The 72,089-nt window shown below is 33.2% G+C and overlaps 5 protein-coding genes, 1 long non-coding RNA gene and 1 pseudogene across 15 annotated transcripts in view; 6 read left to right on the top strand and 1 right to left on the bottom strand.

The window, feature by feature from the left end:
- Nucleotides 1–14,579: 14,579 nt before the first annotated feature.
- Nucleotides 14,580–15,287, top strand: LOC131624614 (pathogenesis-related protein 1A-like). The gene has a single exon (XM_058895557.1). The coding sequence runs from the start codon at nucleotides 14,607–14,609 to the stop codon at nucleotides 15,090–15,092; it is 486 nt and encodes a 161-aa protein (XP_058751540.1). The 5' UTR covers nucleotides 14,580–14,606; the 3' UTR covers nucleotides 15,093–15,287.
- A 4,310-nt stretch (nucleotides 15,288–19,597) lies between these two features.
- Nucleotides 19,598–25,045, top strand: LOC131645033 (uncharacterized). Of its 10 annotated transcripts, XR_009296854.1 has the most exons (8): nucleotides 19,598–19,827; nucleotides 20,025–20,127; nucleotides 20,716–20,823; nucleotides 22,373–22,462; nucleotides 22,581–23,583; nucleotides 23,884–23,950; nucleotides 24,447–24,548; nucleotides 24,638–25,029. It is a non-coding gene; the product is annotated as an uncharacterized LOC131645033 (long non-coding RNA). The 10 variants fall into 10 exon arrangements; XR_009296856.1 differs by having other exon boundaries at nucleotides 22,581–22,928; nucleotides 23,410–24,548; nucleotides 24,638–25,045; XR_009296851.1 differs by having other exon boundaries at nucleotides 22,581–22,928; nucleotides 23,100–24,548; nucleotides 24,638–25,045.
- Nucleotides 25,046–42,542: 17,497 nt separating this feature from the next.
- Nucleotides 42,543–43,225, top strand: LOC131624605 (pathogenesis-related protein 1-like). Its single transcript, XM_058895545.1, has one exon. The coding sequence runs from the start codon at nucleotides 42,543–42,545 to the stop codon at nucleotides 43,023–43,025; it is 483 nt and encodes a 160-aa protein (XP_058751528.1). The 3' UTR covers nucleotides 43,026–43,225.
- Nucleotides 43,226–45,223: 1,998 nt separating this feature from the next.
- Nucleotides 45,224–45,643, bottom strand: LOC131597702 (uncharacterized). The gene has a single exon (XM_058870382.1). The coding sequence runs from the start codon at nucleotides 45,641–45,643 to the stop codon at nucleotides 45,224–45,226; it is 420 nt and encodes a 139-aa protein (XP_058726365.1).
- Nucleotides 45,644–52,589: 6,946 nt separating this feature from the next.
- LOC131624598 (nuclear transcription factor Y subunit B-10-like) lies at nucleotides 52,590–56,235 on the top strand (annotated as a pseudogene).
- Nucleotides 56,236–70,177: 13,942 nt separating this feature from the next.
- On the top strand, nucleotides 70,178–71,020 carry LOC131597686 (uncharacterized). Its single transcript, XM_058870365.1, has 2 exons — nucleotides 70,178–70,436; nucleotides 70,530–71,020. The coding sequence occupies exons 1-2, from the start codon at nucleotides 70,178–70,180 to the stop codon at nucleotides 71,018–71,020; spliced, it is 750 nt and encodes a 249-aa protein (XP_058726348.1).
- A 678-nt stretch (nucleotides 71,021–71,698) lies between these two features.
- The window catches only part of LOC131597679 (uncharacterized), a 504-nt gene continuing 113 nt past the window's right edge, over nucleotides 71,699–72,089 (top strand). Inside the window, exon 1 of the mRNA XM_058870360.1 lies at nucleotides 71,699–72,089. This exon is cut by the window's right edge and continues 113 nt beyond it. Coding sequence (XP_058726343.1) covers nucleotides 71,699–72,089 — 391 coding nt within the window.

The raw sequence follows: 72,089 nt of genomic DNA, 5'->3' as shown, positions 1-72,089 counted from the left end.
CATTTGTACAATTTTCATACTATTCATTCTTTTTGCATAACTTGCTCATGGCTTGAATCACAATTAGTTTCCCCTTTTTACCATAAATGTGAGGTGGCTTTCCATTGTGTATATATGTGAGTGACCGACATTTCTTGTTTTAACTGGATATTATTATGTTTAATCTTTCGTCTGTATCGATTTTGTGAATGCACGAAAGTGATCAAGGCACTTGTTTGATTTTGAGCACAACTACCATAAGCCAAATGTCATTTTACCTTGTGAGTGTGTGACCATTCGTACCCCCTTTGAGCCTTTTTGTCATTGTCCATTTTGTTTTTGAACTTGAGACATAGTTCACCCTTTTTGATGGATTTTGATTATCTTTGTTTTCTTGACCTTAACTATGATGTTTAGTTGGATTTTTACCTTGCCTTAGAAAGTAGGGAGTATTCACTTTATGTTATGGTTGAATTCAAGTTGGGGAGAAGGTGTTTGCCTCTTTATGTTGTGATTGATGTGAGGTTAAGAAAAGAAAAAGAAAAAGAAAAAAAAAGTGAGAAAGAAAGAAAAGAAAAAGAAAGAAAAAAAAGAGAAAAGCTTGAAAAAGAAAAGAACAAAAAGAGTTTTGAATAAGAGTGTGCTAATAAGTTTTGTGTTTGGTGTGAAATTTGTGATGAAGAGAAAAGTTGGATTGAAATTGTATTGTTTGAAACTTTGTGGAAGTAATTACTCCCTTAGGTTTAGGCAAGTTTTTGTTTCGATTAGCTTTAGGACTTATCACTTGTTTGTTAACCGAGCCACATTACAACCTTAAAAGCCCTTGTGATTCGTGCCGTTGCATTTTCGATGCTATTTTTGGATGAACGCATAATTTTGTCTATTGTTTGCAAGATTGTTGGATGAGTGTTCAAAGTCCTCACCTTTCGGTGTTTTTCATCTACCGATGAGTTTTTGCTAGGCGTGATTCATTATTGAGTTTGTTTTGTTTTAGGATGTTTTGTATGAATTTTTGTACTTAGGATTCGTTTCGTTTTCATGTTGTCGTTGTAGGATAGTGGTAAGTATTTACTTTGTTTGTGCGTTTTTGTTTGAACCGTAATATTGTTTTGTTTTTCCAAATCTTGTCGATTCTTGATTCTTTGGATTTTTACTTTTGCGATTTGAGTGTTTGGCCCTGTTTGAGGACAAACAGATTCTAGTTGGGGAGAGTTGTTAAGTGCCAAATTGTAGTTATTTTGTGTATGTAAATAGTGGCACTTATCAATGCTTTTTGTTAATACCGTTTGAATAATTCCCCGTTTTTGTGTAATTACGTTTACTTTACGAATACTTGTATTTTCATATACTTTTATACCGTTTGATAGTTTTGTTGTATTTTTGTAGGTATTCTTGCGTTTTCGGAGCCTTGAGGAATAAAGTGTCGAAGACACGGCTGCGAGAGCAAAGAGAAAATAATTCTGCTGTTCTGGTGCAGGGCGCTTCGCGCGCTGTAGGGCGCGTCGCGCCCTCTTTGAGTTTGAAGAACATAGTCTGGCAGAAGATTGGGCGCGTCGCGCCGGATTTGGGCGCGTCGCGCTCTAGGGCGGTTTGGTACATAAGTGAGATGGCGCGTCGCGCGCTGCATCCGGCGCGTCGCGCGCTGTGCGTATTTCAGTTTTGTATAAATAGCTTAGAACAGATTTTTCTAGGTTTTTTATCACCTCTTCTTGACAAGTTGAGCTCTGATCCTTTTTTGGTAGTTTAGAGGCTTAGGAAACACCATTGGGTGCGACGTCATGTGGATTGATCATGGATCTGACTCGATTTCATTGTACCGGTGAGATCTTTCCGGTTCATCTTCTCTCTTTCCTTTGTTTCATTCCAATGGTGGGTGTTGTATGTATGTTTCTACTCTTATTGTATGTATATTTGTGGATCTTGGGATCGTTTATATATTCGCTTTACAAATCATCATTGTTGTTGTTCTTGATCTTTTTGCTTAAATGCTCTGGATTTGTGTTGTTGCAGACATGGACACCATAGATCTTGATTAGGAATGATAACTGTTAGTTTCTGGGTTGCAGACATGGATTCAGGACTAACAATCGTAGTGGGTATCGAGTCTAATGCCTCCGTGTTGTTTGATTAGTGGAGAAATCGCTGATGTGAATGGTACGGTTGAGCTTTCGTCGGTGTTGCAGACATGGGCACCGATGTGGCATCTCGAATGATGTCCGGTGATGTTGATGCGTATTGTGAGTGTCGAGCGATAGATCTTCAGATTTAAGTATTAGACGGGTAGAACGAAATACAATTCCATAACTATTTCTCTTAGACTATTGAGATTGTTTATCTGCTTTTATTTACTTTTCCCGCATTTACCTTTCCGCACCCAAATCATGAAACTTAGAACGCGAGATAGTCGAACGGCAGTTCTTCTCACCAATCTCTGTGGACACGATAATTCCCGGATGAATATTTCCAAATCTTTTGTTGCTTGCCGCTTTACCGCCACAACAGCCATCATCATACTGCAGAAGGAATCCTGAAGGACCAGGAGCAGCAGCTAAGCACTCTTTCTAAAGATCCAGAAAGTCAGCTTGAACTTCCCTTCTAAAAGCTCTCCAAAGCTTCCTAGTATCTACATGATCCATCTTGGAGTCATGAGCAACCTTCAGAGCATCTAACCCTGTTCGTACCTTATATACTTTAGTAATTCAAAACACATATCAACAGAGGGTTCAGAAGGATTGCTTCTGAAATGGATGATAGGGGAGACTGGGTTAAGAACAAAATAGGGTTCAGGTTCTCTAGAGAACAAAACAGAGGTGGTAGAAGAGAATAGAGAAGATGATGAATCTGCTGTGGAGGTGGTTGAAGGGTCAATTAATGGTGAGATTGCAGAAGAAATGGAGGTGGGTGAGAAGATATTTTCAGATGGAATTTTTGGAAAGACAACATTTAGAGGATGGGGGTCAAGAGTTGGTTCAGAATGAATTGGACGGCTTCTTTTTGTGGTGGTGGAAGAGGATGGAAGATCAGAAGGAGGTGGTCTTTTCTGAGGAGGAAGGCCAGAGGAAGAATGTAAACTGGAGTTGTCTACATTGTCTATATCTTCTATGAGCTTCTGAAGCTGTTCAGAAGTTCTAGGAACTTTGAGGGAATCTGTTGATACGTGTTCAGATCTATTAACAGGTATAGAGTCAGAGATAACAATACCTGAAGGTTTCTTCTGCTTCTTGGCTTTCTTTGCATCAGGACCTTCTTCTGTGACCTTTCTCTTCAGCTTCTTCTCTTTCTTCTTCTTATCCTTTTTCCTTAACTCATCCAAAGAGGGAAGAGTTCTTCCATGAATCCAAGCAGGATCAACAGTAGATTGTGCTCTAACACGGGATTTCAGATAGCGTTTTACTGATTTTGATAATTCTTCCTTGTACAATTGATAGAAACCAGCAACAGGGGTTCTTCTGGTCAGAATATTTGGAAACACCTTTGGAGGGGTGGTCACCTTCTCAATCAACTACATTCTTCTCAAAGACTGAGCAGTCAGAATACTCCCACGAATAGCAGTCGGATATTGAGAAGAGCCAACTACTCTTAGAGTATCTATCAGACCACTCTCAGTCAGAATATCTGATATCATTCTTCCAAAGGGAATAGTATTCTTCTTAAGCTTAGGATACTTCATACGTTCTTCTTCCCTTGATTCTTCAACGTTAGTCTTCAGATGTTGAAACAGAGTATGAGGAAGGTTGACTCTCATACCTTTTCCAATGCAGAACAAAGTGAATTTCTGATCTTGACTGATGTAGGTTGTAGAGTTTATTGATTTTATGTGATATAAAGATCCCAGAATGATCTTTGCCCAAACTCTATAGGATGGTTTCAAATCTGTGGTGTGAGGAGAGCTTTTTCCAGAAGTAAACAACTCTGGGTCAACTTTATCCCAACCAGTTCTACCAGGGGAGCACCAGTGATTCCACCCATACCTTCAAGGCTGTAAAGTTTCCTTAACTATTTCTCAGAGATAACCACTTCATGACCTAGCACGAAGGAGATGATAGCAGTTGGAGTAACAGTGGCATGAGTCCAGAATTCCTTAACCAAGATAGGGTAAACTGGTCCAATTAAATGTTCAAAGAAGTTTGCCCATCCTTGTACCAACATTCTAGTTTTGATTTTGAAATTATGGGCTAGAAGATTTTCAAAATCCACCATAGTTTCACAGAGAACTTCCAGTTCATCGTAAGGAATCAAAGATGTCTTCAATGGAGTATTTACAGATTTCTTTTGTTGTTCTTGTTTTGTAGACGAAACCTTGCGTTGAACATTTGATGAAGAAGCCATTGATTCACAACTGAGATTACTGGGTTACGTAACTAGGGTTTATGAAAAGAGAGGAAACGAGGCAAAAAAATGCAAACACAATGAACAATGAAGATGAATGGAAAGAGATGAAATGATAGTGAGATGTTTTTATATAGGCACGGATTTGAAATGATATGCAATAAGATTTTGAATGAGAAAGATTACAGACAATGAATCAATTTGCATTTAATGTTGAGTGACGTTAGGAGAAAACGTGAGATTTGAAATGATTTGCACATTTACCTAGGGCAGCGTCTCATCAACTGCACACATGTTTGTCCCTTCAGAATGAACACGTGTTCATCATCTGGAATAGCAAGTGACAGCTGTTTTGCTTTAATAGAGATTCTGAATCAACTTAGACATATGAAAAGTTAGCAGTAACAAAATCAGAATATCTAAATGATAAACATGTCCAGAATATCTGATAAGAAAATAAATAAGCATTTCAAATCTAATCCATATATCAAATCTTCTCATTCTTTCATTCTGGGCATAAATCCATACTGATATTCTTCAGAATAAACTTAAACCTATCTTCAGCAAGGGGTTTTATGAAGATATCAGCCCACTGATGTTCTGTATCCACAAAGTTTAAAGAGAGAACACCCTTCTGAACATAGTCCCTAATGAAGTGATGTTTAATCTCAATATGTTTAGCTTTGTAATGTAAGATAGGATTTTTAGATAAACAAATAGCAGAAGTATTATCACAGAATATAGGAATGTTAATCTCATATATCTAATAATCTTCTAGCTAACTTTTCATCCAGAGCATCTGTGTACTACATCCAGCACCAGCAACATATTCTGCTTCTGTTGTAGAGAGGGCAATTGTGGCTTGTTTCTTGCTGTACCAAAAGATCAGATGACTTCCAAGAAACTGACAGCTTCCAGAAGTACTTTTCCTTTCAACTCTATCTCCAGTGTAATCATCATCACAATATCCTACTAAGTTGTATTCTTCAGATCTTCTGTAGACTAAACCAACATTAGTAGTACCTTTCATATACCTCAGAATTCTCTTAACAGCTGTTAAGTGAGATTCTCTAGGATCTGATTGGAATCTAGCACACAGGCATACACTGAATAAAATATCAGGTCTAGAAGCAGTAAGATATAGAAAAGATCCAATCATACCTCTATAGAGCTTCTGATCTACCTTCTTACTTACCTCATCCTTTCCTAGTACACACGTTTGATACATAGGAGTCTTTGCTTCTTTGCTTTCTGAAAGATTAAACTTCTTCAGGAGTTCTTTCAGATACTTGGTTTGATGAACATAAGTTCCTTCAGAAGTTTGATTGATCTGGATCCCAAGGAAATACTTGAGTTCTCCCATCATGCTCATTTCAAACTCAGCCTGTATAGACTTAGCAAACTCCATTCCAAGTGTAGCATTAGATGTTCCAAATATAATATCATCAACATATATTTGACAAATTAAAATATCCTTTTTAAAGGTTTTACATAAGAGAGTTGTATCCACTTGTCCTCTAGTGAAACCATTATCCAGAAGGAAAGAACTTAATCTTTCATACCAAGCTCTGGGATCTTGCTTCAGGCCATATAATGATTTCTTTAATTTGAAAACATGTTTTGGAGACTTAGAGTCTTCAAAACCAGGAGGTCGGTGGACATATACTTCTTCATCTATATAACCATTTAAGAAGGCACTCTTAACATCCATCTGATACAGAGTGATGTTATGCTGAGTGGCAAATGAAATTAATAAGTGAATAGATTCTAACCTAGCCACTGGTGCAAAGGTTTCTGTATAGTCAACACCTTCTTGCTGACTATAGCCCTGAGCAACCAGTCTGGCTTTGTTTCTTACAACTTCTCCTTTTTCACTTAGCTTGTTTCTGAAGACCCACTTTGTTCCAATGATGTTAAATCCTTTTGGTCTTGGAACCAGATCCCAGACATCATTCCTTGTAAACTGATTAAGCTCTTCTTGCATGGCAATTATCCAGTTAGCATCTTCCAGAGCTTAATCAACAGAAATTGGTTCAATCAAAGATACTAGACAAAATTGACATTCTGCATTGTTCTTAAGGAATGCTCTTGTTCTGATAGGATCATTTTTCTTTCCAATGATAACATCTTCTAGATGATCAGAATTGAGTCTAGAAGATCTTCTAGGTGTTGGCTCTTCAGATATTCTGAGATTCTCTAAAGAGGCAACAACTTGATCTTCTGAAACTTTGTTTCTGGGTTCTTCTTGATCTGAGTTAGAGATTTCAATATCTGCAAAATTCTCAAACTGCTTTGGCTTTTCAAGACCAAGCTTATCATCAAATCTGATACTGATTGATTCTTCAACTACAAGAGTTTTAGTATTGTATACTCTGTAGCCTTTTGAGAGTTCAGAATATCCAAGTAGAAAACACTTCTGAGCTTTAGAATCAACCTTATGCAGATGATCTTTAGTATTCAGAATATAGCATACACATCCAAATGGATGGAAATAAGAAATGTTGGGCTTTCTGTTCTTCCACAATTCATAAGGAGTCTTATTTAGAATAGGTCTTATGGAGATTCTATTCTGAATATAACATGCAGTATTAATTGCTTCTGCCTAGAAATGCTTAGCCATATTGGTTTCATTGATCATGGTTCTGGCCATTTATTGTAGAGTCTTATTATTTCGTTCTACAAATCCATTTTCCTGTGGAGTTCTAGGACAAGAGAAATCATGGGAAATACTATTTTCTTTGAAATAAATTTCAAAGAATCTATTCTCAAATTCTCCACCATGATCACTTCTGACCTTTATGATTTTGCATTCCTTCTCAGATTGAATCTGAGTGCAGAAGTCAAAGAACACGGTATGAGACTCATCCTTGTGTTTCAAGAACTTTACCCATGTCCATCTGCTATGGTCGTCTACGATGACTAATCCATATTTCTTCCCTCTGATTGATGTTGTTTTGACTAGGCCAAAAAGATCAATGTGCAGAAGTTCTAGTGGCCTAGAGGAAGAGACAACATTTTTAGACTTGAATGTAGGTTTTGAAAACTTCTCTTTCTGACATGCTTCGCAAAGAGCATCTGATTTATATTTCATATTAGGGAGTCCTCTAACCAAATTAAGTTTGTTAATCAGAGAAATTTTTCTCAAACTAGCATGACCTAATCTTCTGTGCCAGACCCACTGCTCTTCACTAACAGACATAAGGCAAGTAACCTTTTGATTCTTAAGATCCAGAAGATCAATCTTGTAAATATTGTTCTTTCTCTTGCATGTAAATAGGATAGAGTCATCCTTCTGACTAATAGCTTTGCAAGACTTTTGATTGAAGATAATGTCATAACCATTGTCACTTAATTGACTTATGGACAATAAGTTATGAGCTAATCCATCTACTAAAAGTACATTAGTTATAGAGGGAGAGTTACCAATGCATATGGTTCCAGAACCAATGATCTTGCCTTTTTGGTTCCCTCCAAACTTGACTTCTCCAGCAGATTTAAGCTCCAGGTCTTGGAACATAGACCTTTCTCCTGTCATGTGTTGCGAGCACCCAGAGTCTAGGTACCATGACATGTTTGCCTTTGTCTTTTGAGCCTTGAAGGAAATTTGCATCAGGGATAATCTTTTCCTTAGGTACCCACATTCTCTTGGGTCATTTTGGGTTAGTTCTCCTCAAGTTCTAATTGAACTGAGGTTTAACAAAAGATTTATCATAAGATTTTCTGGTGTGTGCAACATATTTCTTGGTGTGTGTTATATGGAAACTCTTAGAGTTATATGTGTGCTTTAAATCATGAGAATGGCCAAACTTGAACTGATCATACAAAGGTTTGTATGTAATAACCATCTCATCAACAGGTTCAAGTTTATGGGGGGTTTCACCCTCATAGCCTATGCCCATTCTCTTGTTTCCACTTACACCATATATCATAGAGGCTAGTTGACTTCTGCCAATACCTCTAGATAGAAACTTCCTGAAACTCAAGTCATATTCCTTAAGAATATTGTTCACACTTGGAATAGACTTTTCTGAACTTGAAGATGATTCAGCATCTTTAGATAGTTTTAAAACTTTTTCTTTAAGTTCAGCATTTTCTATTTCAAGCTTCTTAGTTTCAGACGCAAAGAGCTTTCTCAGCTTTTTGTATTTGATACTAAGTTTAGCCTTGATTTCTAGAAGTTCAGTTAAGCTGGAAACTAGCTCATCTCTAGAAAGTTCAGAAAATACCTCTTTAGAGTCTGAGTCTGATGTAGATTCTGATTCTTCATCAACAGTGGCCATCAGTGCTATGTTTTGCCTGCTCATCTTCAGAGTCTGATTCTTGATCAGAAGAATCTGAGTCATCCCAAGTAGCTATTAAGCCTTTCTTCTTTTCAAATCTTTTCTTGGGCTTTTCCCTCTAAAGCTTTGGGCATACACTTTTGTAGTGTCCAGGTTCCTTGCATTCATAGCACGTCACCTTCTTCTTGTCAGATCTTCTGTGTCCAGAATATTCTCCCTTCTCAGGTCTTTTGAAGTTCTTGAAGTTCTTGAACTTTCTCTGCTTGCTTTTCCAGAGTTGATTTACTCTTCTGGATATCAGAGATAATTCATCTTCTTCTTCTTCTGATTCTGACTCTTCAGAGTTTTCTTATTCAACATGAAAAGCGTTAGTGCATTTTTTATTATTAGATTTTAATGCAATGGACTTACCTTTCTTCTAAGGTTCATTTGCATCCAGCTCTATTTCATGACTCCTCAGGGCAGTGATCAGCTCTTCAAGAGAAACTTCATTCAGATTCTTGGCAATCTTGAATGCAGTCACCATGGGTCCCCATCTTCTGGGTAAGCTTCTGATGATCTTCTTTACATGATCAGCTTTGGTGTAGCCTTTATCAAGCACTCTCAATCCAGCAGTCAGAGTCTGGAACCTTGAAAACATTGCATCAATGTTCTCATCTTCCTCCATCTTGAATGCTTCATATTTCTGGATTAGAGCTAAGGCCTTGGTCTCCTTAACTTGAGCATTACCCTCATGAGTCATCTTTAGAGATTCAAAGATGTCATGAGTTGTTTCTCTGTTTGTTATCTTCTCATACTCATCATGAGAGATAACATTTAGCAATATGGTCCTTGACTTGTGATGATTCTTAAAGTCTTTCTTTTGAGCATCACTCATGGCTTGTCTAGAAATCTTGACACCTTGAGCATTTACAGGATGTGTGTAACCATCCAGCACTAGATCCCATAAGTCACCATCTTGACAAAGAAAGTAACTTTCGAGTCTATCTTTCCAATACTCAAAGTTTTCACCATCAAAAACTGGTGGTCTATTATAGCCATTGAAATTGTTGCTTCCATTTCCATTGTTGCTTTGTTCAGGAGTAGGAGTAGATGAACTTGTTTCAACCATTTTGACTTTGTGTTTTTCTCCCTAAATCTTTTTTCTAACACGGTTAAGTGCTTGCACTAGAACCGACGCTCTGATGCCAATTGAAGGATAGAAAAACACTTAGAAAGGGGGGATTGAATAAGTGTATCTCAAAAACTTAGAAGATAAAAACAATCAACACAATGATTTTTATTCTGGTTTGTTGTTAACCAAACTACTCCAGTCCACCCCCTTAGAGTGATTTGCCTCAATTGAGGATTTAATCCACTAATCCAACTGATTACAATGGTTATCCACTTAGAAACACTCTAAGTCTTCTAGAGTATCCTGATCACAACTTGATCACTCTAGGAATCCTTTTACAATCAATGTAAAATAAAGTTTACAAGAGTTTAAATGCTTCTAATAAACTGTAATCACAACTGTGATATTTCTCTTAAGTTCTATGCTTAACACTCACTAAATATTACAAGAGTTTGTGAGGTTGAAGATGAAGTTCGTAAGCTTTTGAATTTGACAGTGTTTCAGTATATTTGCGCAAGTGTTGTATTCAGCTTCTAATGAGAACTTCTATTTATAGGCGCTGAGAGGAAATGACCGTTGGGAGCATTTAATGCTTTGCGTGAATAGTACAACGCTGCATTTAATGTTTCACACTTTTGTCAACTACCTCGAGCCTTGCTTTTACTGCTTTTACTGACTTTGCCTTTTGTAGCTTCTAACGTTTCTTTTGTCAGTTAGAGATTAGACGTTTCAGCCTTTCATCTTGTACTTTCTTCTGGACTCAGATTTTGTAGATAACAACATTTGAATATTAGAGTCATCAGCTTTGGTGCAGAGCATCTTCTGTCTTCGTACTTTGAAGAGCTTGAGCGTGATACCATCAGATTTTCAGAGCTTGTTCTTCTGACTTTCATTCTTCTGATGCTTTCCAGTTCATGTTTTGATTCTGCATGACCATCTTCTGATGTCTTGCCAGAGCATGTTCTGATGAAGCCATCCAGAACTTTCTGAGTTAGTTGCTTCTGAGTGCTGATTTATGCATACTCGATATATATTTCCTGAAATGGAAAATGCAAAGGATTAGAGTACCACATTGTCTTATACAAAATTCATACATAATGTTATCATCAAAACACAGAATATTAATCAGAACATTTCTTGTTCTAACATAGAGGATGCTTCTCAGAACTGCATTACACGACGCATTAATGTTGAGAAAGACATAGTCCTTACCCTTCCAGCAACCGTTAACACCTACGTACCCTGGCCCTGAGAAACTGTAATACATTGAAATAAGATTGCGTTTCCACAAGATTGCCATACCACCTGAAGCTCCTGTTGAGTTTGTGACTGTCCATTCTACCTCATCATTCCCCCAAAAAGAACGAGCAGTAACGTCATCGAAACTAGATAGTTTAGTTTCTTGAATAAAGCAAAGATCGACATTACCCGAATTGATTAGATAGCTGATCCTTTTCCTCTTGATGCCTGATCCACCCCCTCTAATGTTATAACATAGAATATTCATTGTAACATTTTGCTTTTAGACACCCTCTTCCCTTTAGCAATTTCTCTATCTCTAATCTCCAGCTTCTCCACCATAGTTATGTTTGCTGCTCTGTCTTGATTGCTCACCACTCCTAATTTGGTTATGGAGTCCCAAACCCTCAAGCCCACTTCCGAAGATCCATCCTTCATAATTCTTCTATTGCAGCAAGCTACCTCTGAATCGGTTATAGAAGTCCTCATCTTGATTGATCCACTTAATATGCTATCCTCCCGAGAACTGTGTTGTGTTTTTATCATTCTCTCATCTTCTGTCAAAACTGTTTGGTTTTTTGGGAAAGAGGCAGTCTAGTATGAGGGTTTCACTTCAACCACTTTCCCCAGATTGTCCATCGTCCTCACTTTCCTTCGTTTGGGCCTATCTTTTACCACCATTTTACAAGCCTCATCAAAAGACAAAGGCCCACTCTTTGAATTTTCAACATAAGGCCCACTAGTGGAATTGTCACTAGTAGTGATTCCTAAGGTCCCAACATTTAATGCTTCTCCCCCTTTACACGTTTCCACCTGTGGGGCCACTTCTGGATTGTTTGCATGTTCAGAGGAAACAACATCGCCCTTTTTATGATTTGACCCTAGAATATCATGAGAACATGCAAATTTCTTGGGTTCCTTCATAGTGTCTGCGACCGCCGACTGATACTCATAAAAGTTTTCACCTAACACTTCCTCGGATATTCTCCTTTCCTTTTCACTGCCTCCCTTTTCAGAATAACATGCTCCGTCGTTTGATACCTCCTCTCTGTCTGACATGTCGTTCGAAGAACTGAAGTCCTCCAAATTCATGTTTGCTACGCCGGAGGCTCTGCCCGAGTTATGTTCCTCATACATGTCTTCCACTAACGTGATTCTGAAAGTAACACCATTGATCAGGACTTGAATAGATTCGTTGATAAAAGCTGCATGAGTTGTTCTTATCCTAAACCTCGCAGAATCCATGGTTATCCTTGCCCTTGTTTTCTCGTCACTATGCACAAAGGATCCTAGTGTGGCTGAAACAAGTGCAAAAAAACAATCATTCCACGCATGGCAAGGGATCCCCGAGCATTTTACCCATGCCAACCTTTCATGGTCTATGTTCTCCGGCAACCATCCTCTAATCTCCTTGAACCAAGCTCCCTTCCACACTTTCCTCTCCTCAAGGAATGACTCTATCTCCCATTCAATGAGATCTTCCAGCAAGCAGGTGTTCGCACCCAAGGCAATAACTCTAATGGTAAAAATTCCTTCATCATGAAAGACCTTCTTCATCGCGTATGCTGAGCCTTCTTCTCCGAATTTTCCCACAAAAGCCTTTTCAAGCCTGCATAAATCTTCAGTTCCCGCTCTGTAAGATAAGGATGTTATTGCCTTCTTGAAACGGGTCATCACCAAGTTTGCCTTAGACTTATTTCTCGTAACCTCAGCGAAGGTTCTACTGTCATTCTCTACCGGATCCCTGCTAATGATCCTGCTTGATAGCTTTTCATCATTGTTCTTTCTTCCCCATCTTCTTGGCTTCAGAGTCACTACCCTTTCCTTTATCTCATTTCTCTGGAAACGTGGAGTGTTTGCGTGAAGCTTCCTTCCTCCTAAAAACAAATTGTCCAGCTTTGTCGCCAGAAGCCTCTCATCTTCTACCTCGAGGAAACGTACAAACCCATACCTTCTTCCCTTCTTGTCCTTCTTTGGTGGTATAACCACCTCATCAATGAAACCCAAATCCTTAAACTCCATGAATAAGTCTCTAGCACCCCACTTGTCATCGAACTCAATTATGAAGAAAGTGGTTGAGTCTCCCCTGTGGAGGTTGCGGTCTATGCCACTGTTACCTTCACTGTCCCATTGAGCATTGCTCCTGCCTTTCTTGTGTTCAACCTTCGTCCATCTACCGTCTGAAACCATCACCGCTGGCTTAAGCGTCCTTAGCCCTAAGCGAAGCGAAAAAGGTAGTTAGAGAGAAGGCTAACTCTCTCTCTAAATTTTTTATCATTAGATTTGAATAGTCCATATTAAACAAGAAGATTAATAGCAATTTATGAATTAGCCATCACTAAGTTACCTTGATGATAATTAAATTACAATATGTGGAAATTAGGAGCCTTGTTTGTCTGGTCATGGAAGCAATTTCATTTTATGCCACTTATTTTTCTAACCGAATAATAACTTTATTTTTCTATAGATGAATAACCTTCCCACTTGTCCCTACATATTTTATGTATAAAGTTGCTATCTAAAGACACACCTGGAATAGAATGTAATGGTAAATCTGCCGTCTATCTATTAAAAGTCAATTGCATGAACTATTTAAATTATTTTTTTATTAATAAAAAAGTATTTAAGTAATTAAGTAATTTTTTTTTATTCACATCTTTTATTAGTGTATGACATGTGTCATTTATTTTTAAATTTCACCAATTAAATCACAAATAAATACTACACATTCATTCTCTTCTTTCATTAAAATTTCAAAGTTTCCTACACTTATTTTACTTTCATTTTAAATTTTTTCATCATTTATTTATTATCACTAAAAATACTAATAATCTATGTTTTAATTTTAATAAAATTAAAAAAAAATTATTTCATGAGAAACTATCAACACAATATCTATTTTATTTTAATCAATTATTGTCTTAATTTGAGTGACAAATTCTTTTTTTTAAATATTAATTTTTTCTTTCTTCATCTCACGGCTCCTTTTTTTTCTTTTATTCTTTTTATGTGATTATTTAATACAACTAATTTTATTTAATTATTTTTTATTTTATAGTTAAGTAAATCATTTCAAATTTTAAATTTGTATCTAAATACATTTTATATCGCATCAAATAATTTTTTTATCTCACGGATGATTATTAGCACAATATAATATGTTTTTTATTTTAATCAACAATTATTTTTATTTGAAAGACAATATTTATTTTCAAATGTTTAATTTTTATTTTTTTTCTCCATCTGACGAGTCTTTTTTTATATAATTATTTAATACAATTGAATTTATATATTTATTATTCATTTGCAATTAAGTCACGCATTTCAAATTTATATGTGTCTGAATTTTTATAATATCAAATAAATTTAGTCGTAAGTAGTTATTTATTGATATGGATAATCATGTCCATCTTCTCATCATTTAATTAGTTAATCACAATTGATGGAAATTAGCAGCCTACTTTTTCTAGTCATGGACGCAATTTCATATTTGAAAATTCTATTACATGTGTAACATGTTTCTTACGGAATAACAACAAGAAGAATAATCTTCTCAATTATTACAAATTTTTCATGTAAATTGTTCCTATAAATAACATCACTAGAGCCCCATCATTTTTCATCAAACACCATTTAGCATTTCAAAATTAATTGTAATAGCTAAAATGAGTTCATTTTCAGTAGTGTGTGTCTTAGGGTTAATATTTCTTGTGGGGAGTCAAGTTGCATATGCACAAGACTCGTCAACGGACTACGTGAACGCCCACAACGCAGCAAGATCCCAGGTTGGTGTTTCAGATATTGCATGGGACGATACTGTCGCTGCTTTTGCGCAAAACTATGCTAATCAACGTAAGGATTGTCAACTGATCCACTCCGGTGGTGGTGGCCGTTACGGAGAGAATATCGCGGTGAGCTCGGGTGGCATGAGCGGCACAGATGCAGTGAAGTTGTGGGTTGATGAGAAATCCGACTATGATTATGATAGTAATACATGTGCTGCTGGTAAAGTGTGTGGCCATTATACTCAAGTTGTTTGGAGAAACTCAGTTCGTCTTGGATGTGCGAAAGTGAGTTGTGACAATGGAGGAACTTTCATTACTTGCAACTATGATCCACCTGGTAACTATAATGGCGAGAAACCATACTAAGTGCATGAAGAAATATCATCATAAATAATACCAAAACATATGTAAGTGATGAGTTTCTGACTCATTATTTTACATATGATAATAGTTCTCAAATGTTTATGTGAGTTAATCGTATGTATAACTTTCAAGTTAATTATTACCATCAGTCAAAAAGAAATTGTCGTATTTTATATATTAAATCTCTCTTGTATGAAATCTCACACTTCCTCTTTCTTCATTAAGAGATCATGGAATAATGAATTTAATATTTTATATACTTTCTATATCACTATTTTATTTTTTTAAATAGTAATACTTAAAAAACATCACTTAGAGACGTTTGAGAGTTGCTTTATGGAGAATTTTGGGAAAAGATTTTGGAGGGGTGCGTCATGGTTTTAAATTGCAGTTGTAGTTGTGCATGCGGTTACGATTGCGGATGTTTTGATTGTGGTCATTGCGCTTGTTGCGATGCACATTGCGGCCGTTGCGGTGTGAATTTTTAAAAGAAAATATTTTTTTGTGTGTGCAAGATTTAATATAAGGGAGAACTAAAGATTCTCCAACCTGATTACATGAGAAGACGCGAAGACTCCACAATGTGTTTGAAATATTATATTAAAAAACACCTAATCTAATATTTTTTTCTTTGCATAAAAAAGAAGTAAATCGAGTTATACAATTTTAATATATATAGATTTTTGATGAAAATACTTGAAAAAATATGATTAAAATTATTTAATGTACTTCCTAATATGGCTAGAGGAGAGATTTTTAAATCACACTACAATTGCAGTCTAATGCGGATGTGGACGCAGCCGTATCCGCAATATAGCGGATGTAATTGCGGACCGCGATTTAAAACTATATACTACTTTAGCATATATAGTAATATTTTTAAAAGGCGGTAGCGGACCGGAATTTTAAAATAATATTTTAAATATTTTAAAAAATATATATAAAATATATAATCATATTGTTTTTAAAATTTTTTAAAATATAAAACACATTTTAAAATATAGACGCAACTCTTCAAACTTTTCCCCTTTAAAGTCTTTCAAAAATCAACTTCCCAAAACAACCCCTTCAAGTTTTTTTTTATATATATATATATATATATATATATATATATATATATATATATATATATATATATATATATATATATATAAAAGCCTAGTCACACTACAAGATAAAATGTTTTGTGAATCTCTATTTTTGCATGTTACCGCTGTTTTAACCGTCAGAGGTGTTGGATTACTGACACTTTGTCAGTTATTGCAAAACTAAGGTTTTGTTTGTGAGTTTGGAGGAGAGGAGAAGAGAAGGCTTCCGAAAACGAAAGTTAAAAAAAAATATAGGAATATATTTGACATTTTAAAAAAATGATTTTATTTAGAATGATAAAATAGCTATTATGATTACAATATTTTTAATATTCAGAATACTATAACCTAAAAGATATTTGAAAATTTTATGTAAGTCCTCCAAAACCCTCCTTCAATATAATTTTTGAGTTCCCCATATTAGGGGGTTTTTGGTTTTAAAAATAAAATGAAATCCTCCAAAACCCTCATACCCAAAATATTTCTATTCTTTTCACTCAATCCTTCATATTTTTCCAAGTCCTCCCCTCTCTTTCCCCCAAACTCGCAAACAAAGCCTTAGGCTATGTTTGAGAGTTTGGAGGGGAAGGGAGGGGAGGGCTTTAGGCTATGTTTGGGAGTTTGGAGGGGAGGGGAGGGGAAGGCTTCCAAAAATGAAATTTTAAAAAAATATAGGAAAATATTTGACATTTTTTGAAAAAATGATTTTGTTTAAAATGATAAAAGAGTCATTATCATTAGTAAATTTTTAATTTTCAGAATACTATAACAACCCAAAAGATATTTGGAATATTTATGTAAGCCCTTCAAAACCCTTCAAAACTCTCCTTCAATTCAATTTTTGAGTTCCCCCATTTTATGGGGTTTTTGGTGTTATGAATAAACTCAAACCCTCCAAAACCCTCCTACCCAAAATCTTTTTATCCTTTTCATCAACTTCTTCCTATTTTCCAAAGCCCTCCCCTCCGTTCCCCTCCAAACTCCCAAACATAGCCTTAGAAAATAGGAAGAATTGGGTGAAAAGGTTAAAAGGATTTTGGGTTGGAGGGTTTTGGAGGGTTTGAGTTTATTAATAACACCAAAAACCCTATAAAATGGGGGAACTCAAAAATTGTATTGAAGGAGGGTTTTGAAGGGTTTTGAAGGGTTTAAATAAATTTTCCAAATATCTTTTAGGTTGTTATAGTATTGTGAAAATTAAAAATTTAGTAATGATAATGACTCTTTTATCATTCTAAACAAAATCATTTTTTCAAAAAATGTCAAATATTTCCTATATTTTTTTAAAATTTTATTTTTGGAAGCCTTCCCCTCCCCTCCACTCTAAACTCTCAAACATAGCCTTAGTGTCTCGATTCTCTTTGCGACAGTTAACATATTGCAACGGTTCTAATATTGTCCCAAATAGTTGCAATAATTAGACTCCCTCCATTTCAAAATGATTGTTGTTTTAGTAAATAAATTTTAATAAATAAAATTTATTTAAAAATAATGTCATTCTCATTTTTAAATATATTAGTGATATGTATCTTTTTATTATTTTACATATAGTTCTCAAATATTTATGTGAGTTAATCATATGTGCAACTTACAAGTTAATTATTACCATCCATCTAAAAGAAATTGTCTTATTTTATATATGAAATCTCTCTTGTATTCTCTCACACTTCCTCTTTTTAGGTAAAGAGATCATGGAATAATAAATTTAATAATTTATATACTTTCTATACCACAGTTTAAAAAATTACTGTTATTTTAACAAATAAATTTTATTTTAAAATGATTGGCATTCATTTTTTCAATGTAACAATGAATTCTATTTTTTCAATTGTGTCTCTTAATTATTAGTATATATTAGTTCTAATACATTAATAAAATTATTTTAGTAAAAATATATTAATAATTTATAACAACATTATTGCATTCTTTAATCTACGTTCCTATTTAACACAAACCACACATCTAACTAGATAATTTTATCCTACATTTTATTTAGTTACATGTATTTATCAATTTGTATTATATATAATTATTCTATTAAATATTAAATATGATTTAAATAATATGACATTTATTTTAAATATAAATATGTATGTTTTTTTTGTGTAAGAAAGATATATTAATAGGGAAAACTAAGGATTCTCCAACCCGATTACATGAAAAGGCGGTAGAACCAACCAAAAAAGAAAAAATTCAAACCAAATACATTTACGAGAGGAAACGAAAGAGATCCTTAACAAACTTGTAAAAATAAATAAAAGATATATTAATATGTATATGTATGTAATATATGATTAAAAATAAATTAATTTTGATGTCATGTCAACACCACAGCTATATAAAATAAACAGCCAAGTAGGGAAAATATAATTGTGGAAAAGAAAAACCTATGCGCTTTCATTGAACATTAAGGTGCATTTTTGCCATAGTATAAGTTAGAGGTTTGATATGTGTGCTCTTTGGTTTTTTTCTAATTAAAGTCATCGTGAACCCTATGACACGCCTTGATTGAAGCCTGGCAGCCTTAGTCGAGAAGATTATTGAGACATTTTATTTTGTTTTTTGTATTTTGTGTTCCACATGTTGCATTCATGTGAAATTATCATGTTATGTGAAAACTTTCATAAGATAGAAAACAGCTCTGATTTATCCCTTTTAAGTCGTCAACCTTAATTATTGAGACTCGTAGCAACAATAAGGTTATGTTTGGAAGTTTGGAGGGGAAGAGAGGGGAGAACTTTGAAAAATAGGAAGAACTGAGTGAAAAGAATAAAAAGATTTTGGGTAAGAGGGTCTTGGAGGGTTTGATTTTCTTCATAACACTAAAAGTTTCATAAAAGGGGGAACTCAAAAATTGTATTAAAGGAGGGTTTTGGAGGGCTTACATAAATTTTCCAAATATCTTTTAGGTTGTTATACTATTTTGAAGATTAAAATTTTTGTAATGATAATGACTCTTTTATCATTCTAAACAAAATCATTTTTTCAAAAAATGTCAAATATTTTTCTATGTTTTTTTAAAATTCGTTTTCGGAAGCCTTCCCCTTCCCTCCCCTCCAAACTCCTAAACATAGGCTAAGGCTATGTTTGAGAGTTTGGAGGGGAAGGGAGGGGAGGACTTTGAAAAATAAGAAGAGTCGGGTGAAAAGGATAAAAAGATTTTGGGTAGGAGCAGGGGCGGATTCAGAGAATACATATTGATGTGGCTAAAAATATAAAAAAAATTATAACTTAAATACTTAAAAAAAATATATTGTTTGAATTAATACATTTATAATAAAAATTCACTACAAGAAAATATAAGATTTGCTACCATAATTTTACTACGGAATAAAATGGTAGTTAATCTCAAACTAATAAGTTGTTATATGACTTCATTTAATATTTTATTAGTTTAGTTTTAGTTATTATATCAAAATTTTAATTTTATTTGGAAAGAAAAAAAGTCACAGATCAAAGTTTGCGTTCAGCTTCTCCCAAAAATAAAACACACTGCGTTTTCTACCGATCTCTCTCTCGATTCTAGGTTTTGCTCTCTCTCGATCTCTCTCCCGATCTCGTTTCCCTCTCAATTTGGATCTCGCTTCCGATCTCGATTTCTCTCTCTCTTTGGATCTCGTTCTCACTCTCGATAACACGTTCTCGTCGAGGTATGCATCCATTGTCTCTCGCTTCGATTTCCACGTTTCTGATTTCCACGTTCTCGTCGAGGTGTTTTTCTTTGCAAATTCATGAATCTCTTATTTTACCCTCTTCTATCTATTATCAGGTTTCCTGATTATTTGTTTTTTAATTGTATTGAAATGCTAGTTATACTTTTAATCTGTTTCATGATTATTTGTTTTAGGTTTTCTAACTTGATTTTGACAGTATTGATTTTGACAATACTTGATTTTGAAAGTTATCTAACTTGATTAAAGAAACTTTGGGGCAAAATCTCTTCATTTTGGGTAAGCAACTTTGTTTTTTCTCTTTGTTCTTGTTGTTATTGTTGGTGTTGATTGTTTACCAAAAAATGCAAATACTGTATTTACACCACAAAGTAGAGAAGAAATTGAGCCACCTGTTTAATTGATTCATGAAATTCCTATACAAAGCGAGCCATCTAAAACTGATGCATAAACTACTCAGTTTCTGGATAATAGTTGTTCCTGTCATGATTTACAATACCTTAGTTTTATATCATATTGTATAAACTACATCCATGTGCACATGTTTATGCTGTTCGATAAATGTTGCCTTTTAATACCTTAGAATACCTTAGTTTTAAAAAATTTAGAGGCTCTTGAGGAATTTACTCCTAATAAATCATATTATATTTAGCTAAACCTTTAACCCAAAGAAATGGATTTAAATGGTCTGTCATTAAACATGACTTATAATAATAGGATATCATTATGGTGTTTGATCAATGTAGTCAAGTCTATGAAATGGGCCAAGGTTTTGGTGGATGGTGTTTGCGTCGTTAAATTTGGTTCGATATTTTATCAACAAGGTATTATTGGAAAATTATGGTCTAATCAAATATTATCATGCAGGTACCTTGGACACAAGTGAGCAAGTCAAGGCCATTGTTGTTAATCGCTGACTTTGTCGACAGAAACCGTAAGCTTTTCTCAGGGATCAGTGCATTTTTCCTTAGCCTGGTAAGACCGATCCCATTGCATGGTTTCCTTATTTCTTTATTTTAATTTCTTTAATTTGTACAGAATTCGTATTCGCATCATGACAATTCGGATTTGGGTGTTTCTGCTTTTACTCACTATACTTTTGCTTTCTTTGACTGGATTAGTTTATATCATAAATTGGATGCTTCTACTATTTATAAATCTATACACCATATAACATTAACATTGTTTTTGCGCATAAAGTCACAAAACCAAACCCACTGTGATTGTTAAAAAAAGTGGTTAATAATATTACCGTTTTTTTTTCAAGCTAGGTGAATTTAATTTCGGAGACATTAAGTGTGAAAGCTAGTGAAACTACTTACTTGATTTTTGTTGGCTTTATTGAAATTTATACTTGTTTAGTAATTTTACCAAACAATATATAGAAAATAAAGTACTAGAGGTGTTTCAAAGTCTAAAACTACACCAAAGCATCCAAATGAAACTATTCAGAAGAAAATGACACTTCTTTCTTGTACACTATTCTTCAAAGTAATCATTATACTTTGATGCTGTCCTTTTCTTTACCAAAAAAGGTAAATAATTCACATGTTTTTGTGAAGAGTACAACAAGACTAACAATTTCAATATACAAAGTGAAAAGTAAAACTTGCATAGATGGAAAAGTATCAAAACTATTATAGAAGTGAATATATTATACTCTACTGCCTAGAAAATGATTGACAAAGTTTTAGTGTCATTTTCATATATTTGCATGAAAGTTAGAGACAAGATAAAATCATATACCACAAAGTAGAGAAGAAAGGGATAACTGCTATTTGTTTCATTAGTTTTCAATTTACTAATCAAAAGTTAAAAATATCCTCTTTGTAAAATGAGTTTAGAAAATAGTTTAAATGTTTGTACTTAGATGCTTATATTCGTGTATATTTATCTATTTACTTTAGGATTTAATCCTCTTAGTAAACATTTGATGGGAAAATGATACGAAATGCAAAAGATTTTTCCTTATTTGATACCAATTCCCCAATGGAAGAAGTGGACATAAATGATATATATATGTCAACAAAAGTTCCATTTACTAATCAATTCATAAATGAGAATGATTCTAGTGAAAATGAAGAATTCTTAGATGAAGATGAAGAATCATATGATTTAGATTCAAATAGTAGCTTGTAACTTTTTTCTTTTTCAAATAAGAGGGTTAATTGTTATTGTTTATTGCTATTATACATATACAGCTCCTTATTGTTTGCTCTTTTTCAAATAATAGGGTTAATTGCATGGTGAAAATGAACAGAGAAGTTCTGAGAGTAATCTATGGCTGTTGCCTAATACTAAGATGTTTGATGCTAACAAATCTTTAGTTCTGAGAATAATCTATTTTGCTAATTAAATTTTGTGTGGAGTTTTGAAATTTGTATTGGCATTTACTTATTGATTGCTATGATGTGAATATATGAAGGAATATTTTAACCATTGTGATGTTTTGAATACTGTAGTAAGTTTCAACTGTGGGTGACTGAGTTTTTGAAAATATGCATTGATATTACTGCTATTATAGATATCTTAGTATGACAATCCGAGGTAGAGGAGGTACGTAGACGGAGTCAAGAGAGTGGTCGCAATCAACTTCACTCTTCACCTTTGCGAGGTATATTAATGGGACGAAATCCGGTTCTTTAATACAATTCTAATTTTAGTGTAAGATTACTATATTAATGGGATCAGATTTATTGCATTATATTTTTAATACAACTCTATGCATATAGGTGTGCATATTGACCGGAACAAAAGGCAAAGGTTAGGGATGGTTGATGCATTAAAGCATAAGCATAAATTCACTTATGATTTTGAAGATCTCTATGATGATATTGAAGATGAAGAGACGCAATTAATCAAGAAGAGAAATTATCAACGACAATTACTCAAGCGCCAAAAAATTGATGCATATAATGTAAAAGAAGGTAAAGGAGTGAGTTTTGAAATTTCCAACAATATGGGACAATCTAGTAGAAGAATTATATACAATCAAGGGAGAGAGCGTAATGACCGACCAGAACCTTCTCAGTCTTGCACTAGTCCAGCACCACCACCTCCACGTGCACAATTCTGCAGAGGTATTTCTCTACTGCGACTTGTTTATCATTAATGTCATAAAGTTGCACCATGACAATACATTCATCATGTATACTTTTTCGGTGTAGACTAAATATTATTTGTTTAGTGCTAAAGTTGTTTCCAGTAGCACTATCTAATTTAATATATCTACATTGCTGGACCTGTCTTAGGTATCTCTTCCACAAAACTTGAACCACATTGGTCAAGTCACTAAGATGTGTCTTTAAAGGGAAAAAGAATCTTGAAATTCTATAAACAGTTCTCTTCTGTTTAATTTCCAACAGTATATAATAGCCAGAGCTTGATAGAGAATTTGAGAGCATATTTAACTGAGTTTTCATCAAATTTAACAGAGGTTATCCCTCAAGTTTCTTGCCTTTTCTTCAGCAGAAAATTGTTATATACTTGAACTTTGTCATGTTAGAAACTATATTTCATTCAAAGATGTGTTTGTGTCTGATGTTTGTGGTCGACACTAAGGGTCATGGTCCCAAAGGAATGAAGGCAGAGGTATGGGACGGTTTGGTTGACATTTGATTGAAACCAGAGTGGAAGAAGAAATCCGATGCAAATCGTTGTAACAGGGCTGCCTTACCTGATGCAGTGTTGCACACATGAGGTTCTATTAACTTAGGTGAACATAAGAAAAGGATGGTAAGTTCTGATGAGATTTTATGTGTTTATAGTTGTCCTGTTTATCATCTTAAAATGTTTCGAAGCAATATCTATTTCAATTCTTTAAACGCATATTTGCCATGAGCTGCCAATTTAGAATATTTTGGATGTCTTTAAGTTTTCGGAGTCCTTGAAAATTATTTGGAACTCTTCTGATTGTAATCAGCATTCAGTCTTATGAAGCATTGGTGTATTATGATATGATTTTCATTAGTGGTTCTCTGGATCTCTGATCTGCTACTAAATTTAGTTTATTTGTCATGCTGACTGAGGGAGAAGGAACTGAAGTTATTCAAAGTTGATGACTTGTTATTGTATTCAAGTGTTTCCTTGATCTCAGTATTAGGTTAGTTAATGGTATTTCCACTTATGATCAATAGTACTTCATACAGCTCGTTAAGTAGATAAACTACTGTCCCTATGTCAAATAAGCTTGCCTTCAAGCTGAGTTATATACGTGAGAATGGTAGGGTTAAAACTATTAGTTGCTTCTCATACTGTAATTAGCATTCAATCTTCATATTTTGATATGTTCTCACTATTAAGTGACCTTAATTTGGCAATACTGACTAGTTAGGCAGAACCCATAATATAATGTTCTTCTTTTGTGTTACTTTTTTGTTTGCTAAATCTTAAATAAATTAATATGTTGGATTTAGGTTTGAATGGAAATAAATGTGTAAGCACTTTTTGATACTTGATATATTCCTTTGTTTATGTTTAGGCTGTGGACTCTATAATGTAAATTGTGGTTTATGAATACTGTAAGCAGTATTGTTTGTTTTAGAGAGATATTGTCTAAATATAACACATGATTGGATCTTTTTAAATGTGAATTGCAGGAGGAGGAGTTGAAACATACAGTTTCGTTTAGAGACGTGTATGCTCGAGTTCATAAGAAAAAAGATGGAGAATATGTCTTTCAACGGTCGAAGTTATTTGTTGTAAGTTATTAAAATTTAAAAATTAAATGTGTAATGTTTAACATGAATGTAGGTTACATAATTAATATATTCTTCGTATGCGTTTTTAGGAGTCATATGACACGGCTATAGTGGAAAAGTATGGAGAAAACACATTTGGCGCCGATGTTGGAGCCAATCCTTTCATTGATTCAATCCATGCCAAAAGCACCCATGCAAAGTGAAGTACCTAAAAAAACTCATGCAGATACAAGGTGAAAGAATGTTTTCCAATCTATTTCGAAAACCGGAGTTAATATGGAACCTGAGTTGTGATTTCTGAATTGGAAATAAAATAGAATATTATTGTAATGTATAATGTTTTAGTGTTGTTAAATATATTAAAAACTTGATTTTTGAATATTATTGTGATGTATATTGTTTAAGTGTTGTTAAATATATTAAAAAAATTAATTTTTTGGGTTATTTAATTATTAGTGTATTTTTTGAATATTATTGTGATGTATATTGTTTAAGTGTTGTTAAATATATAAAAAAAATTAATTTTTTGGGTTATTTAATTATTATTGTATTTTCATTTTAGTAATAAAGTAAAAATTATATTATATTTAAAAATTAAATTAATTAATTTAAATAAATATCAATAATTTTAATACTTTTAAAAATTAATTTTTACAAATAGTATAATTAGTTTTTATTTAAATAATTATAAAAAGTATCAATTAGTCTAATTAAGATTTACTTAAAAAAGAAAATAAAAAAAGTTGTAAAATTGTTTTAAATATTTAGCTTGAGATTTGTTATGATATTTTCGTAGTCATATTGTAGCTGTTTAGTTGGGAAGTATAAATTCAACTTCGAAATTTTGCTACTGCTTTGTTGTGGTTTAGCTAGGAATAATTTAATATCAGCTTGAATTTTGCTAGAATTTTTTTGCCAAGATAATTAGCCACTCAATCCATGCTAGGGCATATATTGTAGTTAATCCCCAACAAATCTCCAACTATTTTTGTTTGATAGAGATTAGCTACGAATTAGCTAGTGTATTTGCCCTAGCTAATTTAAGATTTTCTTGTTGTGATTATCCATCAAATATAAGAGATTAACAAATATAAAAGTGAGAGAGAAGTTTGAGAGGAGATTATAGTATTTCAAAAATTGAACAATATCGACGAGTTAAATCAAGAATTGGAAAGAATCATTGGTCTGATTTTATTGTTGGATTAGATAAGCTATTAAACTAATAAGAACCGGCCAGAACCGACCAAAATTAACAAAAACCAACGAACCGACGATTTTAGAAAATCAACGTATAACCTATAAAATTAAAATATAAGTAAAGTTTGTTCATAACTTATTTGGAACAACTTTTCCTCCTTGAAGTTAAATTTATTAGACATTGCACTGATTTTGTTATTTAGTTTATGTTCCAATTAAACTTTGTTCAAAATTATTTTGATTTGTATTTTGTATTATTTTGTTATGTCTAATGATTATGTTTAGAATTTAAATGTAAAGAATGAATTTATAAAATTATGATATTTTTAAATTTTAAAATTTGTTAAGTGTCGTGATTTTTTTAGATATTGGGTTTGCTAGTTTGATCGGTTTATTAACTATATAGTTTTCCTATACAGACTAGTTTATTCGACTGAATCATTTAATTTTATTCAATTGAATTATTCGATTTAATAGAGTTTAATCATGAGGATCAATTATTAATCTAATAATTCGATCAATAAATTAGTGACTCGTCTTCATCAATTTAGTGATCGGTCTAATTTTTAAAACATTATATATATATATATATATATATATATATATATATATATATATATATATATATATATATATATATATATATATATATATATTGAGATCGAATAAACCATTGATTAAAACTTTATTGTATCACTTGCATCTCACAAAATATTTCATCAAGTATTGTGAAACAAGCAAGTTCTGCCTGACACGAAGTCTTTTTGACCATGAAACAAGCAACTTCACAAGAATAATGTCTCTCAACAAAAACCTACAAATTATGACAAAGTATCCATTTTCTCAAGCTTTAACACAGTAAAAAAATATTATTTTTTTTGGTGTGGCTATAGCCACAGTGTGCCTTCATGTAGGTCCGCCCATGGGTAGGAGGATTTTGGAGGGTTTGAGTTTATTAATAACACCAAAAACCCCATAAAATGGAGGAACTCAAAAATTGTATTGAAAGAGAGTTTTGGAGGATTTTGAAGGACTTACATAAATTTTCCAAATATCTTTTAAGTTGTTATAGTATTCTGAAAATTAAAAATTTAGTAATGATAATGACTCTTTTATCATTCTAAACAAAATTATTTTTTCAAAAAATATCAAATATTTTCCTATATTTTTTTAAAATTTCTTTTTTGGAAGCCTTCCCTTCCCCTCCCCTCCAAACTTCCAAACATAGTCTAATTATATTAAAGATCTTTTCAGTTGTCAACTTAATTATTGAGACCGGTTGCAACTCTAAGTATAGTAAAGACGTGGGATGAAAATCACAAGTGTTTTTACTTTTTTTATTTAGTACTATTTTCATGTTTTTTTATGTTTTTATATGTATTTTATTGTAAACATAAAAAGTAATGCGTTGATTGTAAAAACTATCTATCTAATTCGTTTCTCATTACGTTTAAGTTGTCAAACACTTAAAATCTTTCGATTTCATAACATAAAAATTAACTTCTACACAATTTTACACAAACTCATTAAAGTTTATAAAAAAAACTTACAATTAGTGTCTTGAAGTTGTTTGTTGTTCCCCAATATTGTTAGATGTCGGATGTTGCTTGAATGTGTTATGAGTGAGTTTGAGATAATAGGGGTCGGGAGTGTTTGAAAAAAAGGGTTTTGAAAAAGTATGGGTAAGTGAGGAAGGGGAAGGGGCTATGGTGTGTATTCGAACAAAGGGCGTCTAGAGATGCATTTCCATAAGTGTTACAGAGATGTAACCCCGATAAGTGCTTATGGTCCCCAAACTTAAAAAAGCTAATTATTAGGTCCCCCAATATTAAATAACGTGAATTTTTTATGGTCTCTAGTCATTTATACGAATTTTTAATGACATGGCACCTCAAAATTTATCCAGTCACTTATCATGTCATTTAAAACCAATTTATTATACATTTTTAATTTAAAATTTAAAATTTAAAACCAACAGTTTCTCTGCATCGCTTACCAACCTCTCGAACATTTTGGGACAATCCTCAAGATCTTCTTCAAGCGCTTCTGCAATCTCTTCGACTCGATCATAATCGTATGTGTCTATGCAATCGTCTTTTGAAGCATACGTCGTATTATACCTCGATTCAACATTCCCGTTACTTTTCTCACCATGCAAATTCCAACATGTATAACTTCTATCAATTCCAAACCGTAGTAAATGCGATGCCAACTGATCCGCGTCAACCTGGCCCCCATAACAGCAACCCAAGCAAGGACACGTCATTCGACTCGAGTCTTCGTCGTGCGCAACCGCAAACTTAACGAATTCCAATACCCCTTTCTCGTACTCTTTCGACAATCGATTTGAATGCATCCATGTCTTAATTAAGCTAAACAAAAACAACTAATTAAGGCACAAAACAGTATAATGTATTTCTGTCAAAACGCAAAGTATACCAGTAATTTGAGAAAGAAATTTACCTCGGATTTTACCGAACTCAAGAAAACGCAGAGAATGAGCGCTGTACGTCGAAATAGGCCGGGAAACGCTGCTAATTCAAAGGAAAGAAAACTTCTATTATAAAAAATTTCATACAACAAAAACCGACTCAAGCACTAATTACAGATCATTCATAAGTAGAGAAGTAAGCAACTAATTAAAGTGGAAACGATCCATCATAGCAGTTCATTCAAAGCACAACTAATTACTTTGACGAGAGATTAACATCACATATAATACTATAGTACTAGTTATGAAAGATTAACATCACATATAATACTATAGTACTAGTTATGAAAGATTAACATATTAGTGTAGGTTCAATATCCTGACAAAAACATCAAGGGCACTTAATCACTCTATAATGACATGGATTATAACTGTTAGTATAATGCTTTCCTCTGTCACACACACATTTCAATCTAAGAGGTGTTTTTCATTCCTAATCATAAAGTAATTATGCTTGCTTATTAAAAAGAAGAAGAATACCTGATGCTGAAGTTGAGGACGAGAGGCAATATCAGCGAGCGTTGCGAACCGAAGCTGAAATAACAAATAAAAATATTATTAACATCAAATTCACAGCAATCAACCAATACTAACATCAAATTCACATCAAGCAACCAATGTAGGAACAAGCAAGAATCAAAGGGAGCAAATAAAATTCAAAAATTGAAACAACTAAAGTTTCAGAATGAGCGCTACAGAAGGAAAGGGGGTTTTACCTGATAGAAAATAGACTGTGTTCATGTCCTACATTAACTCATATAGTTGAAAACCATAATACATTAAATTTTAAAATACAAAATGATGGTATGAACAAAAGGTACAGGAAGTACATCATCCTTGAAAGTTGAAACAATAATATAATTTAAAAACAATAAGCCAGCCTGTTATAATGCATTGATATATTTAGAAATCTTATAATCTACGCTTGGGCAAACATTATATAAGGAGTTCTAATACAATTTTTTCATTGATATGTCCTTGCAAACTTAGTGAAGTTGTGGGTTGATGAGAAATCCGACTATGATTATGATAGTAATACATGTGCTGCTGGTAAAGTGTGTGGCCATTATACTCAAGTTGTTTGGAGAAACTCAGTTCGTCTTGGATGTGCGAAAGTGAGTTGTGACAATGGAGGAACTTTCATTACATGCAACTATGATCCACCTGGTAACTATAATGGCGAGAAGCCATACTAAGTGCATGAAGAAATATCATCATAAGTTTTCAATTCAGTTATAGAATAAATAAATAATACTACCAAAAAATATGTATGTAATGAGTTTCTGACTCATTATATTAAATATGATGATAGTTCTCAAATAATAAAATAATATTTAGGGGAGTTAATTCTATGTATAAGTGTCATGTTAATTAATATCACTGGTCTAAGAAATTGTGGTATTTTATATGTGAAATCTCTCTTTCATTCTCTTACACTTCCTCTTTCTTCGTTTTCTTTTTGGTAAACAATACATATTGATTGGAGTACAAAGGTACTCAATCTCATTACAAAAAATCGAGAGAAGCTTCAAGAACAAAGATATTATAGACTAATTGAAACTTAAGATAAATAAAACAAAAGATTTTCGCTAAACTTGTATAAATTGCATTTGGGATGAGTAATATCTCCGATGAAAGACCACCTCAAAACCAAAAGTTTTACATTCCAAACAATGTCTATAACGTTCCCACCATCATTCCTAAATATGATGACATTCCTTAATATCCACAAATTCTAGCAAACTGTCATCCAAATGTAACCTTCTTTACTGGATTTCACTTTCTTAGACTTACAAAAATAAAACCAATTCAAAAAATCGCCCTTAAAGCTATCTCCCCTACTATCCAAAAAACTAATCCAATCCGCCACCTCTTTCCAACAAGTTTAGAAACGCAACAACCACTACTACAAAAAGCACATCTAACGTCGGACGTGAAATTCGTTTTACCTCGGTTATTAATGTGTCGAGGGGTAAAGTTAGCTGCACGTGGGTTCCAGCATCCGCATTTTTATTAATTTTTGAACTGGATGGCACGCCCAATATTAACACTCGATGTTTTGAAGAACCGAGATAATAAACCAATATTCTTAACAAAAAGAGAATAACAACTGCAATGGAGAACAACAACAACAACAAGAATAACATTAATGACACGGTTCCATTAGGAACAAAACAACCTACAATGTACACATCATTACATCAAATTATGCATAGGAAGGAGTGGAAGGAATATCAAAGAAGGGAAAAAGAAATTTGAAAAGACAAAGAGATGTCATCATTGAACAACTCGAGGTAGCTAGTCAACCACAAGATCTTTCTAACTTCCAAGATAAAAAAACATGGAGAATTAAAGAAGTAATAATTAGAAGGAAACATGACATGCATAAAATCCTTTGGCTTTTAGACTTTCAAAGATCAGAGAAGAGGGAGAATTAGAAGAATCAATATATAAGTGAAAAAACTTCATCCAGAGAAATCAGAGAAGGGGAAGAATTAAAATGAGTATTTATGCTGAAACTTCATCCAAAGAAATTAAAAAAGAGGAAGAAGCAAAACACAAAATGAGTACTTCTTCCAATGTCGATAGATCATAAGTTGTAGTGGTTGTAGAGGTCCAATTCGTTGAAAGAGACCCTGCTGCTAAATCTTTGAGACCCAAGAGAGATCTCAGGAAGAGGAGATCAAGAAGAAGAAATGTGAAAATGTCAATCATCATTCATCGATTATGATGATGATGATGATGAAGCGGATTATACTTGGTCAAACTTTCTCTCAGCCAGAGGATTTAGATATGATTAATAAAAAAATGACCTTTATTATAAGATTTTTTATCTGTCAGCTTAAGGTTACAACTAATTTAGGGCTTTCATTATATGGTTTTAAGGAATTCAAGAACTTTTTCTCATACACACTCTAATCTATCAACTTTTATCCCATGGTTATATGCTACTAAATCAGAATAAAACTAAAATACAGTTGCAGCAAAACAAAAATAAAGGAAATGTGAATGACACACTAATGCTTCATACACAAAATATAATACATAAAATTATAACTTACATTAAATTATCTTGTTGTCTTTCCCATATTTATTTTTGTTGTCTCTCCCAGATTCTTGATGCATAGTCCTCAAGGCAGTTTGTACGTTAACCAATATTTCTTCTCATAAAAATACGTGTTTGCATAACCATCCTAAACACCAAAAACAAAATCTAAAACAACCCAAATTTATTGTCACAAAATTTGAATAAGAAATGAACATAGCGAATATGCCTAACTACGATCCATAAAATAATGTTTCTCAACAATAACAAGAACAACAGTAATGGAGAACAACAAGAACAACAACAATGGAAAATAACAACAACAACATCAAGAAAAACAGTAATAGAGAACAAGAACAACAGTAATGGAGAACAACAACAAGAACAACAGTAGTTAAGAACAACAACAATAACAACAACAACAATAATGGAGAACGACAACAAAAACTACAAGAACAATAATAACATACCGCATAGAAAAGTTTTACATTCCAAACAACTTCTAAAGCGTTCCAACCATCATTCCTAAATATCATGTCATTCTTTAATATCCACAAATTCCAGCAAACCGCCATCCAAATACAACCTTCTTTACCGAGCTTCACTTTCTTAGACTTACATAAAGAAAACTAATAAAGAAGGTTGCATTTGAATGACATGATATTAAAGAATGACATGATAAAGAACAAAAGACACAAGCAAGATCGCTAGAGGAAGAGATAATACCTCTTAATCTTAAATGATCTCTCGTCAGTAATCTGTTCAGAAAGCTTTGTCGTCGCGATATATTAACAGTGCCAAAGGGATATGAAAACTTCTTGACAAATTGTAAAAAGAACTCCCCAAAGGTATCCCACGTCGCTTTTGATAACCCATTCTATCTGGTCCTTCCTATCTGTCACCGAAAAAATCGGCTTCGTTAAGAGTTCATGGAATAAATGAAATTTAATATTTTATATACTTTCTATACCACTATTTTATTTTTGAAAATAGAACAATTTAAATAATATATATATTTTGAATAATTTAATTAAAAAAATTCACTTAGAATTATATATTTAAATGTATAATATAGTAAATTCACAAGCCTAGTCACACTTGAAGAAAACAAAGGTTTTTTTAATTTTGCGTGTTGCCGCGGTTTTAACTGTCAATTTTAACTCTCGCTAATAATTTATAGGACGGTTTGCCAACTGTAAAACTAGATGGTTTTAACTCTCGCTAATAATTTATAGGACGGTTTGCCAACTGTAAAACTAGATGTCACAATTCTATTTTGCGACAGTTAACATATTGCAACGGTTCGAAAACTGTCTCCAAAATATAATTGCAATGTTTGTAATCGTCATTAGTTATATTTGACATTTTGTCTGTGAAGATGTTTTGCGACAATTGTTAACCATCTCAAATGTGAAAGTGTGACAGTTTATACAACCGCTACATTTTTTTATAAACCACTTTTATATTTATTTCGTAACGGTATAACATAATGCTAAAATTTAATTTTAATATTTTTCATAACTGTTTAACTGTAAATAAAAAATGGTATTTCTTTCATATTATATTTTTTATAAAGATAAATATTCGTAAATCAAGCTTAAATGAAATTATTAATACATACTTGAAATGAAAAAATAAATATGTCAGTTGTAGAAGTCATTTTATCTATTGGTTATAGATGTTGAATTTGACGGTGTATCTGCTGTCTCTCTGATAAATTTGGGGTCGTTCCACAAGACATTAGAAAAGCTCATTCGACAATTCTGCCTAAACCATGTTGTGTTTTATATTTAATTTTGTTGGAGGATAAAAAAATGTTAAATTGTTGAGAATTGATAAGTGCATATTTTACTTAAGTATCAATGTTGATTCTTAGTATTAATACACTTACTTGACCATGAAATAATGAGAAAAACCATAAATTTGTGCACATGATTAGAATTTTTCTAAATAGTTGAATCGATCCTTACTTACCAATATTTGTATGATAAATTAAAAGAAATCTCAAAGGATCATTGAGACAAGCATTGGAAGCAAGGGAATCCAAGATTTTGGTCTCAATTTATGCAGTTTAATAATCTCAACATCTTCTCATCACTATATATCTCATATTTTCCCGCTCTCAATATATAATTCAAGTAGTTATCTCAAAACCAATATAAAAAATACTTACATTTGATATTTCATCAAGAACCACTCGCTCACCCAAACTTACCATATGTAAGTGCATAAAGAGATGAGTTTCATTAAGGATTCTCAAATAGGCACAAAGAGGGGGTTGACTCCAACCAGTGACCAAGATACTTAAAAAGAGAGCACGTCCTACATGCTGAATGAATATTCTTCTATAAATTCCATAAACCTAGGAGCCACATTAACTAAACCCCCTCCCACTCGACAAGGAGAGTCTTAAAAATAAATTCACCAAAAGTCTTGACACAACTTTAAAATTATGGTTTTAAATTATGGTTGCGGCTATTGTGATTGTCGCGATGTGGATTACATCATTGCGGCATAAATTTTTATTTATGAACATAAAATATTTTATTTTATTATTTATCTTAGATTTCACATGTCTTCTAACCACCAAAAAGAAAAAAAAAAAGGAGAAAGGGATATTTTTCTTAGCCATCTCTTAATATTTTAAGACTTGATTATATTTTTAGTCATTAAATTTATTTATTAATTTTATTTTTTTCCTTTTATTAGTTTTTTTGTGTTACTTTTTTTTTCCTATTTTTAGCTCTTTCATTATTTTATATTTTTATAAAATATCATATTGTTAAGTGTAATAAATTTTTAAAGGTGTTGAAACACTGCTTCTGACATGCCTAAAATCAAAGGGTGTTGGGTTACTACCTTTAGCATATATTTCAAACCAAATTTAGGGATTTAATTTCTGAGATTTGTGAAGATGATGATGAATATGTAGAAGAAGATAAGGAAAGAAAAAGATGATGATTATGTGGAAGAAAATGAAGGAAGAAAAAACAATGTAAAGAAAATTAAATATTTTGTATTATATATAATTATTGTATTAAGTATTGTATATAAATTTAAATAATATGACTTTTTATTTTTATATCTATATGTAATATATGATTAAAATAAATTAATTTTGATGTCATGTGAGGACCACCGCTATATAGAATAGTAAACAGCCAAGTAAGGCAAATATAATTGTGGAAAAAAAAAAAACATTTATATTCTCTTTCATTGAAAATTAGGTGCATTTTGCCATAGTATGAGTTAGAGTGATATGTGCTCTTTGGTTTTTTCTACTTAAAGTCATCGTGAACCATATGACACGCCTTGATTGAAGCCTGGCAGCCTTAGTCGCAGAAGACTATTGAGACATTTTATTTTGTTTTTTGTTTTCCACATGTTGCATTCATGTGAACTTATCATGTTATGTGGAAACTTGCATAAGATAGAAAATAGCTCTGATTTATCCCTTTTCAATAGTTGATCTTAATTATTGAGACCGGTTCAATACAATTCAAGTTCAAGTTTAAATTAGTTACTCGACTTGAAAATTAGTTATTTATAAATGTATGCATTTGTAATACAGTTCTATATGTATAATAATAGAAACTATATTTTCATTCTTTATTTTTCATTCTCTCTTTTTCTTTTTTCACAAAAAATGTCTCACACACTAAGAGATTGGTATCTAGAGTTTCTGTTAGATTCTTGATCGGGTTTTCAAGAATCACACGTCAGTGATCAAAACATGTCCCACGAGTCAGTCTTAAAGATTAAAAATCCACGAGTCGGTAACACTAAAAGGCATTCAAATTCAAGTTCAAATTAGTTACTCAACTTGAAAATTAGTAACTTGTGTATGTATACATTTGTAATATAGTTTTATATGTACAATAATATAAACCATATTTTCATTCTTTATTCTTCATTCTCTTTTTCTCTTCTCACAAAAGGTGTCTCACACACTAATAAATTGATATTTAGAGCTTCGGTTAAATTCTTGATCGTGTTTTCAAGAATCACACGTCGGTGATCAAAACATGTCCCAGGAGTCAGTCTTAAAAATTAAAATTCCACGAGCCGGTAACGCTAAAAGGCATTCAAATTCAAGTTCAAATTAGTTACTCAACTTGGAAATTAGTAACTTGTGTATGTATACATTTGTAATATAGTTTTATATGTACAATAATATAAACCATATTTTCATTCTTTATTCTTCATTCTCTCTTTCTCTTCTCACAAAAGGTGTCTCACACACTAATAAATTGATATCTAGAGCTTCGGTTAAATTCTTGATTGGGTTTTCAAGAATCACACGCCAGTGATCAAAACATGTCCCACGAGTCAGTCTTAAAAATTAAAAATCCACGAGCCGGTAACGCTAAAAGGCATTCATTCATATAAGTTCTGATCAAGATTCTGATAAAGGAAAACTCAGAACTTGTGAACTCAAGACTATGTAGTCTCACTCTAACCAGGCTCTGAAGACATACTTTAACTTCTGATCAAGCTTTAACTAATTATGTAAGAAGCCTCTGATTCAGAAAGTTAAGTATAAAAGATAACAATGACTCTACTCAAGCTTCAACAAACGTCTACAAGAAGTCTCCAGTGGGATGTCATATTTAGAAGATCTTGTGACAACGTACAAGTACTTTATGTCTACTTAAGAAAGTAACGTTGTCAGGGTCTCATCTCTTTAGTTGTTCTGTTAACTCTACTCTGCTCTTCTCAGCGTCTTTATGTTAGTTGTGCTTAGACTTCACTTTATGTGGTCTAGCTAAAGACTTCCAACTGCTACTTGTAGTATGACAATATCAACGTTCAACGGCTACTTACGTTATGAGTAGTTTCAACCTTCAATGTTTACTTGTACTGTAAGTGGTTTCAATCTTCAACGGATCTATTTTTTATTCTATAAATGAAGAAGAAAGTTGAAGAAGAAGTAGTGTGAGTAAGACTGTGCACACAAGAATGTAATACCAGAACACGCCATGGGAGTTGAGAGACATATTGTGTCAGACAGAGAACTCAATTTAGAGTAACACACAAAAGAAGTAGAAATCAACCTAGAAGAGTTATTATGTGTTAAGACACCAAAGCGAGACATATTCATATCTGACTAGGAGAGTAAAAAAAAAGAAAATGTGAATATGATAAGAAGATCAACAGAATAGCAAGACATAACCGATGAAGATCATATGAGCAAAAGAAGAAGAGAAAAAGAATGATGAATTCATGCTTATACACCTGGGAACTACTCAACTTATATCATGCTCCAAGTGTAAAACCTTTGTGAATTTGCTTAACAAGGAAGCACACAATAAAACACAAATATTAACAACAGATTCTCTTGATAAGGGAATTTGGAGCCTCTAGCATTCATGCTAGAGCATAAGTATCTTTCATTTTGATTGAGCAAGAAGTTCTGAACAGAGGTTTAGGCAAGGAAGTCTCTTGTTTGAGGACTTGAGTAGAAGTCATAAACAACTGGTTAAGACAAGGAAGTCTCGATCAGGATGAATGAGCAGAAGTTTAAAACAGGTAATTTGGGAAAGGAAGTCTCGATCAGGTTAATTAAGCAGAAGTCCTGAATAGTTTATTTGGGCAAGGAAGTCTCGATCAGGTTAATTGAGTAGAAGCCCCTTACAGTGTGTTTGATTAGGAAGTCTCAATCTGTAGGATTGAGCCGGAATTCTCTTGCTTGAGGGCTTGAGCAAAAAGTCCTGAACTGTAGGTTTAGGCAAAGAAGTCTCTTGTCTGCGTGCTTAAGCAATGAAGTCTCTTTCTAGTTTGATTGAGAAAATTGTAATCTCAATGATTATAGTGAAAATCTCTTGTGTTGCAAAAGGGATGGACTACTCTAAGTTTTGGAGGAACCAAGATATGTTGTGTGTCTCTTTATTTACTTTGCATTTAATTATTCTATTGTGCACTTAACTATGAAGTCAGACTCTGGTCTTATCTAAGTTCTTCTTGATATAGAATCTGATCCTACCAACTCAGGTCGGAGTCAAGATTCGAAAAGAAGTAATCTTTTGTATACACAATTCAACCCCCCTTCTTGTGTATATTTTTCTCACCTTTAAAACCATCCATGGAATCGGTTAACCAAGAGAAAATCTCTTCAAGAATCATGCTAGGGAAAAAAATTTAAGCGTGCAATAAGGCAGTCATTTCAAGAATCAGTCAATTTGGGACAGTCTACTTCAAGAAATCCCCAAGTATAGCTCATCGGTCCTTCCCAAAGGGATCATCAGCTTAATACAATTGACAAGTATGACAAAAGTGTGTTCAAAAAATCCCCAAGTATAGCTCATCGGTCCTTACCCCATTTTTTCACCTTGCCTATTTCATACATTCAACAGATGCATGGTTTTATTTTTGAAAATTCGAAGTAAAAGTCAATTTTGTCATTTTAGTCTTCATCATTTTTAAAAGCAATTTTTATTTATCATGCATCATTAGATTTCATCCAATTTCTTTTAAAAAAATTCAAATTCAAAAGGTAAAGTCAAAGTCAACCATATGTTTGGTCAATTTGGTTATTTTCATTTGTAATTTAAAGTCATTGGTCAAATCATTTTAATTTGCTAAAGTGTATTTTTGTGAAGTATCAATATTCAAATCCAACTTTTAAGCTTTTAAACCATATTTTCAAAATCATATTCAAGTCTATTTCAAGCCATGTTTAAAGCCACATTTCAAACCATTCTCCAGTTAATTTGTTGAAGCCATTTGCAAGAGCCGAATTGAAAATTTCATTAGCTTTGAGCCACTTTCAAGTCATGTTCTCAAGACAACTTTCAAGCCATTCTTGAGCCACTTTCTAAGCCAAATGGCAAGCCGTGAAGCCAATTCCACATCGGACCACAATTACACTATTTCATGTTTTTTTCATCTCAGTATAGCAACCAAAATTCACTTCAAATTGCATCCAACTTCACATAATAGGAAACATTCCAAATTGAATTCAAATTCACAATTAACATTGCATTTTAAATACATTTCAATTTCATCACATCTCAAATTGCATTACAAACAAACACAAATTTAACATACATTTCACTTGAATTTCGTTTGCAAACATTAATCAAGTGCCACAATTGCATTCTCACTCGGATCACCAAAGTGTCACACAATTGCATTCCCTCCTTATTTTCATTTTAATCTCACCACTTTACACCTATAAAAAGACCCTTATATAGCTACTAAATGGGCAGAAAAACGTATAGTAACTCTACAAAATTATCCAGAAAATTCTCCCTAAAATACTTCACTACATAGCTCCCTCCAATGGCCATTAGAGCTTGAAATTGAAGCTCTAATTGGTTCTGAGTTTCAAACAACCCCAACCTGCAAAATGAAGGAAATCGGATCAGCCAGAGTCCAGCAGAAGAAGAAGGTGTGGAACCTTATTTTATAGGTAATTTACCTTTAATAAAGAACAACATCTGAAGTTTTGATGACGACAACCCATGAAAATCTATATTTGCTTACAGAAGAGGACTCAAGATAAAAGTGCCTATACAATCAGATATTGGCAAGAAGTCTTGACGCCTCTTTGAAGAAAGATGTGAAAGTTCTCCAGGTCTTGTCTATCGGTTTGTCTGAGTGAACTGAATACTATAAAAATAAAGTAGTAGCTTAAGAGTACTAAGGAAACTTTGTCCGTCTAAAATTCTTTTTTTCGGATGGATAATTGTTCTCAATAGAATTGCTACTAAGGATCAACTTTTTAAGAAGGGTTTAGCGACGATTTTAAATGATTTATCTTGTGTGTTTTGTGCGGAGGAGGAGGAAACTCTAAGCCATATCCTTAGAAGTTGCAGGGTTTTGTCGGAGATTTGGAGGAAAGTTTATGGGTGGATGGGAACCTTAGAGGAGATCACTTTGGTGGAGTTTCAGGAGTATTTTGAGCATTGTGAGAAGGTGAAGAGATTATCTCGTAGGCACATAGTTGCTGTCATATGGCTTGCTACGGTTTGGACTATATGGATTAAGCGCAATGGCATAATCTTCAAAGGAGAGACATTTAATTTTACCGAATGTATGACAGAGATTATTTCTATCTCTTGGAGGTGGATCGCTCTTTTTATAAGCTTGTCGAAAACTGTGACTTTTATATGTGGAATATTCTTCCTCTCAAGTGTTTTGAGTAGTTGGAGTTTTTCGTTTGTATTTGGGTGGAGTTTCCCTTTTTGCTCCCTTTTATAGTATCATTGACTATTAAAAAAAAAATTCAAAAATGCCTTGGAGTTGTACAAGGTGATTTAGGAGCTGTGGAAATAGCATGATGGAAAAATTTGGCTTATTTAATCGATTAAGACTTTGGTTTAATCGATTAATTCAGTCAAAATTTACGCCCCAAGACATTCGATCACGGCCTTAATGATGTGCAACACCTCCATATGAATGATTCTATTCGTTTGAAATGGTTCCATGAAGCTTGCAATGATTTACATACATTGTGACTTATTAAAAATTGCACTAGATCAGGTGGTGTATTCAAATACCTCATTCTGATAGCCGAATACCACTTTGCAACATTCCATTTTTTTCAAAAAATCACACTGGTATTTTAATACCCTATTCTGGTAGGTGAATACCACTTTACTTTCAGCACTAAATTTTTTTGAAAATTTCTTCACCCACCTCCTAACCTTCTTGCCCACCCCGGGTGAATTTACCACAATACCCCTTGTTTCGGAAGTTCATTTCCGAAACTGTACTTTTTTTCTTAAAAAAGGTGTTTTCGGAAATGTATCTCCGAAAACGTGTTTTTTTTAATATAAAATATTGATTTCGGAGATGCATCTCCGAAATAAAGTTACTTTTCAGAAAATGTGGTGTTTCGGAAGTTCATTTCCGAACGCACCCCCCTTGGAGAATTCGGAAATGAACCTCCGAAAATATGTCTGGACAGAATAAAATGAAAAACAACAACAATTCGCTTTATTTAATCGGGTGAAGATTACAACGATAATATTACATAAAATTAAAGTTACATATTGTTGAACACGGGTAGGTGGGGATGAGAGAGTGGTGGGGAGAAAAAAAGGCTTCCAAATTTCAAAAGGTTTTTTTATTCTTTTAATAAAAATACGTACTGCTGTAAGTAACAAATGACGAAGGAGGTGTAACCGGGGCCGGAACATATGACGGAGGAGGTGGATGTCCGGAGGAAGAAGAACCGGAGGTACGTCCACCGCGAGACAAAGGAGCCAATCAATGTAAGTTATAGTTTATCATTATCATCAGGGGACGTCATTACAAAAAATTGGAAAAAAAATCTTATTATTTTTAATCTTGATTTTTTAGAAATGACGTCCCCAGATGATAATGATAAACTATAGCTTACATTGATTGGCTCCTTTGTCTCGCGGTGGACGTACCTCCGGTTCTTCTTCCTCCGAACATCCACCTCCTCCGTCATATGTTCCGACCCCGGTTACCACTTCCAAAAACTAACATGATAAATCCAATACAAAAACACTGTGCGATACAATCCGAAATCAGAACAAAACAAAACAAAACACGTCAAACAAAACAAAAACATGTTATTCTGCCCGACGAGCGTTACAAAATACACATCAAACAAAATAAAAACACGTTATTCTTCCCGACGAGCGAACTCCTCCGAATGAAGATAATTATACCAATCCTCATCCCACTCAGTATCAGAACCATCAGCGTTGATCACGCCTGAAGGCTGAGCCTGCACGTCCGAGCCATGGACCCCTAGGGGACGAGAAGCAGAACCAGTCAAAAGCTTCTTCTTCTCCTTCACCTCCTTCACCTCCTTCACCTCCTTCACCTCTTTCACCTCCTTCTTTGAAGAACCCTTTCTTCCCTTAGCGCCCTCTTTAGAAGACGCAGTCCTGCGTGCTGGTTGGTTGCCTGACATGTTCCTGTAAACAATTGAAAACGATTAATATGCATAGACAAAATAAAAAACAAAAAAATTTGAACTTCTGATACATTTCGGAAGTTCATTTCCGAAAACTAGGATGGAGGTGTTTTCGGAAATGAACTTCCGAAACACCCCTGCGATGGAGTTTTCTGCAACTTCCATGACAGGCCCCTAAACCAAACTTCAAACCAAATCAAAATGCTTCTAAACAACCTAAATACTACTAACAACCTAACCATATATCATTTATGCAATTAAAACCCTAAATAACATGCATTTCAATAATAGATCTAAAAATTTCAAAACTTACAAAGTGTTAGGATTGAGGGCTTTTGAATGTTGTTTAGCAGTGTGATTGGAGCCTTGATGCAGCTTTGGAATTCTGTTTGCACAAATTTTCGCCTTTGCCACTTTTTGTTTTGATTTAGGGTAAATGATTGGGGGAGGGGGAGTGTTTTGATAAATCTGCAGAAATCGCAGTATTTCGGAAGTGAACTTCCGAAATAATGTTTTCGGAAATGAACTTCCGAAATAAGTCAATTTTTTCAAAAAAAGACGCTTTCGGAAATGAACTTCCGAAGCAGGGGTATTTTGGAATTTTCGCTGGGGGTGACCCCCATAGGGAGGTGGCTAAAGAAATTTTCATTTTTTTAATTCATATATTCAAAAAAAATTATGTGATGACTTGAAAATATTTTCGATTAACTTTGAATGATATTTTCAAAGATTTTAAGTGATTTATATATGATGAATGATGATATATCAAAGATAAAGAAAATCTTAAATTTGATCAATATTTTTTATCTTTCCCACTTTATCGTAATAGATTGTTGTCTTTATCTTTATCATCGATTCACTTTATTTTTTCCTCTATGTTGATCATTGCTGACTTTATCTATTTGTTTTTTTTTATGCACTTGTTTATCAAAATCTCAGCCAACGTCAAGGAGACTAGAGGCTCTTCATCACAGTTATATATATAAACTAATTAAGACACATTTAATTTTTTTTAAGAAACATTTTCTTTTTGTTCTTTTATGATACATTTCCTTTTGTTGAGAAGTCAATTTTAAACAAGAAAAATAATAGCAATTTTTAATCAGCCAAAACAAAGGTTAACGTCTCTATTTGGTGCCCTAAAAGATATTCCATCTTAATGAGAATTAAATTACAATTTTGTGGAAAAATGGAACCTAGTTTTTCTGGTCATGAACGCAAATTCTTTTTGGAAAGTACCAATTACACATGCCACTTGTTTTTCTTACAAGAAGAATCGTCTTCTCAATTACTACCAATTTCTTATGTAAATGTTCTTATAAATACATCACTAGAGCCCCATAATTTTTCATCAAACACATTAAAATGGGTTCAGTTATTTCTCTATTGTGTGTCTTGGGATTAATATTCACTATGGGAAATTACGTTGCACATGCACAGGACTCATCAACCGACTTCGTGAACGCTCACAACGCAGCAAGATCTCAGGTTGGTGTTTCAAACATTGTTTGGGACAATACTGTCGCTGCTTATGCCCAAAACTATGCTAATCAACGCAAGGATTGTAATCTGGTCCACTCTGGTGGCCGTTACGGGGAGAATATCGCAAAGAGCTACAGCGGAGACTTGAGGGGCACAGATGCAGTGAAATTATGGGTGAATGAGAAACCGCACTATGATTATAATAGTAACACATGTGTTGGTGGTGAATGTCGACATTATACTCAAGTTGTTTGGAGAAACTCAGTTCGTCTTGGATGTGGCAAAGTGAAATGTGATAATGGAGGAACTTTCATTACTTGCAACTATGACCCTCCTGGTAACTATGCTAACCAAAGGCCATATTAAGTGTGTGATTCATTTCATCACTTATTTAAACTAAGCTATAGAAATAAATAAAACCAGAAAAAATATGTATGTAATGAGTTTCTGACTCATTATTTTAAATATGATGATGATAGTTTGAAAAAATGTTTATGTGAGTTTATCATATGTATAACTTGCAAGTTAATTAATATTTTCGGTGTAAGAAATCATGGTATTTTATATGTGAAATGTCTATTGTATTTTCCCTTTTTCTCCGTCAAGAGATCATGGAATAAATAAAGTTAATATATATTTTGTATTTTTTATATCACAAAAGTATTTATTATGTATATCAATGCTTCCTGCAAAACTCTTCAATTTGAGTTACAACTAATGAATCTCCAAGGCTTATCCTCCAACAGTGACATGGTTCAAACAATGAAACTTGTTATCTGAAATAACGCCATCAACATATATAGGGGAGTAGACTAACTACCTCGCTATCTTCCTGTCATGGAATGTGAAGGAGAGTTGGATGAGTTGGGAATATAGATCTCCTACTTCGAGGTCTTTGAGGGTCCAATGATCAGCAGATGTTCGAGAAACTTAACAAATACTTAATTTGAATCTAGGACGCTCTCGTCTTTATGGTGGTCTGATTCACAGAGAGATAAATATGGCCGGTCCGAAATAGTTTTGAAATTTTTTTTCTTTTAATGACAAAATATATAAAAGTATAGAAGAAAAATACAAGAGACATGATTATTCAAATATCACAAGACGTACCTAACTGAAGACACTAAAAAAAAACAAAGAAATAAAACAAGATATCATACAAGAAACCAAAAACTAAAAGGTCAACAAAAACAATAGTAGAGAAAAAACCCGTATAACAAAGCCCCACCCTTCAAGGGGCTAAGCCTAGATTAGCGGCGGAGCCAGAAATTTGTTTAAGCCTGCGCAAGTTTAAGTTTCAGACGGGCATCTCCGTATCCGTTTATTCGTTTTTTCTATTGTGTTAACTAGTGAAAATATTAACGGTAATTTTTTATGTAAATTTAATTTTAATATAAACTATTTATATGATAAAACATGTGATATTCATGTATTAATCTAATTTAGTCATATATAATAGATCTCAATAATCATAGTTCAAATTCTATAGAAATATACAATTTAAAATCTGTAATGTTTATAAATAAAAATAAATATGTTGTTTCTAAAACTATCAATAAAAATATATCATCCAAATCATAAAAAAAATATATATAGATTAAATAATTAAAAAGTGTGTCCCTCAATTTACTGAACAAATAAAAAATAATATTAACCATATCTTTTAACCGACATTGTTGCTTAATACGAAGGTAAACCATAAAAACTGTAATACAAAATATTTCTCATTTTACAAATTATTATAAATTTTTTTCCTTTAATGCACTCAACACCAACATTAAAGTATGTTAAGTCAATGGAATCTAGGATCCCATTAGACACAAGTCGCTCAACTCTATTTTTAGAGATGTGACCTAGACGTTTGTGCCACAGTATTCCTGAATTTGTGTTTTTTATTTTACGCTTAGTACCACGTGATTCCACATTCAAGGTTTCATTATAAGAAGCATAAGTATCAAGTAAATATAGATTATCATATGCAATAAGAGTACCAGATCCAACAATATTTGAATGAATAGATAAACTAACTTTATTATTTCCAAATGTACAATGATAACCAAATTTGTTCAATGAAGAAATAGAAACTAAATTTCGTCTAAAAGACTGTACAACAAAAGTATCCATTAAATCCAAATAATAACCAGTACTTAATAACAACCTAAAATGCCCTATTGCCTATACTTCTACCGACTTTCCATCTCCCACATAAATGCATCTTTCAGCATCATTTGACTTTCGGTAACTCAGGCAACCCTGCATTGAAACACTAATGTTAGTAGTAGCACCGGAGTCTAACCACCACGCGTTTCTTGGTACTGAAGCTAAAATTACCTCATAACAGACCAAAGTAAGAAACATACCTTTCTTTGTACGCCATGCGTGATACTTGGCACATTCCTTCTTTGCATGTCCAGTCATTTTACAAAAGAAACAACCATTACCCTTATTTTGCTTCTTTTGTATTGGACCCTCATCAGCTTCATTCTTTACATCCTTATATTTCTTCCTTTTGCCCTTGCTTTTAGAGGGACTTGCCAAGTGAGCACTCCATGTCCTTTCTTGCTTCATCCTCTCTCCTTCTGACAATTATAGCTTATCTTAAATTGACCAAATTGTTCAGGAAGAGATATTAACACCAAATGCACTAGTAAGTCGTCCGACAAATCAAGTTTTAGTGCCTTAAGTTTGGAAGCAATGTTATACATTTCCATAATATACTCTCTTATGTTTCCTTTGCCTTTATACTTTATAGAAATCAAGCTTTGAAGGAAGGTGCTTGTTTCCGCCTTATCACTTTTAGCAAAGCGCTTTTCAATTTCAGCAAGGAAGTCTTTGGCACTTGTTATTTCTTCAGATATAGTACCCTTAAATGTCTCTGAAATGCCACGCTTTATGATCATAAGACTCATGCGATTGGAGCGGTCCCACTTCTCATAATTTTTCCTTTTCTCAGGGGTATCTGTGGGAGAAGGGGGCTGCTCCATCCTCAAGATCCATGCAGCCAAGAACAATTAAAATGTTCTCCTTCCAATCCTTAAAGTTTGCACCATTAAGGACCGGGACGGAATTCATGTTAGCGGATATAGTAGTAATATTAACTGTAAAGAAAACAAACTAAAATAATATAAATATGCTCACATAATCAATCATAAATAAACTCAAATAATATATGTTCAAATAATATCATAATTAATTTCAAAATATCTAGTGCAACATTAATATAAATTGAAATTCTGGTAAGACAGAACCCAGATGTCATATACGATGTCGTGACATCTGGTCTGTCATCAGCTTAGCTGAGGCAGTACATACAGATCCCCCAATTTTTTATTACTTCTAACATCCAGAAGTCTGGAAGTGTTGGGATCCCATATCAGTTCAGTTAACATTAACAAATCTGCTTAGCAGAGATTCTGTGTTAGCACAGTCATTAAATCACACACTGATGTCATGCACGATGTTATGACATCCAAACTGAACTTACAAATAAACAATGCAGAAACATAAACAACACAACAGAATTGTTCACCCAGTTCGGTTCAATCAACCTACTCTGGGGGCATACCAAGCCAGGGATGAAGTCCACTATTAGCAGTATCAATTCAGAGCTAAACTCCCAGTTTACAACTCCTCACTTAATCACTACCCAATGACCCCTCTACCTAGGTTCTCCCTAGATATGGAATATCTCCATTCCACTCCCAATCATAGCAATGATGTCTAGCAGTCAACAACTCAGCCACTGCATCGACGGCTTAATTACCAACATTCAAAGCACACAAATAAACATATCTTAGAGTTGCTTCAAAGCTTCCTCCAAGCACACAACTCCACTCATTGCTTTACAACTTCTGAGTGAATAAAACAAACCTCTTACCTACAGGCTTCGAGGCACAAATCAGTGACCTTCCCACAAACCGGGAGGTTCACCTACACGGCTAACCCTAATGGTTACATCTTTCTAAACGCCGGCTAGCTTTCAAAACTAGGTTACAAAGTTTCCTATTTATAACCTATTCCCAACTGGACTTGGGCTTACAATCACAACATTATTTGCTGTTACAAATCACAGAAAACTTTCTGCTAAAAACAAGGTCTTCAATCATAAGTTTCCTAATTTATCTCCATGATTAGAAACTGCATAATTCTCGAATATTCTAATCTTGATTCTCTTGACCTTTAAACCTGCGCCACATAGGATTGCATAATATTCCATAGAATATTCTGCATCTTTTGAGTACTTACTGAATCTTTATATTCCAGCTCAGCAGGCGCGTGTCAGCTAAATATAACAGTAACTGCTGTCAAATACTGATGTCACAGAGCATGTCGTGACATTCCATAGAACATCTTGATGTTGTACCTGTTCTGCATAAATCACAGCAAACAGTATTCTTCACTTCAATTCTCTGCTTCTCACATATCAGGGTGCCAAAAAGACAGCCCATGATTTGTTCTATTACTGATGTACAATCATCACAATCTTTAGTTTCCCAAAATAAAGACTGAGATAAATAAGGAAACATAATAGAAATAGAATAGAAAATGTAGCAGCTACTGCTGTCAAACACTGATGTCATGACGTCGAGCATGACATCCAACTCACAGCATGTATTAGCTTACACAACCAGAACCTGCATAACCTTTAACACTACACACCACATGTCATGACCTTAGTCAAGACAACAGAATACACATGAATGTTTTACCACAAAATGCAGCCAATCAAAACATCTACAATCTCCCCCTTTGGCAAATTTTTGGCTAAAACATCTTGTCATCACAGCAGCACAAAAACAACTAGCAAACTACCAGTTATGCAGAATTGCTAAAGCACATCAAAACATCAGACCTGCTGAATAAGTTCCACAAGCTACACTATCACATACCATGAATAGAAATAACTTGTTCAATATGATCTGGGGTGACAATCTCTTCTCCCCCTGTTTGGCCATAAATGTTGCCAAAGCAACGTACAGCTCCCCCTTAAAAGTTACTCTGCATGACATGACCACGACACACACAAAAAACACCATCTGATAATCTTTAGATACCACTTCGCCACCAGCTTGATTAGAATACAATAAGTCACCCACAATGGGAGATCTATATTACAAGATGCACTCTTTCATAGATAGCTCATAACTTCTACCACAAGCTCCAAGATGTGAATAGAAAACACCTCCTTTTTGTCTTAAACTTATTACTCTTCTGCCCAAAAGTAATTTGTCTAAGACTATCCTCAAGAATAATCAGCTGCCATATGTTGATTATCTTGATCCTTCGAACCCACTTCTGAGATGAACCAAATGTCAACACATTGTGTTTTAACATCTAGCTGTTGAATTCAGCTCCTTCTTCTGCCACTTGAAAGAACTTCCTCCCTTTACAGAACCAGAGTTCAATGCTCTCATATACCTGATTGTGAAACAAAGTTTGAGTACGCAACCTCCATCCTGCAGTTATGCAGTTATGTCATCCAAGCTCACACTTTTATGAATCCCTGCTTCTTTTCCAACAACATCAGACACTCTGATGCATGAGTCATCAGAAGGACTAGTTAGAGACTAATCCTCTAGCTGTACCAAGGATGCCACTTCCTTGAGCAAAGCTATTTCCATGATGTCAAGAATACTGCCACTTGTTCTTGACTTCACAGTGTGCATTAGCCAATGCACTTCCTTACCTAGATCAGAAATAAACTGATCCAAGTAACCACCATCAAGATTATGATGTCTTCTTCTTCTTGTGCACTCCAAAGCTGAACATGTTTCTTGCCAGGAAACCTTTTTCAGTGATCATATGCTTCTGCTGCCACCAAAGAGATAGATCTTAAAACAATTGCACTATCCTTCCTGTACATGGTCTTGAAGAAGAGATGTTCCAACATCGTTAAGAACATCAGTTATCTTGAACTTCCAAGGATAATCAATTAAATACTTGTACTTTGCACAAATAACAATTGATCTTAAATCCTTTCCCAGTTAGATTCACCCTTAGGAAAGAGAGAGATGAATCTTTCCTTACAAATGTGTCACACAACAACCAGAACCCATGTGACACCGTTCAATAGCCAACTAAACACAAGGCTGAATCAGACGTGGGGAGGTTAACCAAATCTCCCCCTCAAACAAGCAATCATGGAAACTCCACACAGCTTATCCATGCATTGTACATAAAAGTCTCATTATACAACATCCCTACTAGAGGAAACTAACTCCATGAGTTATACCTATACATACTTCATACACTAGTTGAGGATACTATACTTACATAAACCATGGTTAACAGAGATACCATGCAGCGGAAAACAACTAAAATTTATCCTCAATAAACCTCAGGCCTAAAACAATAACCTTTGCATCAGTCAGCTACACATCATTCATGATTAAGGGATAATATATGCCATATCTCAACAAGGTTTCTGGAACAGATTCACTTATGACATAACTCCTGTAAATACCTCAGATTCCACACAGTAATCTGACTCCCTTGAATCATCACACAATATTCAAAACCATATTTCACTATGCACGATACACAGTATTCAGTTTTCAACACTAACTGTTCTATGGTTAAGAAAACAATTCACACATCTGGTTCCTTTGATCAAAAGGACATACCAGATACAAGCTCATCTTTGGATTTTCATAGAGGTCTTGAAAAGAAAACCTGAATGAATCCTTTCACTTACACTGAGCTCTTCTTCCAACTCCTATAAGCTTATGCCTGAAATAAACTAACATTTGGGATGGAAGGTTCAATTGATTGTATTCTGACCAATCAACACAAAAAGCAGATGTCTCCTCTTCCAGATCAGGAGTAGGTTCCAAACAAATGTACTCACACTACATAAGTTTAGCACCAGAACATCTGTTCTTCAACTGGTAGCTGCATACCAGTATGCCATCAGTTCCTTCTTCTTGGAACACACAATTCTTGACAATCTTGAAGATCATCAAACAACTTTGCAGATGAATATGAGGAACACTGATCATTTGAACCTCTTCAACCTCAATAACCATGCCTTTATGAGTGGACTTGAGAAAAGATTTCAAGTATCTTTGACACTTGTACTAAAGTTGAGAACAATCTGCTACAAATTCTGTTGAAAACCATATGACCCTAGAGATCTTCTTTCAAAGATAGGATTATGCATCAGATGCTATGCAGCAGAAAATAGCCATATATCAACAGAGATTACACAATGCTTACTCCCAGAACCAGTTGTAAGCATGACATCCAAGAATTGCAGCTGAACAATCCAACGATATGCTTGCTTCTTCTTCAAGCAACACAACAAGACCTAACCAATATTCTGACCAGAAAGAAACAGATAAGCACAAAGAATACCTTATCATTAACTTCACTCCCGCATGAAGGTTTTGACAATCTTCTTCTCTGTACCCTGCTATATGCTGAATAAAACACCCCAAATTCTTCACTCCCGCATGAATCATTTGGATATCAGTAACACCATCTTCCCTTGCCAAGAGAATACACCTGTTATGGTCAGTTTGGTCCAGTCTTCCACACATAGGTCCATCCTCCACTTCTAGGGACCATTCAATATGAACATGAATGTTCAAACAATCAACTACCTCCAACAACCAGAAAGTATCTCCCATGGATCTCATCCAGAAACAGACAGGATGCCTGCTCTGATACCAATTGAAATTCTGGTAAGACAGAACCCAGATGTCATATACGATGTCGTGACATCTGGTCTGTCATCAGCTTAGCTGAGGCAGTACATACAGATCCCCCAATTTTTTATTACTTCTAACATCCAGAAGTCTGGAAGTGTTGGGATCCCATATCAGTTCAGTTAACATTAACAAATCTGCTTAGCAGAGATTCTGTGTTAGCACAGTCATTAAATCACACACTGATGTCATGCACGATGTTATGACATCCAAAAACTGAACTTACAAATAAACAATGCAGAAACATAAACAACACAACAGAATTGTTCACCCAGTTCGGTTCAATCAACCTACTCTGGGGGCATACCAAGCCAGGGATGAAGTCCACTATTAGCAGTATCAATTCAGAGCTAAACTCCCAGTTTACAACTCCTCACTTAATCACTACCCAATGACCCCTCTACCTAGGTTCTCCCTAGATATGGAATATCTCCATTCCACTCCCAATCATAGCAATGATGTCTAGCAGTCAACAACTCAGCCACTGCATCGACGGCTTAATTACCAACATTCAAAGCACACAAATAAACATATCTTAGAGTTGCTTCAAAGCTTCCTCCAAGCACACAACTCCACTCATTGCTTTACAACTTCTGAGTGAATAAAACAAACCTCTTACCTACAGGCTTCGAGGCACAAATCAGTGACATTCCCACAAACCGGGAGGTTCACCTACACGGCTAACCCTAATGGTTACATCTTTCTAAACGCCGGCTAGCTTTCAAAACTAGGTTACAAAGTTTCCTATTTATAACCTATTCCCAACTGGACTTGGGCTTACAATCACAACATTATTTGCTGCTACAAATCACAGAAAACTTTCTGCTAAAAACAAGGTCTTCAATCATAAGTTTCCTAATTTATCTCCATGATTAGAAACTGCATAATTCTCGAATATTCTAATCTTGATTCTCTTGACCTTTAAACCTGCGCCACATAGGATTGCATAATATTCCATAGAATATTCTGCATCATTTGAGTACTTACTGAATCTTTATATTCCAGCTCAGCAGGCGCGTGTCAGCTAAACAGTATTCTTCACTTCAATTCTCTGCTTCTCACATATCAGGGTGCCAAAAAGACACCCCATGATTTGTTCTATTACTGATGTACAATCATCACAATCTTTAGTTTCCCAAAATAAAGACTGAGATAAATAAGGAAACATAATAGAAATAGAATAGAAAATGTAGCAGCTACTGCTATCAAACACTGATGTCATGACGTCGAGCATGACATCCAACTCACAGCATGTATTAGCTTACACAACCAGAACCTGCATAACCTTTAACACTACACACCACATGTCATGACCTTAGTCAAGACAACAGAATACACATGAATGTTTTACCACAAAATGCAGCCAATCAAAACATCTACATAAATGTCTTTGGACAATAGTATTAATTGCTAGTGATACTCTTGTTCTAATGATCAAATATTGACAATAATGTATGTCAAATAATAAAACTATCTTTGGATTGATTTATTATTCACATCTAAAACCTTGTAATCATCACATATTTATCATCACATGTGTATATATAAATACTATCAAATATTGACATTTTCTTTGGAAAAATCAATACTCACATGTATAAACATACACACTAACATTCAACATCTCATGATCAAATCCATAAAAGAAGGGTCACTTTGGTAATTTTTAGTCTCAATAGAATCATTTAAAATGTCAAATCTTTAAATTATAATTATGGAAAATTGAATTAAATTTATTTATTTTATTTGAAATGGAATGTAACGTCACATGCATACGGTGAACACATTAAACTTTCACACACTCGTTCATAATGATAACGTTGCACTAATCATAAATAATCATAATGATAACATTCATAATGACACCCGTTCATAATGATGTCACGTTGCATACATACATGCAGGAAAATGAGTGTGTATGCAATATATCTATTTAATATAATAAAGCAAAAGGAATACTTTGGCGAGTTTGCCAAGTGTCACTCCCTTAGGCTTTTTAACAATTTCTTTCCATTCTATTTATAGTAAATTCTAATTACTTCTTTATATTTTTAAAATTTTATTTTATTTTATATATTTTTTAGTTATATTTATTTGTATGATTATTCAGTTTTGGGAATCCGAAAGAATCAATTATTATTATTATTATTGGCAGATTCTTTATTTTCCAATTTCATATTAGTTAACCCTATTAGTTAATTTTCTAAATAGATATTAATTGTAACATTTATTTTCAATGCAAACCTTTCGTTTCCTGTATACTCTCAATGCAAACATTTTTGTTTTCAATGCATAAATGTTTCTGCAATTTCAACAAAACATATGAAAATATCAAAATAATATTATATCACAACACTCTTTCTCTCTCTAGCGTTTTAGTTTTCCTATGTTTGTTAGGGTTTCGACGATATGTCCGACGCTCCGGCGAGTTCTGGCGGTGGAAGCCACGAGAGCGGTGATCACAGTCCGCGCTCTAACATCCGCGGGCAGGATAGGTTTCTTCCTATTGCGAATACCATGCTAATGATAAAATCGCGAAGGATGCTAAAGAGACTGTTCAGGAATGCATCTCTGAGTTCATCAACTTCATCACCAACGAGTGTGTTTGATTTTCTTTTTCTCTTTGATTCGTACAGTGAATAGATTGTGATTTTGATTTGTTTGGATTGAAATTGGGTAGGGCCTTTGATAAGTGTCAGAGAGAGAAGATGAAGACGATTAACGATGATGATTTGCTTTGGGCGATGGCGACGTTAGGTTTTGAGGATTATATTGATCCTCTTAATATTTACCTTACGAGTTACATAGAGGTAAATTCTATTTCAGTTTACTATTTTTCAATTTTTTGGGATTTTACTTTACAAGCTTTTTTGGCCCCCCTTGAAAATAAATGAGAATCAGGTCCTCTGACAATATTTAAAGAGGGAAGGAATTCAGAAGCGGTTAATTTAAGCGACAAAAAAAATTTGAGAATCAGTTTTGTAAAAATCGATTCCACGATTGTTAGGTTGATTTTGATGATCATATTCTTAAATGTTATGTGCGTATAAAGGTTCAACTGTTCTTGCCAGACTGGCTAATTATCTCAAATAGAGAATTCCTTAAAGTCCTTTTGTAGGTATTTACCAGTCTTGTGTTCTTGGCATTATAAGGATGCTTCTTTGAGTCATTTGTTTATTATGACCAATATTCACTATATTGTTCAAAAGGTTAGATGGTCGCCATAATTTATTGGGAAGTTCCGACAGGCTGCTACTAGCTATCAGAGAGCAACCTGGGTTAGGGTTTTGTATTGTTTGCGAGATGAAGGTTACACGGGAGTGGCGGGTTTTCTTATGGCGTGTAGAAAAGTGCTCTGAGGGAAAGGTTTAAGGCTTTTATTGCTATTATGAGGATATTGCAAGTTATTTTTAATATTATTATTATTCTTTTAACTTTTCTAATGGCCTCCTTATTATATTCTTCATCTTCATGGTTCTCTTCGTTGCCGATGAAACAAAAAACAAACATGGGATTTATGGTGATGCTTCTTCAAACAAAACCTATATCTTCGAAGTTGAGTTGTGTTAAGAACCCCGACAATGATGAATCTTCTGAAGTTATTATTTCCATTGAAGCTACAAAAATTGGTCCTATTGATCCTGTAACGCCTGCGTTTGAAAAAGCTAAAGCTTATAAAAATCAATTTAATCTAACCCTGGTTTGGGAATTGAGGAAAGTGGTGGCGGCGAAGACAATTCGGTTAAGGAGAATCCAGATTTTGTTGATGGGGGAGGAACGAATCTAGAAGATGTTTTAGCAACTTGTTTCTAAAAAAGCTGGTTACATAAAGAAACTTAGGAGCGGAAGACAAGACCTACACTGTATATTTTGGCTCTTCCAAAAAATGCATGAGCTGCACACTAAGCCTAATGTTGTCACATTTTCATTCTTTTTGAATGCATGCAGGTAGATACTTTGAAATTTATTCTTTATGTTATCTTGAATTATATATAACCAATCTGAAACTATATAATTTGATCGATTGTGATGCAGCTGCTGCAATTCATATGATGATGCTACAAAGCTGTTAGACACACTGTGATTGTTCGATAGTCAGTTGTATGGTATAACCCATGGACTGTTGATGAGCTATAGGGAACAAGTATGGTTTAGTGCTTAGACTCTATGCAATGAACTCATGCGTTCGGATTCTTCAATTGCGTCCGTGTTTATAACGCCATCATTTTTCCAATATAACTTTGACTACTAAACTAATGGCTCTTGATATTTGGGAAATGGTGTAAATCAATTACAGCTGGGATAAATCAATCTACAAGGCGAAACATATGGGAGTGCTCAAATGGAGAATTTTGCTTCAGAGCTTGAACTAATAAGCCAAAAGGTTTTAGATTTTATGGTTGCATGACACACATTTATAATAGAGATGTTTCCTACCCATTGATGCTTGCATTAGAGTTTTTTAGCTCTTTTAATTCATAATTGTGGTTCAAAAATATGTTCATTTGCTGCATTAGTGCTTCTTTATTGAGTGTACAGAAACTGCATCAATGCTTCTTTATTGAGTGTACTCATTAACAATGTATAACAATGAGATGATTTTATGAGGTACTGCTAACAATGTGATATTGAGCATGGGTTGTGATACCAATTTGAATACTTTTACTCCTTGATTATTATTTACTGAAAAATTGATTGTTGCATTTTTCAGGTCAATTAATGGTGCTCTTGGTTAACTAATATTACAAGTTTGTAACTTACAATGGGTACTGCAGCAAGGAAAATACTGCATGACGTGAGTAGAACCCTTGGTTTGGTGACCTTTATGAACCGTTTTAGTTTTGTAGATGTACTCTTAGATATTTTACTTATGATGATAATATGGTAATTGGTAGTATGTTAAATTAGGTTTGTTTATTATTGTGAATCTTTCTTTTAAACATTGTTTAGATGATGTTTGGTTTGTTCTGTTTTAAATACAGTCTGAGCACTCATAGTAATTGTAGGCAAGTGTTAAGTAAAACTTTGTCTATTATTTTCAAGTGCCATTTTCTCTGCAGTAAAGGATACGATCAATTTTGGTTTTAGCTGCAGTGCAATGTTTCTATTTCTTGAGTGAAAAAAATGTTAAGGTATTCATGGATTAAAACCATATGTTTAGGAGCATGTGAATGATTGTCAAAGTATGGGAAGCAATTTTCTCCAGTCTATTCTTTTTTAAGCTTCTATACACTTGTTTTCTCTGAATATTTGTTTCACATTTCATGATTTGGATTATATTCTAATATGTTTTGAATTTCTATTCATTTAGGTATAAATAAAATTTTCATCTGTTTCAGGTCCAATGCAGCTTTAATCCCCATGCTCATCCACTTTGATGTCACAACTTAAATAGAAGGTAAACGAGTATGAGCAGACAAGCGTGATGGTGAAGTACGAGATTGTTAACTTAAATAGTGATCGGAATGCTTCTTGGTGTCCTCTGCGCAAGTATTGGGTTAAGATAAATTCGGATGGTGCTTGTAGAGACAACAAAGTGGCTGGCTGTGGAGGTTTAATTTGCAATCACCTTGGAGATTGGTTAGGTGGTTTTTCTAAGAGCTTGGGAACATGCACTCCATTTATGGCAGAGTTATGGGGAGTGTTTGAAGGGTTAAAACTTTCTTTAGCTCTTGGCTATCTTAAAGTGGAGATAAATATTGACGCTACTATGGTGGTGGAAGCGGTTGAGAGTGGCCGATCTAAGCATGTTGGTTGTGTGGTGATCCTTGACAAGATTAAAGTTCTTATGGCTAAGCTGGAAGGTGTTTCTATTGTTCAATCGGTTAGAGAAACTAATAGGTGTGCTGACACTCTTGCTTCTGTTGGATGTAATTCTGACTCAGAGATTTTGATTTATAACTCTCCTCCTGATTGTATCTCTAGGTTTTTAGTTGAGGATGCTCGTGGGGTGTCCTCTGCTAGGCTTTTCCCTCCTTAGTCTTTCTTTCCTTGGGCCCTTGACCCTCTTTGTAATAAAAAAAAACCTTTTCCGATCAAAAAATAAGCCACATGGCTTTCCAAACAAATATCCCCATTTATTTCTTAAATATTTCATTTTCCTATTAGTTTTTCCTTCACGATCAAAAGCGGTTCTGTGAGACCATAAGGGTTACTTTTTACAAACATTTATTCCTCCATATTCTCATCTTCCACATTCTAAAACGGTTTAATCATTATTCTTTAACAAAAAAAATTATTACTTTAAAGAAATGAGAAAATAACCATTAAAATTCAAAATATTATATTATAATAAAATATGACATAAGAAGAAAACCAATTTAAAAAGTTTATTTTAATAAATTTAAATACTGACATAAAAAATTTATTTTGAAATAGAAAGGTGAGAGGACGAGCCTACTTCTAGACTTAAAAAATAATTTAAAAGAAATAGAAAAGACATAATATAAAATTACTTTATAATAATTTAAAACTTCTTCTTCACACTTCCTTATTTATACTATATTAATCAATACTTTATAATTACATAAAAAAAAATAAGATCTTTAATTTGTAATTTTTACTTTCTATATTTGATTGAACTTATTGATATTTTTTAAAATGATTTAAAATGATATAATACATTAACTACAATTATGAATATACTTATTACACATCAAATATAATTTATAATATTAAAATTTAAATTATTGATGAAATTTGAATTTATCTAAATACATTCTAAAATCCTTTAACATTAAAAAATATATATTCTATAGAATAACTCAAAAAAATAGGGGTCACACATTTATATCTATAAACATAATTAAATATGAGAGTTATATTTATCACTATTAAATAAATAGATACGAGATGAGATGTGAAATATTTATTGTGCTTTTTTTGTTAAATTTTAATATGGAAGTTTAAATCAATTTAATAGCTTTAAATAAATAAATTAAACTTATAATGATTAAGTCATTTATTTATAATAAAATTAATTTCCAATCAATTTCAAATAACGTTTTTTTATCTAATATTATAAATTTTTGTATTATATATCAATACGTTTTGACAAACATAAAATAAAATGATCCTTTATCATTTGATTTTAAAATGATAACTTAATTATGATTATTAACTCAATATAACTATATATATATATATATATATATATATATATATATATATATATATATATATATATATATATATATATATATATATATATATATATAGGGCCGACCATCTTCAGGCGCAGCAAGCCCTGTAGCGCCAGGTCCCACAATTTTAAAGGCCCATTTTTTAAGACGATATGGAGTAGGATCCAATCGTGGGTGGGAATCGCTTCCCATATCACGTTGGGGGATTTCATGGATTTTGGAACATTACAATCTAAGGTGAATTCGATAAACGATAGGAGAAGGATAAATACTATTTGGATAACTACCACGTGGAGTCTTTGGCGCATGAGGAACACCATCATTTTTGAGCAAGGCCACTATAGTCTCGATGTCGTGTTTTTTAATGTTATGTTTTATTCTTGGAGTTGGTTTGCTAGCAAGAACACGTATTCTCCTTCATCTAGTTTCTTTGATTGGTTCATGGCTCCCCTAGATTGTTTCATATCGGTGTAATAGTGTTGTAAGGGTTGCACCCCTAGTGCGATTTCTTTAATCCAATTGCCTTTTGAAAAAAAAAAGTTATAAAACTAAACGGTGCTGCATTGTAAAAGCCTTTTGTGTATTTTTGTGTATGTATGTTTCTTAAGGAAATTGGAGAGAGAAAGTACTAAGTAGTCAGTAGTAATTCAAATCATTTTGGATCACTGTGTGTATGTATGTTTTCTTAATAAAATTGGAGAAAGAAAGGAGTAATTTATTGTGTTAATTTTGACATTGTGTGTATGTATGTTTTTTTATTAATTTTTAATAATTTTTTAGTATGTATATTTTTTATGCTCTATTTTGTTAGTATATCATTATAATTTTAATCTGTTATATTTAATTATTAAAGGTGTATTTTTTTTATTTAGGCCTATTTTTTAAATTAGAACAGGGTCTCCGATTTTATTGGGTCGGCCCTATATATATATTGATAACACGAAAATGTATCACATATTTGGCTTGATTTACATATATTATTTCCCTATTTTATCTTAATTATGTTGCATTATTACGGTATTATGCCGGTATTTTCTATGTTTTCAGGTTTTTACAATTTACAGGGCATGTTTGAAGAAAGTCGCAAAATTGGAGAAGAATCGAACTTAAAACCACAAAAAGAGAAGAAATGAAGACATATATATATATATATAAATATATATAAATATAAATATATATATATATATATATATATATATATATATATATATATATATATATATATATATATATATATATATATATATATATATATATATTAAATTGTGGGTCCCATTTCATATATATATAAATATATATATATAATGTGACGACAGTCACATATATTTATATATATAATATGAAAAGTGACAAAGTCACTTGTATATATATATATATATGTTAAAAGTGAGACCTCCGTCTCCACCCCTCTATCCCAAAGGAGACGCCCGTCTCCTACTTTTTAGGGGGCCACGTCTCCTTTTGGGGATGCCCGTCTTCCATCTTTTTCTCTGTCCGTCTCCACCATTTTCTCCACTTGAGACGCACGTCTCAATAACTTCCTCAAATTCTCCTATTTTTATGTCACGCTCTAAGTCAAAGTGGGCTACACTTCAGGAAGTTTAAGGCCACATTTTACGGAACAGAAGTTACAAGGTAGCACTATATAAAGGACAAGATGTTCACGTAAAAGGGGTTGGACCATGCTTAGTCCCAGCCATAGCTTTCAGTATTATTTTCATTCCAGCATTTTACTCTTCCAGTAATTGTTTTTAATTCTTGTTCATCTTTTCTCACAATAATTTCTACACCGGAAATTATTGTGAACCTTTAACGGATCTAACCTTACGTTAGATTCAGTTTTTATTTCCTTGTTTAATTTACGCCGAATAATTTCTGAAGAACAATCCAACCAACCTGTGGTGGAAGTTCAAGTACTCCAAGATTCAAGTTTTATTTCAGATTTATATTATTCAGGTTTATTATTTATCGCCTTTATTTATATTTATTGCATGATATATTATATGCCAATTAATATGCCTATTATTATGAACCGAATTTATTTATGCATGTTTAACCATATTAATATGTCTGGCTAAATTACTAAGGTATCGGTATGTAAAGTAAGTTAACCGTAGGGATCCGAAATAAATTGGCTTAATTATGTTTCATTAAATATCACTTGTTTTTGGTTTGTATGTCTAATTTAATTAGTAAGTCTTAAAATCAATAGAGCGAAAGTTTGAGGTCTTAAGACGGTCAAAGGTTAAAATCAATAGAGCGAAAGTTTGAGATCTTTAACTGGATAGTAGACATAGGACATTAGTTTTAAGGATGGCGAAAGCGTATTAAAACTAATTAGAACTTATTTATTTTCAAAAATTGTTTTTACACCCGAGCGGGATGGCGAAAGCGTACGTTAGGGATATTAGCATGTTCCGAGTCAACAGAGCGAGAGTTTGAGATTAGGAGATTTAAATAGATAACGACTTCATAAAACAAGCATTTTATTAACTATGTTGTTTTCAAAAAGCGTTTCTAAATCTGGTGGGATGGCGAAAGCGTACATTAAGAGTTAGGATCGTAGTCTGAATCAATAGAGCGAGAGTTTGAGAGGAGGAGTTTTAAATAACATAGTTAGTAAAGATCTTTGATTTAATTAGAATCTGGCCAATGGAACTTCGGATCACCTAAGTTAGATGAAATACATACTGATATCCGTTTGTTATTATATTTTACCTAGATTTAAGATTTTAGTTTCCCCATTTATAAAAAAAACCCAAATATCATTAGCCTTAGCTTTACATAGTAACTTTAGATAACGGTAGGTCGATTTATAGTCCCTGTGGATTCGATATCTTTTAAAACTACACGACACGACTGTGCACTTGCAGTTATCCCAACTAATAGACACGCAAAGTCGCGATCAAGTTTTTGGCGCCGTTGCCGGGGACTATTTAAGTCGATATCGTAACTCGCTGTTACACCGTAGAGACTAAGGCATTTTTTTTCTTCATTAATTACTATGTATCACCCAAACTTTTTCTACAACCCCCACTCCCAGTATTTCGAGGAATCACCTGGATCCTATAAATCCGATCTCGAAATACTATTGGAGAATTTCAATGCTGCGCCACCAATTCATTCTCACCCAAATTACCTCTGCAACTCCCAATCACAACATTTTGAGGAACCACAAGAATTTTATTCCAACCAAACCTATCCTCAACCGAATTTCCTCTACGATCACCACAATCAATATTTCGAGGAGTCGCCAGAATCCCATAAATCCGACCTCGAAATAATAATGGAAAATTTTAATGAAACATCTATGATGACAAGGGACTTTGTGGAAACACAAAATGCAACGCCAACCTACTTCAAGGAACCACAAGACTCCAATAATTCTAACCTCGAAGCATTAATAGAGGATTTCAATACAACGCAAACTTATCATCAACCGAATTTCCTCTACGATCACCACGCCCAACATTTCGAGGAGTCGCAAGATTATCATAAATCCAACCTCGAGATCTTAATGGAGGAATTCATTGAAGCACAAACTATCTCTAGGCTAGAATCTATGATGACGAAGCACCTTGAGGAAACACAAAATGCAACGCTAGCTCCCTTTGAAGAACCTCAAGAATCCCATAATTTTAACTTCGAAATATCAATGGAGGATTCCGACGAGACGCTAACTCACTCTAGATTAGAAGCCGTGATGGAGCACTTTGTAGAAACCCAAACCGTCCAAAACCAAGAGTTTATCAAACAAAGTATTCAAAACAATGAAACCCTTAGGCAACTGACAACTATGGTTGAATCCCTCGCGACTCACAACATGGCGTTAGATACTCAAATCGCCCAACTTGAACAAAAGCCACTAGGAGACTTACTTAAGGAGTATATTGACATAACCATTAGTGAAGAACAAATTGAAATTCCTGAGGAGAGTGATAATGAGATTGAGGAGAGTGATTATGAGATTGAGGAGAGTGATAATGTGGTTGAAGAGATTTCTAGTGAGAAAAGAGTGGAGATTGAGAAAAATCCACCAACACCATCTGAAAGGGAGGTTGTAGAAGAGGTAGAGAGGGAAACACCTATTGTTATTCCTCTTCCCTATACCCCACCGATTTCTTTCCCGCAAAGTTTTGTGGAAGCTAAGGTAGACTCCAAATCCATAATGTATGTGAAGATATTGGAAAATATCCACACTAATGCACCCTTATTTGAAGTCTTGCATAAAAAGAGAAATTTAGACGACCATGAAACTAAGGATATCGTTAGTGATAAGAGGGTAAGGTTAACCTTTGAGGTGGTGGATAATATCACTAAGCCCGAACTCGAAAAACTGATACTTAGGATAGATCCAGAACCGCCACCACGATTTCAAAAGAATGAACCACCCCACAGAAGAAAGAAAAGAAAAGGTGAGGGATATGTGAGATGGCTTGATAAGTGGCCATGGAAAACGAGGTTTGCTAAAATTTCAACCGAGGAGTCATTCTCGAGAGAACCACCTTGAGTGCTTGCACTCTTAAGTTGTCGAGCTATCGACGTTAAACAAAGCGCTGCGTGGGAGGCAACCCACGAGTTTTTAGTTTAATGTTTTCCTTTTATCGTTTGAACTTGCAGATAATAAAGGTATGGATCTCTTGTCACGTCTCAGCCATATCTAGGCGAAAAATCTATAGACGATCGTCTCAAAGATGAGCTGGTCTCCACGCACATTCCTACGAATGTTGCTGCTGGTGGTGACACCATTGATGAACATGATAGGAGAAGATATTTCCTCCGGACGCGGAGCAGATTTGGTTGTGATAGCCCGCCAGTAACATCCATACAGGTTTTGTCTTTCCTTTTCCACCTTTGATCAAAACATTGAGGACAATGTTTGGTTTAAGTGTGGGGGAGAAGCTTTACCGCTTTCATTTATTGCTTTATTTATTGTCTTCTAGTTGTGTTGTCGAGTCTTTATACGTGATTTTTAGTTGCTATTGAATTTCCCTAAAAAATTTGAAAATTTTAACCTCCAACAAAAATTTGAATTTTGACGCATGGCATACACACTCTGAAAGTATAGAAGTTGTCACACTTTAGGCATTGTTAGAAAGACTTGGAGATGTTTCAACAACATTGATACCATCCTGACACCCTAAACCCCCTCATTATGTGATATCAATTTGGATGCCCATTATGTCGAGACCTTAGGCTCAAGTTTTCAAAGTAGCTCTTAAGTAGTTTATATTAGCAGTCGGCACCATCTTAAGCACAAACTACGTAGGGAGTCGATGAATATAAGTGAATGATCCTGTTTTTTATAAATAAATGTTTTGATTGAAAAATAACCTTCTAAGTTAGGTGACCCTAACACGGTCATTTAGCCCAACGGTTGTTAAGCCAATAAGGATTTAATAATTAGCACCCACTGTTGGTTGGCCTAGAGGTCACTGGTACTGGGCTTGGTAGGGTGGACTACGGTTCGATCCCCCGCAACCGCAGTTGGGAAAGATGGGGCTTCACCATTAAAAAAAAACCAGAACCCCGTGCTAAAGAAAAGAAAAAGGATCATAGTCGCTAACCGATTTCCCTACTATGTGCGTGTACGGATAACGGGCTTAATGTGATTGCGCTTGAATGAAAAGAGTGAAAGGAAAAACGAGAGATATAGGTTGAGTTATGATGGCATAATTCGAATTGGTTTGTATAAGGAGGGAGTTTTTGAACATTGTGTCGTCACGGTATCCTTGGTGTTGATATGTACTACCTATCGATGTAACATTTGCCTATCACAAATATGATTAGGAGTTGTGTCATGCCCTTGTTTCGAATCTTGCTTAATCATTTTCTTTTACCGTGTGGTTGATTGCTTGAGGACAAGCAATGGTTTAAGTGTGGGGATATTTGATAACACGAAAATGTATCACATATTTGGCTTGATTTACATATATTATTTCCCTATTTTATCTTAATTATGTTGCATTATTACGGTATTATGCCGGTATTTTCTATGTTTTCAGGTTTTTACAATTTACAGGGCATGTTTGAAGAAAGTCGCAAAATTGGAGAAGAATCGAACTTAAAACCACAAAAAGAGAAGAAATGAAGACATATATATATATATATATATATATATATATATATATATATATATATATATATATATATATATATATATATATATATATATATAAATATAAATATATATATATATATATATATTAAATTGTGGGTCCCATTTCATATATATATAAATATATATATAATGTGACGACAGTCACATATATTTATATATATAATATGAAAAGTGACAAAGTCACTTGTATATATATATGTTAAAAGTGAGACCTCCGTCTCCACCCCTCTATCCCAAAGGAGACGCCCGTCTCCTACTTTTTAGGGGGCCACGTCTCCTTTTGGGGACGCCCGTCTTCCATCTTTTTCTTTGTCCGTCTCCACCATTTTCTCCACTTGAGACGCACGTCTCAATAACTTCCTCAAATTCTCCTATTTTTATGTCACGCTCTAAGTCAAAGTGGGCTACACTTCAGGAAGTTTAAGGCCACATTTTACGGAACAGAAGTTACAAGGTAGCACTATATAAAGGACAAGATGTTCACGTAAAAGGGGTTGGACCATGCTTAGTCCCAGCCATAGCTTTCAGTATTATTTTCATTCCAGCATTTTACTCTTCCAGTAATTGTTTTTAATTCTTGTTCATCTTTTCTCACAATAATTTCTACACCGGAAATTATTGTGAACCTTTAACGGATCTAACCTTTCGTTAGATTCAGTTTTTATTTCCTTGTTTAATTTACGCCGAATAATTTCTGAAGAACAATCCAACCAACCTGTGGTGGAAGTTCAAGTACTCCAAGATTCAAGTTTTATTTCAGATTTATATTATTCAGGTTTATTATTTATCGCCTTTATTTATATTTATTGCATGATATATTATATGCAAATTAATATGCCTATTATTATGAACCGAATTTATTTATGCATGTTTAACCATATTAATATGTCTGGCTAAATTGATAAGGTATCGGTATGTAAAGTAAGTTAACCGTAGGGATCCGAAATAAATTGGCTTAATTATGTTTCATTAAATATCACTTGTTTTTGGTTTGTATGTCTAATTTAATTAGTAAGTCTTAAAATCAATAGAGCGAAAGTTTGAGGTCTTAAGACGGTCAAAGGTTAAAATCAATAGAGCGAAAGTTTGAGATCTTTAACTGGATAGTAGACATAGGACATTAGTTTTAAGGATGGCGAAAGCGTATTAAAACTAATTAGAACTTATTTATTTTCAAAAATTGTTTTTACACCCGAGCGGGATGGCGAAAGCGTACGTTAGGGATATTAGCATGTTCCGAGTCAACAGAGCGAGAGTTTGAGATTAGGAGATTTAAATAGATAATGACTTCATAAAACAAGCATTTTATTAACTATGTTGTTTTCAAAAAGCGTTTCTAAATCTGGTGGGATGGCGAAAGCGTACATTAAGAGTTAGGATCGTAGTCTGAATCAATAGAGCGAGAGTTTGAGAGGAGGAGTTTTAAATTACATAGTTAGTAAAGATCTTTGATTTAATTAGAATCTGGCCAATGGAACTTCGGATCACCTAAGTTAGATGAAATACATACTGATATCCGTTTGTTATTATATTTTACCTAGATTTAAGATTTTAGTTTCCCCATTTATAAAAAAAACCCAAATATCATTAGCCTTAGCTTTACATAGTAACTTTAGATAACGGTAGGTCGATTTATAGTCCCTGTGGATTCGATATCTTTTAAAACTACACGACACGACTGTGCACTTGCAGTTATCCCAACTAATAGACACACAAAGTCGCGATCATATATATATATATATATATATATTACCGCTATTAAAAAGTTTCTCTTTTTATTTTTAAAGTTTACAAATAAATTTGCTTAAATGTAGCACGGGAAAAATGTGCTATTTTTTACAATTATTTATGTTACTAGTATAGAAACCAATAAGACAAATATTTATAAATAAAAAAATACTAGACAAACATACATAAGTAATATATGAGTTAAATATCATTATAATTATATGCTAATATAAAAAATTCATAATTATTTTATGATCACCAAAACAAAAATAAATAAATATATATATATATATATATATATATATATATATATATATATATATATATATATATATATATATATATATATATATATATATATATATATACCGTCATAGTGTATATTAATTGAAATTTAATTTTTGTTTCTACCAGATTAGTTATTTCCTTCATATTTGTATCTATTTTTTTCATATTTCTCATTGCATAAATATTGTATGATATTTTTTATTAATCATACAATTTGTTTCTTATATATAAAATTTAAACTTTTAAATGGACAAGTTCATCAACGATCAATTTTTATTTATCTCTTTATATATATAATATTAAATAATTGAAATATGAAAATTTAAACTTTAACGGGTCAATTCCATTCAAATACGAAATAATATAGTACGAATACACACGGGGTACATATATGGTTCACGTATATGGTATTAATATTAACATATTTAATTAAATATTGAAAAATAGCAAGAATACATTTACTATTGATTTAAATACTTTTATAGATTATCTGTTTTTTTTTGAGTTAATACCATTTTTGATTAAAAAAACAAATATTTTTATAGATAATTCCAAAACAAAATTATTTATATACTGAAATAATTATACGATTGATTCAAATATTATTATATATGGAATAATATATTTAAATAATAAATTGATTTTAATCAATTAATATTAACGGGAACATGAAGTTAGTGATTAAAATATTGAATATTAACGGGAATATTAAATTACTGATCAACATATTAAATACTAACGGAAACATGAAGTTGCTAATAAAAATATTGAATAATAACAGAAACATGAATTTACTAATAACGAAAATATGAAGGTACTGATAAAAATATTGAATATTAACAGGAACATGAAGTTACTTATCAAAATATTAATATTAGCGGAAACATGAAGCTACTAATCAAAATATTGAATATTAACAGGAACATGAAGTTACTGATAAAAATATTGAATATTAATAGGAACATGAAGCTACTAATCAAAATATTAATATTAACGGGTACATAGAATTACTGATCAAAATATTGAATAATAATGGGGACATGAAGTTACATATCAAAATATTGAATATTAACGAAAACATGAAGTTACTGATCAAAATATTGAATGATCAAAATATTGAATATTAACGAAAACATGAAGTTACTATCAAAATATTGTATATTAACGGGAACATAAAGTTATTGATCAAACTATTGAATTTTAACGGGAACACATGGGGTTATTAATTCAAATATTGAATATTAATGAGAACCGAATGTTGAAAGTAAATGTGACTAGGTTTATTGCATTGGACAATCGACATTGTGTTGTGTATTTTTTGTGTGACTAGGTTTATTGCATTGGACAATCGACATTGTGTTGTGTATTTTTTGTGCAGGTCACATTTTGTTCTACTTTTGGTAAAACAATAATATTTTAAGCCAAATAATTGATCTTTCCAATTTTTATTGCATACTAATAAAATAATACTTAATTATTCTTTTATTTAAAAACAATAACTTTTTAACCCAATGAACATATTCAACCGGTACCCGTGCGAACGCACGGGTATCCCGCTAGTTACACTCAAAGTTTCATTAAAAAGTGAGGTTGATAGTAGAAGAGTCATGCATGAGAATACAAACAAAATCTTGATTATATTCCATCTACTTGATAATTAAAAAGTCCATCATTAGTAAAAACTATAGAAGGAAATATGTGCTGCAATATGTTGTAGTTTATTATGATTATAGTTTTACATGATGTATGAATTGATTTTGCAGAATGCAGTTTTGGAGAATTTGACAGAGTGTAGTCTTCGAGAATTTTGAGATTTTCTTATGTGAGATTGCTGTATGAATTTTACATAATATATTGATTTGGATGGTTGTAAATTAGTCTGTATGGGATGGTTGTAAAATTGTGTTTGAGCGATTTGTTATATTTGAAGGGTCAAGTTTTTATTAAATATTTTTTGATTAAAAAAATTCAGGTGCATTTTAATTTTTTTATGACAAAATTTAATGTCAATTAATCGAACAAACAGATCCATTTTAACCGATAAACCAATTAAATTCAACCGATTAAAAATTCAGTTGGAATTGGGTCTAACAAATGCATCCATGATTTCAAACAGTTGGACATATTGTGCCTGAACCCAACCCAAACCGACCCGTGTCCATCCCTACTATTAACATAAGTTGGTTCTTACAATGTTATGTTTTATTCTTGGAGTTGGTTGGCTAGTAAGGAAATGTATTCTTCTTCCTCTAGTTTTTTTGATTGGTACACGGTTCCGTTAGATTGTTTCAAATCTTTGTAATCTTGTTGTAAGGGTTGCACCTAGTGCGATTTCTTAATCCAATTGCCTTTTGAAAAAAAAAAAACATAAGTTGGTACTATTAATGTTTTGCAATGTTGGATCATATTTATGTAACAGTGCTAATAGAACTTTAGTAAGTATTTTATTCTTTTCCAATGATTTTTTTAAAGTCAAATTTTTTTAAATTTAAACTATTTGAGTAACTTTTCATAAAAATATATTTGAGTATTATTTTAAAATCATTAATAACAAATATTGAAATTACAAATGTTATGTTAAATAAAAAACTTTTTAAAATCATATGATTTATTTGATAAATATGAACAATATTTTTATATTATTATTATATTTAAGTTTTGAACTTTCTTTTTTATTTGATACTTCATTTTTTTTTTGGATATGGATATTACAAATTTTAATTTTGTTTAATTTTAATTTCCTCCCACATTATCTGATTCACACCTACCATCTAAATATATTTAGAAATAAATTTTTAAAATGGATCTTTGACATATATAAGAGGAGTTGAAAAGACATATTTAAAATTGATAATTTTTTTCTCTAACACGACTTATAATTTGAGACGTAAAATAAATTTTTAAAATGGATCTTTGACATATAAAAGAGGAGTTGAAAAGACATATTTAAAATTGATAATTTTTTTCTCTAACACGACTTATAATTTGAGACGTAAGAAGTATATATATATATATATATATATATATATATATATATATATATATAATTTTAAATTATAAATAAATCTAAAATATTTTTTTCATTTTAAAAACTATTATAAAACTCATGACTTATAAAACTTTTTCATTGTAAATTATAAATAAATCTGAAATGTTTTTTTCATTTTAAAAACTATTATAAAACTCATGACTTATAAATTTTTTTATTTTAAATTGTAAATTATAAGTAAATCTAAAATATTTTTTCTTATAAATTTAAACTCGTGCCTCGCACGGGTTTACACACTATTGTTTTTATAAAGCAAGAACAATTGGACACCATCATTGATATATATGATTAATTAATTGAAGGGAAATACTGCTATATATGATTAATAATTGGTAGAAAATTTTAAAGTTTTAAAATTATTTCCATACTAATTCTCATAACAACGGAAAAAATGATTACCGAAAGAGGATACTTTATGGAAGTTCATGAATACAAGTTGAGACGTATAAAAAAAGAAATGAATCTTAGAATAAAATGTAACTTTTTTTTTTTTTCAATAAACAATTGATATAGGAAGTGCACTAGGGGTGCAACCCTTAAAAAAAATTCTAAAAAACAGATCAAAGGCCTACTAAAGGAGCCTTAAACCAATCGTAAAAACCGCAAAAAGCCGAATCTTGACTTGCATACAACCACCTCCAAGAGGAAAAAATTACATTGTTATAAACCCACTCAAAACTATACATCTTATTTTCAAACACCATAGTGTTTCTCATACACCTTGAAAATTAAAATAAAATTATATATGAATCAAATAAAAATTAAATATAGGAGGCTCTGATACCACTTGTAGGAATATAATTAAAAAACCAAGTGAATTAGTTTGTTCATAATTAACCCGTTTCTAATCTTAATTATATATTCAAATTAATATTAACAAGAAACATGTTTAACAAACTAAAGCATTTAAGTAAAACCCAAATCAATTCAAGATGATGAATGCGGAAGCGTACCTTTAGGATCCATGTGTAATCTTGATAAGAAGACAATAGTGTTGACTCTTCCAATTTACATTCCTTAATTCCTTAATTGCTCTTCCAATGGAGTAAAGAGAATAAATATTTTATAATATTTTTTGTGTGTCTACAATTGGGGACCATAACCTCTTATTTATATGAATCTTATGCCCTTTCATGAAGGGTCATGTTTTTTCATGTTTAAACTTTCATGCCCTTTCATAAAGGGTCATGACTATTCAAACTTACTTATTCTAATTTTACCCATCACAAATTAAAATAAGACTTTTAGTATCTACACAATATTTTTCATGATGATTATATCTTTAGCCATAAACATCATATTAATAGATCACTTTAACTTGGCTAATTAAATGCGATTTGGTCGAAACTATTACGACAGAGGTATGGAAATGTGATTAATAGGATATGGGGGGATGAGGAGGCTGAGGCGAATTCTAATGATTCATTATGGTGGCGTGATTTGATGTCAATCAAAGGAACAATTCTAAAACCGGGATTCTCGCAATGGGTGACGTGGAGATTCGGGAGGGGGCTGATATCCCATTTTGGAATTGCAAATGGATTGCTGGCTCTAAACTGAGTATTCTATGCCCAAATTCGTACATGATTGCAACAAATAAGGAAGCATCGGTGGAAGACAGTGGATTCTGGCTAGAGGATAGATGGCACTGGAACATAGCATGGGAATGGGATCAAAACAATGCTGAATTGTGGTCGGCAGCATCGCTGTTAGCAGGAATCCTTATGGAGGTTTGGCCGAATCGTATGGAACAAGATAAAATGACATGGCCATACGGTGAAGGGAAGGATTTTACTGTTAAATCAATCTATGAAAGGTGATTATCGCTGAATGAAGAGGATGGTGTATGTGAGAATGAGGCAGCAGCTTTGAAGATTGTTTGGAAGGCAAAAGTGCCGCATAAAGTGAAAGTTTTCGCTTGGAGGTTAGTACGCAATAGGCTGCCATCGAAAGTGCAATTAGTAAGGCGAGGTGTGGAGATTGCAGATAGTGAAATGATATGCAACCTGTGTAATTTGAACAATAGCCAAGATGACACTACACATATTATGGTTAGGTGCGAAGTTGCAAAGAAAATATGGAATGCTGTTTACATATGGCTGAATTTGCAGGGAGTCAATGAAGTAGTATCTTTATGTCATGAACATATGCTACAATTTTTCAGCAAATTGAAGAACAAGGTGGACAAAGGAAGGGAGATATCAATCTGGATGGCTGTAACATGGTGCTTATGGAGGGCAAGAAATGGTACTATCTTTAATAATGAGACTGGTGATATAGATGAGATTATCTTCAAAATTAAGACATATTCTTGGTGGTGGGGTTAAATAGGAGCAAATAGGCTCAACTGTAATTTTTATGAGTGGTCTAAATACCCTCTAAACTATATTTAAGTAGATAGCAGGTGTTGTATGTTTTATATTCGGGTTTGAGTACCCCTAGTACTCTAAGTGGAATATAAAAGTTGATTATAAAAAAAACAAACTTGGCTAATTAAATAATGGTCCTAACACATTAATTTGATACATGTATGACCCAAAAATTCTAACAGATGACATTACCTTTTCATTTGGAATTAGTAGTTGATTTTCTAAACAAAGTTGATGACTTAGTTTGCTTCTATCAAATTTTTTTGTTCAAATTGTTAATAAGAAATTAGATTGATGGCGCGCTGAAGCAAATTGAATTTGAGGAAATTGAAATCGAGGACAACATGGATGTTTTTTCTAACTTTTGTGGAATGTATTATTTATTTTTATATATTCATGAAGTTGATTTTGAATTTTAATGTGCCTATTTTGATTTATATTTTCTTATTATGTATCAAATTTGAATTGATTTTCCCTTTAAGTTTTTTTCTTCAATATGCATTAATGAAACTGATATCAATTATAAATACGACTATTATTGCTTTATATACAAATTGATTTTTCTCTAGATTGATTTTTCTCAATTATAAATACGACAATTATTGTACTTAGAACAATCAAATTGAAAAGTTTACTATGAAGGGCATGAATCAAATTGGCAATATCTTGAATACCATGAAGAGTAGAGGAAAGTTTACTATGAAGCTCCTCTATGATCAGTTGTCCAAGGATGCTGAAACTGTGGATTGGAGCCATATTATTCAGCATAATGCTGCGCGTCCTAGAGCAGTGGTCTGTCTTTGGCTTGTGTATCATAGTAGGCTGGCGACAAAGAGCAGGCTCAAACGGTTAGGACTGCTGCAGGAGGATTCGTGTAGCCTGTGTAACGAGCATGTGGAGGATATTGACCACCTGTTGATAAATTGCAGTGTTACAAAGCACGTCTGGAAGGAGGTTTTGGACTGGCTTGAGGTGAAGCATAAGCCGGGTCAATGGCAAGAGGAGAAAAAGTGGATTGTTCAAAATA

This window comes from Vicia villosa, linkage group LG1, assembly GCF_029867415.1.
Source record: "Vicia villosa cultivar HV-30 ecotype Madison, WI linkage group LG1, Vvil1.0, whole genome shotgun sequence".
NCBI lineage: Eukaryota > Viridiplantae > Streptophyta > Magnoliopsida > Fabales > Fabaceae > Vicia > Vicia villosa.
The sequence above is the reverse complement of the archived record's forward strand: the minus strand, read 5'-3'. Positions and strand labels throughout refer to the sequence as shown.

Excerpts from the sequence above, each read along its gene's own strand:
- LOC131624614 (XM_058895557.1), top strand. The coding sequence starts at position 14,607 with ATGAGTTCATTTTCAGTAGTGTGTGTCTTAGGGTTAATATTTCTTGTG.
- LOC131597686 (XM_058870365.1), top strand. The coding sequence starts at position 70,178 with ATGGGTGACGTGGAGATTCGGGAGGGGGCTGATATCCCATTTTGGAAT. Across the intron at positions 70,437-70,529 it reads TATGGAGGTTTGGCCGAATC|AGGATGGTGTATGTGAGAAT; the intron begins GTATGGAACAAG and ends CGCTGAATGAAG.
- LOC131624605 (XM_058895545.1), top strand. The coding sequence starts at position 42,543 with ATGGGTTCAGTTATTTCTCTATTGTGTGTCTTGGGATTAATATTCACT.
- LOC131597702 (XM_058870382.1), bottom strand. The coding sequence starts at position 45,643 with ATGGAGCAGCCCCCTTCTCCCACAGATACCCCTGAGAAAAGGAAAAAT.